This window comes from Cygnus olor, chromosome 1, assembly GCF_009769625.2.
Source record: "Cygnus olor isolate bCygOlo1 chromosome 1, bCygOlo1.pri.v2, whole genome shotgun sequence".
NCBI lineage: Eukaryota > Metazoa > Chordata > Aves > Anseriformes > Anatidae > Cygnus > Cygnus olor.
In genome coordinates, this window is record NC_049169.1 from 76679239 (window position 1) to 76743467 (window position 64229).

The 64229-nt window shown below is 39.9% G+C and overlaps 1 protein-coding gene across 1 annotated transcript; it reads right to left on the minus strand.

Moving 5' to 3' along the window:
* Positions 1-670: 670 nt before the first annotated feature.
* Positions 671-41719, minus strand: GYS2 (glycogen synthase 2). The gene is made up of 16 exons (XM_040561725.1): positions 41659-41719; positions 40949-41130; positions 39005-39196; positions 38029-38214; positions 27456-27600; positions 21434-21551; positions 20850-20970; positions 18299-18405; positions 15228-15287; positions 14457-14535; positions 13701-13814; positions 11443-11569; positions 9538-9633; positions 4078-4241; positions 2637-2717; positions 671-1583 (listed from the first exon to the last, which is right to left on the minus strand). The coding sequence occupies exons 1-16, from the start codon at positions 41717-41719 to the stop codon at positions 1362-1364; spliced, it is 2055 nt and encodes a 684-aa protein (XP_040417659.1). The 3' UTR covers positions 671-1361.
* Positions 41720-64229: the final 22510 nt, after the last annotated feature.

Sequence of the window (64229 nt, forward strand, 5' to 3'; positions counted from 1 at the left end):
AAAGCTGGCCATGTAAGCTCTCCCCAGAAAAGACAGTGAAGGTAAATACCTCCAGAGGTCAGATCATCCTACCTGCTGAGGAACAGCCTGAATCAATTCCTGGAAATGTCTTTTCTTAAACAGCTTGAGAAATTCTTGATTTTCAAACTTCTAAATAAAAGATGGACCTCCTTCCTAGTGTTTTCATGTTAAGATCTACTTCTGAAGATCTTTTTTCAGGCACTCTCTGCTTCTCTGAAAATTAAAATACCTTTGAAAACCATAACACAAATTAGATGTCTGGTTTTCATTGTAAAGTTCATTTATTCCCCAAACACTTTGAAAAGAAGTTTCATGTGCTTTTTACAAATTATGTCTGTGGGGAAGATATGTTTTTGGAATTAGTTTAGAATTATTTTTTAAGATTAGGTTTCTTCCACAGAAGTGAAATAGAGCATGAACTAATGGGGCAATTGGAAGAATTGAAATGCACAACTTCGAATGTTTTCACATTGCTCTGTGGCATGTAGGTTTGCCTGCATGAGAAGGTGTTAATTAAGCAATTTTTTTGTCATTTTCTTTAACCAAATAACATTAATTTCTTCCCTGAACTAGTTGGTTAACAAACTTAATGTAAGACATGATGAAAACAATTAAAGAAATATACCAGAAAAATGAGAAAATAAACAGTCTGCTGTTTATTGTGGGTCTAAATGACTTCAGGAAGATGATTTTCATTTATCTCTAAAATTCAAATGCCCACTGCATAAGACTTTATATGGTTCCACAGTATATTTTACCACTGAATCAAGACACTTCCATGTGCTGTAAAAAAATATTTTAAATGATGTAAGCTTACAATAAGATAAACAGCATAAGGAAAAATAAAGACCATTTTGTTTTCAGTAAATCTTTTTTAACCCTGATAAGGTTTCCTCAGTGTAACACTTTTTTTTTCTCTACATTTTCTGAGCTCTGGTTTAAAGATCATTTCAGTTTGGGAGGGGAAAATGGGGGACATATATGAAGCAAGAGTTCATTTGGAACAACCATAATAGAACTATCAGCATAGGCCATGATTAATATAGACGATTATGCAGACAAAGGTATGATCTACAGTTTGTATAAGCTCCTGAGGGGACTATCACATTCTCTAGGTTTACTAAGCTTGAAAAATTTCTTCTACCTTCACTGGGCACAGAAGAATTGTCATTTAAACTACTTTCAAGGTGAACTAATATTAGGCTTCCCAACAGTGTAACTCAAGTAACATTTAAGATTCTCCTAATCACAACACACTGTCCTTAACACAAAGCTTGCCAAGCCTACGGGAGAAACTCTTGAATGGATGAAGAGACCCTGATACAGTGAGAGCAACACATTCAGTTCCTGTACTCTCCATGCTGCTTCGTCTTTCCTTGAGGTAATACTCCAAGGGAAAAGGGAGATTTGATGTTTTGCCTATCCCTTTCAGCCTCTTCATCCTCATCATATCTTTCATCCTCATCTTCATCTTCGCCTTCACTGTGGTGAGGGCTGGAATGCTGAGAGACAGAAGGTGATGGTGGCACTGATGAAGGTCTAGGGTACCTGAAACCTTCCGTCTGGCAGAGAGAGAAGCAAGTTGTACATGTTATCACAGTGTTCCTCAGTTGGTTGTGTACAGCAATTAAAGGCAGTCAGCACTTCAAGGCAAACCATTGGTGATGGCATGTAACCTAGACCACTCCAAAATTAAACTCCCTTAAATACAGGTCCTCTCAGTCCTTCTCTGATAGGAAGTATTTGCCTGTGGCAGTGATCTTTAGCTTGTATCATAAACAATGCGCTTCCTTTCCAGCATTGTTTCTTTGACTTATTGAGCATTAAAACCCTCAAGGCTACATGAAATCCTCCTAAACTCTCTAGTCAGAATGTTCTGACTGAAATTCAGAATTAGTCTGAAGTTTTGAACAATTTTCTAGTTATATGTCAATTTCTGCAAAACCAGAGCCAAAGAAGGAGTCTTGGCCTGAGCCTTCCAACCTAGGTGATTCTGTGATTCCTTTCTACTTATTATTTGAAAACTTGAGTTGCTCTGGGGGTGTTTGGACTGAATTTGAGCAGCATCCCTTCTAAAATTGGTGCTAACATGCACTACACAAGAACTGATTGAAAGCATGCCTTTAAATTGGACCCCTTGCAGTTCCAGCCACAGCCTCCTCCTCACATACCCTGTTTAGATGAATGCAGTGTTTTGCCTCGTTTTCCCTTGGTATCTTTTCCCAGCTTCCCTTTTATTATTGGATTTGTGCAGAACATCTCCATGGAGTTTACCAGGAGCAAAATTAGAAGCTGACGCTTTTCTAAGGAATTCCAAGGAGCAGTTCTTCAGCTGGTCTAAAGTGGCATAGTCCCATCCAGATCACTCTAAGTCACTGGAAGAACTGTCCCTGTATTGCACATGGTATCCTTACTGTTTGCATTTGATATCATTACAACTTGTGATTGGAGCTTGGGTCTACATCTTAAGATTTTAACTGTGAGCTAATTTATCTGCAGGTAGAACAAAACTTGCTGACTGACTCTCTCTCTCTCAAACACGCACACATTCTCTTTCTTTCTCCCTGTAAAGCAGCCAAAATGCAGATGAACTCATCTCCAAAAGCAGACTCTACCTTTGGTGGAGCACTTGGTTCCATCTCAAATTTATCAGGGAATGTTCTGCTGAGGGCCAAGTGTCTGGCATGCATGTAATACTGCAACATAAAAGAGAAACCTTTACAAGTCAAGGAGGACGGTGGATTTACACAGAAAAAAAGGAATGTAACATGAATATCTTCTCAAAGGTGATGCTTAACAAAGCCTGAACCTGTGTTTAGCTAAAGAGAATCCAAATGGCTTTGCTACCTGTAACAAACACATCACTGTGAAGTAATGAGCTCCAAAGTAGAGCTGAAGCTGGAACAGAAGCTGAATAAGGTTCTTTTAAGTCTAAGGTGTACCAAGTTGGAAAACAGCACTCATCTCAGTTGGTGTAGTTTGGTGTAGAGTGACAGGCATTCTTTATCCCTCAAGACAGAACTGCGTCTTTTTAAAACCAGGAAATTTTACATCTCTAAATATGTATGTGTATATACTTAAGCTTTGGGCTCATTCTTGCATACAGAGCACGTGTAACAGTTACAAAGAAGAAACATTTATGAATTTCTGAGGCTTGGCATATAAGAATTTGGTAAAAACATTTGATGGATCCATTATATTCACCAGTCTCCATCACCTGTATTAAAAAAATAGCTTGTGTCAGTCTTATATTGTGTCAGGAGTAATATAAACAGAAAGGATCTCACACAGATACCAAAGCAGAGCAAGGTCCAAAATCGTTACAAAACTGATATATATGGATCCTTCCACTCCTTTGCTCCTGTGGACTTAATATTGCTTTACTATTTCTTAGTAGGTGGTACTGTGGTGTTTTCTATGTCAAATCAAAAACACTGTTTTGCCTTTAAGGTACAGATTTAGTTTAGGAGTTCTGACGATCCACAAGGCCCAGCAGCCTTTCAGGAAGAATGGATAGAATCAGAGGACCATTAAGGTTGGAAAAGACCTCCTAGATCACCTGGTCCAATCATCACCCTACCACCAATGTCACCCACTAAACCATGTCCCTAAGCACCAGGTCCAACTTTTCCTTGAACATCCCCAGGGATGGTGATGCCACCACTTCTCTGGGCAACCCGTTCCAATGCCTGACTACTCTTTCTGTGAAGAAATAGGATCCTTGAAAAGAGTCCAGATGACTTTGGAGCACAAATCTTACTCAGTTAGTGTAGGGTGCTGTTTTTCTCAGAGGCACAAGCTTTTTGCATTGACTAGCATGAGGGGTACAAAAAACTCAGTGAGATTGGCTTCTGCTCTAACCTATTCAGTTAAGTCAAGTCCCTCCATACCACTGGACAATGGAAGCATTACAATGAAAGGTAAAGACGGGCTTTGTCTTTAGCACCTTTGATGGGTGCCTTTCGGAACAGGGGTGCCTCCTTGCAGAGTAGCATGATGCTGAAGACAGACACTGTGTCTGGAGTTTTTAATACCTCTATTAATAGTTTTACACACCCTGCCTAGGTATCTCCAGTCCAACAGATCTGAAAGCCTCTCAGTTCGGTTTCTTTGGATGATCCTCTGGCGACGGGACTGCTGACAAAATCCATACAGGAACTGAGTCAGCTGGTTGCATGATTCATCAGGTGAGCGGAACCTCCTGTCAACTATGTAGATCCCTAAAAAACACATAAAAGGAGATGAGTTGAATTGAAACTGACCTCTTACATTTCCATTCTACCTTCTGTCACATAGACTTAAAAACATTACGTGTTAGATGTCCTTTTTAATGTTGGGAGGCAGTTGGTTATAACTGGAACATTTGCTACTATTTTGATGGCATTCAAAGATGTAGAGAAATATGTATTTTTTTACTTCAATTTTCTTTACCTTTCAAGTTGAAATACAGCAGATTACTCAAAACTTAGGGGCTTTCTTGTTGTTGTTTTTCTTGTGTAAATATATCCAAAAGGATTCAAGATTTTCTCGAAAAAGACATACCACTTCTATCTCCCATCATTTTTAAAATACTGGCTGCTTAAAAAATATCTAATGCTTTCCAAGTTTGCACTAGAATTTATAAATGTGGATGGTCAGAATCAGTCTGTAGGACATGGGCTGTGTTTTCAGTACAAATACAGGTGTCTTGAACAGAGACAAGCTAACTCACACACATTAATCAATGTACAACTCTGGCTGAGAGAGGGCAGAGGTAAACTTTGCCTCTGTGTAGTTTGCCAAGATCAATACATTATTCTTGTCCCCAGGGTGTTGAAAAGAAAAGAAGGACAGACTTCAGTTATCTCAATAGATAAGACAGACACACAACTACCTTAACTGAACTGCTTGGTGTTCCCTAGGAATGTATAAGTTACACCAATGCCCACACCCATGTTTTTGCAGAGAAGAGCAAGTGATCCATGCTCTCTGTATATATATATAAAATATATAATATTATATTAATATAATTAATATAATATTATGTTATATATATATAATAATGTCCTGCTGGAGCTCCTGCCTGGCCCTGCCCTGTCCAGTCTATGGGAGCAGCCTTGGGCTCTGTGTGGCTCATGGTGACCTAAGCCCCATGTCTGGCCAGTCTCTGTGTGGGATTGCACACTTGACGAAACAGTGCTGGGAATGGGGGAGACCACAGGCCACAGACAGAAGACACATGGGGAGTGAGGAGCAGGACAACACACCCCTTCCCTGGGGACGTGCCACCCTCGATAGGCAAAGTCAAAGGCCAGCACCCATCCAGGTAGAGCAAAGGTAAGAAATACAAGTGCAAATAGCAATGGCCCATCTGGTCAACCACATTCCCCAGATTTGCCACAGCTCACGTGCCATGGTTGGGCATAACAACGTGAGAAAAAGGCAATAGTAAATCTATCCAGGGAAATATAAAATATTACAAACGTTATGATGGATGGCATGAAAGCTCTACAGAGGGCTTGAGGCCACATGGCAAATGGCAATACAACACCAGCTGGCATTACACTACATATCTGTGCCAAAGGAGGTGTTAGTAATCTCATGAATGCCAGTGGTTGTCTTTACGTAGACTGAGGGAAAAGCAAAGAAACAGATGTAATGAAAACCAAAAGGCACGCTCATGCTTTTCATAAACTGGAAACACATTCTACAGGTGGGGTGTGATATAAACAACATGTCCATGGAGATCCACCAGCTGTAGCTGGGATCTGCATGTGCATGCATGTGATCTGACACAGCCTGGCCAGCAGCAGAGACCCTGCAGGTGGCTACTAGGGCATGGGGGGTGGGGGGGTGGGGGTGGGGAGGAAGGCAATGGGAAGCCTTGATGGGAAGATGGGAACCCAGTCTGGTTGGTCCCAATAACTTAAGAGAGCATGTGGGAACATAGGAATTGCTGCAGGGCTGTTGGACCGAGGGCTTCAAGGCTGGGAGACAGCGCTGGCTGTCCACACCACTAATTGTGGGACAGGTTCTGCTGCTGTTTGAGGGGTCCGGGCAAGAAGTGGGAGGGCAGAGGGTCCGAGCCGCTCCTTGAGAGATCCTGGCGGGGGTGCTGGGTGGAGAGAGGGTCCAAGCTGCTTATTAAAGGATCCTAGCAGGGTGCTGGGGTGCTGGGTGGCCGGGAGGGGGAGGTTCCGTGCTGCTACCTGAGGGATCTGGGCAGAGAGGGTTTGAGCCACTTCTAGAGGGATCTGGGCAGGGGCGGTGGGAGGACAGAGGAGCCAGGCCGCTACTTGACAGATCCAGCAAGGGTGCTGGGTGAGCAGAGGGGCAGGAAGAGTGGCTGTGCTGCTACCTGAGGGGTCTGGGTAGGGCTGCTGCGTGGAGAGAGGGTCTGTGACGCTAATTAAGGGACCCCAGCAGGGGTACTAGGTGGAAAGAGGGGTCTACAGCTAATTAAGGGATCCCAGCTGGGGTGCTGGGCAGAAAGAAGGCCTGTACCACCACTTGACAGACCTGGACTGGGGAGGTGGGAGGGCGGAGGGTCTGTGCCGTTATTTAAGGAGTCACAGCAGGAGTGCTGGTTGGAAAGAGGGGCTCTGTGCCTCTTACAGGATCTGGGCAGGGGTGGTGGGAGGGAAGAGGGGCTCTGCAGCTACTTGAGGCATCAGGGCAGGGGAGGTGGAAGGACAGAGGGTCTGAGCTGCTACTTGGCAGATCCCAGCAGGGTACTGGTTGGGCAGAGGAGTGGAAATGGTGACTGTGCTGCTACCTGAGGGGTCTGGGTGGAGAGAAGGCCTCGACCACTAAGTAAGATACCACGGCAAGGGTACTGGGTAGAGAGGGAGGCTCTGTCTCTACTTGTGGGATCCAGGCAGGGGTGGTGGAAGGACAGGTGGCCTCTGCCACTACGTGTGGGATCTGGGAGATTGGTGGACAGAGGGCTCAAGCCACTTATTAAGGGATCCCAGCAGGGTACTGGGTGGAAGGGGGCTGTGCGCTGGGTGGGTAGAGGATCCAAGCCACAGCTTGAGGGATCCAGGAAGGGTGCTGGGTGGAAAGAGGGTCCGTGCCGCCGCCTGAAGGATCTGGGGAGGGGTGGTAGGTGGACAGGGCTTGAGCTACTTCCAGAAGGGTCTGGAATTAAAGGATCGTGGTGGGGTGGTGGGCGCAAAGAGGTGCTCTGTCACTTGCTACCTGTGGGATTGGGAGAGGGGAGGTGGGAGGACAGAGGGTCCGAGCTGCTACTTGAGGGATCTGGGCAGGGGTGCTGGGTGGACAGAGGGGCTCTGCCGCTAACTAAAGGCTGCTGGCAGGGGTGGTGGGTGGAAAGAGGGTCCAAGCCCCTACTTGTGGGATCTCAGAAGGGGAGGCAGGAGGACAGAGGGTCTGTGCTGCTAATGAAGGAATTATAGCAGGGGTGCTGGGCAGAAAGAGGGACTCAGCCACTACTCAGGTGATCAGGACAGTGGAGACGGGAGGACAGAGGGACCAAGCCACTACTTAAGCAATGCTGGTAGTGGTGTGGATGGAGAGAAGGGCTGTTCTGCTACCTGAGGGATCTGGGCTGGGGTGGTAGGGGACCCACGGACTCTCACTAGCTGAGGGACCCTGGCTGGGGTGATGGGTACACATAGGGTCTACACTATAGACCCTCTCTGGGTGGGGAGAGGAGCTCTGTCACTGCTTGAGGGATCTGGGCAGGGGAGATGGGAGGGCAGAGTCCGTGCTGCTAATTAAGGGATCCCAGCAGGGTGAGGTTCTGACACTACTTGAAGGATCCCAGCAACAATGGTGGGTGGCGATGGGCTCAGGGCAGCTACTTGAGGGAGGCGGTCGGGGTGCTGGGAGGAAGGGGAGCGGGTGTGTGTCTGTCTCTCTGTGGCTGGGGTGCTTGGTGGAGACAGGGGCTCTACTGCTAATTAAAGGATCTGATAAGGGGGTGGTGGGAAGACAGAGGGGCTCTACTGCTACTGGAAGGATCACGGCATAGCTGCTGGGTGGACTGAGAGTCTGTGCTGCTTATTAAGGGATCCCAGAACGGGTACTGGGTGGAAAGAGGGGCTCTGTGGGATTTTAGCAGGGGTGGTGTGTGGAGAGAGGGTCCAAGCCACTACTTGACGCACTAATTAGAAGATCCCAGCAGCAATGCTGGGCAGATAGAGGCCCCTGTGCACCCCTGTGCTCTTGCCAGTGGCAGGCAAGGCAGCGTGTGTTGCAGGGTATTTGCCCCCAGACTCTGCTGGCAGGCCTGGCAGGGGGGACCAGAGAGAAACCCCCTGGCCCTGGCCCAGGGCAGCATATTGGGTTTACGTGGCAAGGTTTTGGTAGTGGGGGGCTGCAGGGGTGGCCTCTGTGAAAAGAGTCCAGCAGCTGCCCCATGTTAGATAAGGGCCAGTTTCAGCTGGCTCCAAAGGGACTTGCTGCTGGCCAGAGCCGAGCCAATAAGTGGTGTTATTTGTGCCTCTGTGAGAGCAGATTTAAGAAACAGGTGGGGTTGTGCCAAAAACTGCAGTGCAACAGCAGCTGGGAGAGAGAGGAGTGAGAAGCAGCCCTGCATCCCCCAAGGTCAGTGCAGATGGAAGGCAGGAGGTGCTCCAGGCACGGAGCAGAAGTTCCCTGCGGCCTGTGGAGAGGCCCCTGGTGGAGCAGGCTGTCCCCCTGCAGCCCATGGGTCCCACATGGAGCAGATCTCCACACTGCAGCCCATGGAGGAGCCCCTGGTGGAGCAGGTGGATGTGGCCTGGAGGAGGCTGCGGCCTATGGAGAGCCCCCGCAGGAGCAGGCCCCAGGCCGGAGCTGCAGCCTGTGGAGAGGAGCCCATGCAGGAGCAGGGGGTCTTGGGGGAGCTGCCGCCTGTTGGGGATCTGTGCTGGAGCAGTTTGCTCCTGATGGATGACCCCGTGGTACAGACCGATGTTGGAGCAGTTCTTGAAGAACTGCTTGCGTGGGAAGCCCACACAGGATCAGTTTGGGAAGGACTGTATCCAACAGAGTGACCGTGAAGGAGCGGCAGAGATGAAGCATCAGGGACTGACCGCAGCCCCCAAGTCCCCTGCGCCACTTTGGGGGGAGGAGGTGGAAGAGAGTGGATGGGGGGAAGGTGTTTGTAGCTTGTTTTCTAAAAAACAGCATTACCTCAAGAATTTCCAATTATGGAAAGTGTGCTTCAAGGGTCAAATAAGACTATATTAATGCTTAATTCAAGACCTGGTTAGATGAGGCCTTGAGCAACCTCATCTAGTGGGTGGCATCCCTGCCTATGGCAGGGGGGGTTGGAACTAGCTGATCTTTGATGTCCCTTCCAACTCAAGCCATTCTGTGATTCTATGAAGTGCTAGGAGACTCTATGCTTCTATGATTCTAACTGATTTTTGGTGCTCTGAATGTATTCCCCCAGTGAACTGCATTGCAATAGTGAAAGCATGAAAATGAGAAGCTGAAGCACTGTTGCTGTACTTTTTGATTTCCTAATGCAGATTTTTGATTTCCTAATACTATTTTGATATGGTGTTAAAAAAAAAATAAAATTACCATAAGCAGCTGGGTCAGCAACATGTTCCTGCATAAAACAGCCGAATCCAGAAAGGTTTGTGGTCACACTGGGAATGCCCATCACAGTACATTCAGCTGCCAAAAGAAACAGACAAAAAGTGTTTCAGGGCAGTATGTTTTGAATGATTTTACCCTGAGAGAAAAAAAAGAAAAAGAAACAGGCTGGCAGAGGTCCCATAAAACTAGAGCTGCTCTGAAAATGACAAGGGAAAACTATTATGCTTTGTTGTGGATTTAGAGGAAAAGAAAAAAAGAAGAAAAAAAAATGGAATTTTAAAGAGAAAATTTTGCACTGTGAAATTAGCCTCATGTTTCCCAGCAGCTAAATTGAAAACTTTCTGGGAGTCCATGTTGAAACAGAGAATCCCAACATATGGTCTAGACTGTTTGTTTGGAGTTAAAATTGAAGCCTGTTATACACAAATATTCATTAGGTGTTCATGACTATTTGGAAAATTGAATCACTTAGTTGCATGAGCAGGTTAAACTTTGTATTTTGATATTCATTGTTTGTAAACTGGTCCCTATAGCAACAACAAAGAAAGCATCATTAATTTAGGATTGCTTTCAAAGTAGATGTGGAACCAGTATCATAATATTATAAAATGTACACATCTTTTGTAGTTATTTCTGTCATTGCTGTGAGCAAGAATAACTGTTTACTCAGGTTTAAAGAGTTTTTTGCTGATGAAATTAAGCCTATCCTATGGTAGCAGGCAGATAAAATAAAATACTCTAGTCTTTGAAATGCTGAAAGCCATCTACACACCATTCATTCATATGACAACAAAGCTGGTGTCTATAAAACAGAGCTACAAATCCACCTAAAAACCACCACTTTTTGTTTCTCGGAGAATTAAGTGGGTGTATCAACAAAGAGAATAATTTTTGCAATAAAAGAAATAGAAGCTATTCTTTTAACTAGCATAAATCACAGCTTTCCTCAAAACTGTTAACAGACTAACTTTTCTGGCTGGGTTACTTCAAAGTTACCTGGTTGTCACATTTTCTTTATACTTTAGCTGAGACTTGAACAGGAAGAGAAACTGCCGGAATGCAAGACCATTGTCTTAGCTGGAATTAGGTAGGTCTCTTACTTGGAGAGAAATAGCTCTGGAGAATGATCAACTTTGCAAAAATTTTTATTCTGATTCATTGGCTTGCAGCAAATGCACTTCAGAGAAGCATCTAAACTTTTAGATGTGTATCGAGATTACAGAAGATATTTTGGAGGACATAAAAGACACCTAGTATCTGATCTTCAAAAGTATTCAAGTTTACAGTTTGCACTGATTTCATTAGATGTTAAGTGCCTTTTGTAAATTTTGGATTTTTAACTTTCTTTTTTTTTAATGTCAGAAACTACAAGCTTTCTGTATCTTTAGAAACTTCCCTTTAAATCTGTGATATTCACCATCACTTTATGTGTTTGTGGTAAATATCTTAGATATGGTGTTACATATGTCCATCAGACTTAATTGCTATCTTGAATTAAATCCACTGAAGTATGTCTGCTGGTAGCAACGGAGTTGTTGCTTTAAGTTTTTCAATATGCATATTCCTCTAAATCTTCTTTTAAAATACCTGAATCAAGTTAAAAATTAAGTTTAATTTTTTTTCTAAAGCCACAGAAAATCAAAAGATTACATGTTAGTATGGGAAAGGGTCCAGCGCAGGGACAAATTTGAGTAGTTGTCAGTCAGTAGATGCCATTTTATACCACCTGGCCCCCAAATTTTGCCAGCAGTAAGACCTTTGCACTGCAGAGGAAACAGAGTCAAAAGAGTTTTTTCAGCACTCCAGAAGAAACTGGCTGTAAAGCTACTCTGCATCAACAGAATGTGTATTCATCTTTGATACTAGTTAAATGTACAGATTGCCTACCTGGAGTGTAACCCCAGGGTTCATAGTATGATGGAAACACACCCAGGTGACAGCCTCTAACAAACTCCTCATAGTCCAAGGGCAGCAATGGGCTGGTTGAAGAAAGAAACTCTGGATGTAGGATCACCTGGATATTCAAAACTTACATTAGAGGTGAAAGGAAACTACCAATACATTTTAATTATCAATATACTTAAGCAGTTTCTTCACTCTGGTCTTTTGCTAAATACTTGGACAACACCTCCTTTGCCCATCCTGTTACCTAATTCAATTCCCACTCTAAAATACATTATCTCGTAATGAACCCACATGCGTGGCTCTTGTCCTGGAAATAATACTGATAATGAACGGTATTTTCTGGACAAGTCTTTGGCTTTATCCTTCCTGATCAAAAAAGACCATGCACATGGTGAATTATGGCTAAGGCTGTGACGTTTAGCAATTCTAAATTGGTTCTCTTGGTTGGCTGTTCCAAGATACAGACAGAGTACAGGGATGTCTTGTTCTAGAGGAGGCCTCATGAGGACACAGCACTCCTGAGCTTCCAACTGAAATATAGGAATGGTCATGGTATTCAGAGGGTCTTTTAAGAACTGAAAGAATTTTGAAACCAGGCATATTATAACCCGATCATCACAATCCTGTGCCTGGGCTAACTGATCTTGCTGAAAGACAAAGCTTATTAGTTTAGGTTAACGTCCCTCTAACAGGACCCAAGCTAATTTATTTGCATGACTCTGTTCAGCTTGGTGTTACTGCCCCATATTCCACTGACAGGTAAAGAACCTTGTGTAGGCTGTCCAGTCAGCTCTGGTACAAAGAAGTATGAAGGAAGGGTTTAACCTCTGGGCCTTTATTCCCCAAATTAGCATACTTCAACCATTATTCCACGTCAGGGATATGCCTTTATCTATTCTTAATAACATAGTCATGCTACTCACTTGCATAAATCAACACGAGTGTATTCAACCTGTAAATGGCCTGTAAACTTCTCATATGCAAGCTTATTTGATCCCACTGATTCAAGTAAGATTTTCCATTGGCATCACTGTTTTTTTCACATGACAATTGTGCGGACATGTCATACATGTCTCAAGATGACTTTCTCTTTCAAGTTTAGAGAACTTTTATCGATACATTCAGCTCATTTAGTATACATTCTGTTCAAGTAGTAGGTAATTTTGCAGTGGTAATGCCAGTTTTGTACAACCTTTCCAGTCAAGTTTGCTGAGAAGCAGGAGGAGGTATCTGCAGTGTTATACATAATCTGCTTTCTAATGACTCCAAGCTGTTAGTTCTGAGTAATTTTTTAATACATTTATACACAGTGCCTCCTTCTACCCTACATTTGTTACATCTTGTATATTACTATCATATTACATTCTCAGAGCTCATTGGAGACACGTGCTTAGTAGATATAAAGTTAAGCTATGAAGAAGCATACTAGGAAGTTGAGGAAAATGGTTATGCAGTTATCCTCATGAGTTTAACAGCCAGCATACTGGGAACAAGAGATATATCATTGTCAGAGATAAAATGCACCTGACTACCAAAAGAATGTTTGGAAGAGGAAAAAATTGCAAGAAGAGATAGCCATAGTTAACGGAGAAAATGCCACAGACTGCCAGACCAAAAAAACTTTGACAGACCTGTGGAAGTTGGAGCTGATCATTTCCGTGGTCTGGCAAAACATATGTGGAAGTATAGGAAAGAATTTATTTACATAAGTTTAGCTTCAGCAATTGAATTAAACATGAGCACAGCATGAATAGGAAATATTTCTGGTCAGGATCAGAATCCTGGTTAGCTTTTACAGCAAATGCTGAATGTCAGGGCGCTGTTCTTAATACAAGAACCAATACTCAGAAATGGCTGTGCTGAAACTCTAGACCTCCAGTTTTGAGCAAATTAATCTGTTACAGAGTTTAACATCCAGGTGCAAATAACCTATGGTACTTTCTGGATGTCAGGGGTAGATTCAGTAGTTCCTTGTTCAGCACAGGATGCAGCAGTGAAAACAGTCAAATCCCTAGCATTAGATTTCTGATTTGAAATTAACTTAATTAAACAGCAACTGAGGATATCTGTAAAGTAACTAGTTATTCCTGGAAAGGGAGGAAGAGGGAGAAGTACTCTAGTAGTATATCATTGCCCCTCTATCAAGAATTTGACTGTGCTTCCCATGCTAATGATCCAGACTGACTGTTTAAAAAAAAAACAAACAATTTTGTATCTAAAATGGAAATGACAGAACGTACCTTTACTCTGTCTGTCCGGTTATTGAAAAGGCCAATGCGTCGAATGGTATTGAGGATTGGATCATTGCCATCATCAATCATGTTGTGGGTGGTCACTGGAGGCAGACAATGTCGCTAAAAAGAGAAAAGGCAATATATGAGGGGCAAAACTGCCAGCAACGCATCCTGCTATCATTATCTAAGGTTAGTGGAAGACACTGGGAGATTTTACCATTGATGTGGATAGGTTTTTACCCTTTCATTTTAAGATAAGAAAGTTGCAATCATATAATGTACTCTCCTGTATAAACCAGGCTACAAACGAGACCATAAAAGCTGTCAGAGCTTCACTTACCTCAAAATTAATGTATTTGTACTGACTTTCAGAAAGGCCTACCATTTAGTTTTAATTGGTTTTAGTGGTAGACGGTTGACTTTACTCATCTCTGCTTAAGAGATTGATTTTACATATTTTATAAAATTGGAAGAATCCATGCTTCAGGAACAATGCAAAGACTTTGCACTTTATACAGAACAGAAGGATTAGGAAACTTGCATGTGACTGGGGGAAGATATATGGATTTACCAAAATAATTATTTTGGGTTGTACTGTCATTAAAAACAATCACAGAAGACCTTTAAATGTTACCAGTGGGAAGAATATTTGCTGAATACTTCTTCAAAGTATGCATATGACTATGTGTCACATACAATCCTTGTACGTAGTCATGCTTACCATCCACAACAGATGTTTGTGTAAACAGTATGTTTTCTGACCTGAGTTGAAAAGATGGCTCTTTTCATAATGGTTATATCATCCCGGTCAAGAATCTTGTTCAAGTCTGGAATTTCTCCTCTGCAGAGGCAACACAGAGCCTACTTTACCAAATGACTTACTATCAGTCTTTCTGACAACTAGAATTATGAGCTTACATTAAAGTTGCATTAAAAAAATGAAGAAACAGCAAATGAGGTCTGTTCTGAAGTTTGCTGATGTCAACATGAATCTTTCCTTAGTTTTCATGGCCCTGCTATATTTCCTACATTTTATTCTATCATACACTTGCTGTCCTTCCAATTAGCTTCCCAAAAAGCTAGAATTATTATTATTTTTTCTGTTTTTCAGTCACACCTTATTTTTGCTGAAGCTCCAGTCCTCCCAGCTGTGCTGTGGGTCATTCACTTCCAGCTCACCTAATCTGTCTTTTGAAAGGGTATGAACAATCCACTAATCCATACTTGTCTCTGGTGATTTTTTAAGCCGAGGTAGATTGTTTCTGTCAGTGAGTAAGCCTCAGTGCTACTTAAACATCCCCATGTCTCTTAAGACTCCACAGTAGGATGCTAGTATGTTTATTTTTTTTCTCTGTAATTTGCCTGTCATACAAGTATCCTGTTTACAGCATAGAACATCCCATATCCTTCACCTGTGTACTTTCTGCGGACCCCAAAATTTCTTACACAAAGAGTAGAAGCACAAGTACATCACAGGTAAACCAGCTGAATATGTGGGTTTGCAAGGCAGAGCAAAATAACCTACACACTCACTTTAGCAAGGCATTGTAGAGTTTCTTTCCAAACTTTTCTTTCACAGATTGTGCAGTGTCCCTAGGAAAATAAATACATTTATGTATAAACACGAGATCCAGGACAAAGAAAAAAAGAGATTCCTGCTGCTGGAAATTAAATTGTGCTTTTGTGTATACTGATGGAACCAAGAATGCAGAAACAGACAGAAGTCTCATTCTCAAAGGTCTTTTACCTGACCGACAGCCATACTGACAGATTTCAGTGCAACTGAGGATATGATCTGCCTCCAATGATGGACAAACTGCTAAAGCCTGAAGCAGAACTCAACAGTGATTACTTCCAACACTTTGATCAGTAGACCACACTTTATCTCAGCTATGAAAAAGAGAGCATTTACATGACTCTTAAGTAAAGAAACATAATAATTGACATCGGACACTAATCAAGACTCAGAGGTTCCCAACTTAACATGACTTTATGAAAGATGTAAGATATAAGAGGTAAATAAATAAGGATTTTAAAGCAAGCTTTTTCCTTCCCTTTCAGACCTGTTTCTTAACTTAAAGACTTTTCAAAATAAGAGTTCGACTAACAAGTAGTTTGACAAAAAATAGTTTGCAAACAAACACACAAAAAACTTCCTGAAAAGCTCGGGCTATGTTTTAAGCCAATAATAATACCCAGACGTGTTATATTTTAGTTGAGAAAGAACACCAGCAAACAGCTATTCTAAATATAAAGAGCCATTTATATTATCCTATCCCTAGATGAAATAACTTGAAAGTACAGATGAAAGTGCTGTTTAAAATATAGCGCACATGCTCCATTTGACTAAAATGCTCTCTTTCATGGGACTTTTCCTTCTTTCCTACTTTCTAAGAATTAGATTTTGGGCTAAGTCAAAACTTGTGAAGTGAAATCCTAAACTTCACCAAGCTGAAAGTTGACATACTAATTTTTAGTTGCTCTCTCCCAGCTCACAAAGATGCAGTAGTGGATGAGTTAATTGTGGATGAGTCATAAAGCAGCTAAATGTCAAAACAAATTGATCCAAATCTCAGTAAGCTAGTCCCCTCATAACCGTGTTTTCTTTGACTCATGCCATGAGCAATCTCCAAAACTTAACTCAGATAGGATATGCTGCTGTTTCATAAAGAGAGGAAAAAAGGGATTTATATATTCCAGATCAGCCATCAACTATTCCTCAATAACTGCCAATGTCTTCTAGTATTTAAGTTCTGTGACAACCTTAAAATTAACAAAAATTATTATTAACACTGATATCAGGTGGTTTTATCCACCAACTCCAGATGCTGACCATGACAATTCTTCATGTGAGGACACAAAGACTCTTTTGCTTTTCACAGAGCACAGTGGGAAAAATAGCTGGAAACAGCATTTTTTTGCATGATTTCACATCTTTAAAGTTACCTTTAGTGTTACCATTGTACCTGCATTACTGAGTACCAGAGAAACAACCATGTAGTAGAGATACAACAGGGAAAAACTTTTTCATATTTTATTTAAATAAACTTTACTAATATATCATATATTATTTATTTAATATATACCTGTTGCATTGTATTCAAACATTACATACTTTATATCAGAAACACAGTAGAAGCAAAAATGGCTTGTTGCAAGCATGGCTGTTTCTCATTGTGCTTACATTATTTTCCTGCAGTTGACTCAGAGCCAGATCCTGGCCCTATGACAGCAGTGACTTCACTTGAATTCACTTCAGGATTCAACAGTATTTCCATCTGAATAGCCAGTTCCTGCATATAGAGGTCTCATTAAAAACTCTGGCTGTGTTACCTCACTTCAGCCATCTACAGTTAAAACCAGTTGTGTAGATCCTCCACATATCAATCAATGGTGACAATCAATTTCAAAGGATGATTCCCTTCATTCATCTTAGACTCTTCCTGAGGTGGTATAGGATGAATCATGATCTGGAGAGAACCACCACTCTCTACTAGCAGTGAAGGCAGCTCAGATGTATTGCTTTTAGGAAGCCACATCTACAAATCTCCATGTCGTTTAGATTTCTATAACTTTATAGAACTGGCATCAGAAAGAGGCGTCTCATCACAGTGAGACGCAGGCATAAAACCAGAAGCTAGGTCTTGTGGGGTTTAGTTCCATACCTTAAGGATCAGCTTCCTTAATTCTGCAGTAGTTTAACTGCTCTAGCCACCTGATAAGGTGCCCATGTTCACTTGCCTGCTTAGATCTGTAAATACGCAGAGTGAAATGACATTTTTCACTTTTTTGTTTAATTTTTGTTTGTTTTAATTTTTTCAAAATGCATGAAGGATAATATAAATATAATATTTAATATAATTCTTTATAAATTTGACCCTGAAAGTTTCAGTCTGAAAGTACCTCACAACGTGTCCCCTCCTGTGCAGAATCACATAGCCACTAAAGGGAGGTGAGTTTAGAGCTGCATGTTGAGTTCTGCCCCTGAGTTGCTTTTTTGTTTGAAGTTGTAAAATGAAAAACTGTTAAACTGAGGACTGTGACAGTTTTTGCTTTGTAATTGCAAGTTTCACCACTTGGGTCTAGCCATCACTTACTGTAAGCTACATAGAAAATTACACACAATTGATATCAACTGTTATTTTTCTGCTGGATTAGACAGAACACTTTCCATATTTCTTAATAAGAGAGCAGATGTAATTAGGTAGGGTTTTTTCACCACTTATGGCAGAGAAGCTCACTCCAGTAAATTAGCAAGCAGTCCTTACTTTGTGGCAGCTCAATGGCAAGTCCAAAGGAAGAAACAGAACAAATCCAGAAGACTAGGTTTTCTAGAGCATTTGACTTTGTCACTACAAACCAGGTACTGGTTGCTACCTTGTTAAAAAGCATGACGAGAAAACTTCACTAAAAATAACCTAGAACAAAAAATATGTAATTTACCCTTATTTATCATTCCCATCTCTTTCATCCCCACAAATACATTCTAGTTACTCACAATCCTCAATTTTAGCAGAGCAAAAAGAAAGCATTATTCTTCATCAGAAACATTTGCATATCTCCTTAATTAACCACATAAGACCTTCAGTGACAATGGTAATTACCAGAGCTGCTTCCGGACTGCTTGTCCTTTCAGGGTTTCCACATTGAAATTGTTTGTCTTTGCTGGCATAATGAAGAACACAACAACCGTAACATCACTCTTGTGTACCTGCATGGACATGAGACAGAGAGAAAAAGAGAATCTCACCACAGGGTATCATTGCCCACTTTAACACTAAGGATTAGTCACAGCAAAACTAAACACACTTTGATTAGGAAGGATTGATCAGGAAGGCTCTGATCTTATTACTCTCCCTTCAGCTGTGAAGTTTTTGTCCAGTCACAGGTATAGCTGAAAACAGATACAGGTAAACAGATGTCAATTGCCAAGTTCCAATTTGGGCAATATGGATCTCCCTGACTTCTTATGGCTTAGGGACCACGGCTTAGGATGTGAAAATAAACAGCAAAAGTTAAAAATTCTACACAGATTTTCTCATGTGACATAAATTTGGTTGGCTCAAAGGGGTGAGAAATTAGTTTACTAGCTGGGGTATGGCCAGCCACAGGGCAAGGGATTCCCTACAGACAGCAGAACTATCTTCCATAGTAATACTGCCTCAGATGAGTGTTCTGAAAGAGATGTTATCAGCAACCACTGTGTACCTGAACTCCTAGCACAAAATCTGCTAGATGCACAAAGAACTGCTAGTAACTTCTTGATCATCTCTCACATCCACCTCACTCAAAAGGCAAAAACTACATGACAAAAAAAACTGACACTTTGGTTATAGGGAAACTCCTCACAGGGAGCAGAATGAGGTTTACTCATGTCAGCAACTCTTTAAAGAAAGCTAAGAGTAAACTGTTCAGAGCTGTAAAAACTAAATTATTTTTAATTGCCCCCCCCTAAACTTTAGACACACAAACATGCTCTTAGCACACCTTCTCTCAGACTGAAGTATGGGAAAATGTGCAGTACAAAATAATAAGATTAATCTATCATTTTAAGATTCCTCCCTTCCCTTTCTTCAGGGCAGGTCCAAAATCCATTATGCTATTATCTCAGTGTATATTAACAATCTGCCATAACATACATACTTTATCTTTGACATAACAGTCAAGTATTTTAGTAGTAAAGGAAAATGACTTTATACTGTAAAATAATTCCATCCAATGCTATGTATTTTTGAGGTTCATGCACACTGCTGGAGACTTGTTCAAGAAGCACTATAATTCTCAGACTCACAAGTAGTACAGGTTATTCTGCTGTTCCCAGCCAAATCACCTCTCCTGAATTAATGACAGAGCAAGTGTTCTTTGGAACAGTAACACAATAAAGCCATGTTCAGCTAATGGGAGAAGCAAGCCCCGGTACACTTCTAGAGTACTCTGGAAAACTAACCTCAGTTTCTGTTGATTTTCCATCAACCTAGCTGCTTGTTATTTGTTTCGCATCAGTCATCAGATAAAATAATAGAATGCTGCAATAATTGCTTAAGCAATTCTTTCCTTCTTACCATGCAAGACCTTCTATGTTATCAGCATTTATAGTTCATAGCTGTGTAAATGCCATTAAAAAGTAGCTATTTTTGCACAGCATTGCCAAACAACAAAACACAGGTATTTGGCAAAGTTGTGGAAGAAATCCTGAAGTTATATGAGGTAATCTGTTGTGTGAGTGAGTGGATTTCCAGGAAGCCCACAGACTCTAATGACATTCTAATAGAAGGCGGCAGTAGAACAAGTGTACTTAGGGCCTTGAACACCAGTATTTTGTCAGCCCTGCTGACAATACTGTACCAAGGTTTTTATTCAGATTTTCCACATCATTTAAGTGATAAAGCACAAAAGAGAGACTGGGACAACAGACAACTGAACCTATTCTTGTGAGATGACTGAAAACTGATCAGCCTTTTTTTTTTTATTTTTTATTTATTTATTTATTTATTTTTAATATAGTCCTTGTGACACATCTGGAGATGTTTTCAGTGACCTCAGTTGCAGAAGGTACATACTCTGCTCTTTGATCATGACAAGGTCTAGGTCTCTTCTCCATTAAAGTACTCCATAAAGAAATTAAGAAACATTGCATTCATTTTTATCTGAGAAAACAGAAGCATTGAGCAGTGACTGGCCTCCCCATGCTCACTCATCAGGACACTGTTGTACTTGGAATTTTAATGCAAGATTCCCATCCAATATGATAATAATAGTCAAAAAAAAATCACGGTCAGGTTCTAATCAATTATGTGATTGCAATAAAAAAATATTTTTAAGTTGCATCATTACAGAATGATTTTGTATTTGCCTTCTCATAAGTACACCTTCAGAGCAAATTCTTTAAGCATATTTTTAGTATTTTTCTTTAATAAACAAGGGTCGTAACCACAAATTAACTTCTTGAACTATGTAATTAATTATTTTTAAGCAACCTGAGAGTGTTGTATGTTCTGATGATTCAGGGAGAAAGCTTTATGAAAACTTTGAATATCCCGTAATTATTTTCCTGTAAACCAGAGCATTTCATGGAAATTCTTGCATGTCACTTCCATAGTAAGGTAAGGTTGAGTGTAAGATCTACTTTTTCTACATTTCCAGAAGCTTTCTTACCCTCAGCAAAAAGTTTAATCTTGATAAGGCTTCTAGAAACATATCAGCTCCTTTGTTGGAAAATTCATATCTCCCAGCAATGAAGAAAAATAATGTCTTTTCAAGACTGAAGTCAAGGTGGCTGAAACCAAGCAAACAAACAGACAAGCACAAAGTGTTTTTCAAGATGTAATCATACAAGACACACAACAGCTTTCTATTCTGGAGGAATTTATTATCTCAAGAAAATAATGACAAAGAGGCTTTTCTTTAAATTACGGTGACTATCTTAATCTGATAAACTCTATCTTGGGTAAATAATTGAAAAAACAAACAAACAAAAAAGACCTTCTGCCTGATTCCATAAGATGTTAAACAGGGCTAAAGCTGGTGTCTGAAATTTCTTCAGCTTCTGATTGAGAAATCCCAGACAGATATTTGACTAAGTTGGTCAAAACCAACCTCCATTATGTAGTATTTTTATTCTACCTGTTTTTTATTTGTTTGTTTGTTTTTTTATATTGGTGGTGGGTTTTTTGTTGTTGTTGTTTTGTTTTAAATAGTGTTGGACAATCATTGCTAAATTTTGAAAAGTAAAAGCTTACCCATAGAAATGACCTCGAATGAACTCTTGGATCCTAGCCTTGTACATGGAATGCAAATTCTGAAACTCATGCATTGCTGAAAATTTCTTAATGTTCAAGCCATTTGGGGTGACAACATCTGGAAAAGCAGAGAAAAGGCAGAGGTAGACATCTTCAGAGTCAGAGAAATCTTTAAGGAAAGAACCAGCATGTCTTTCAGTGTCAGCATGTGAACAGTTAACAGTCTTATTACTCATAGCTAGAGAACAGCACTGCCTAACACAATGCTTTCCACCAGTTTTCTCCTCAGAGCTATTGCATGTGGTATTCCACTGTCTACAGCATTGAAATGGCTTTGTATCATTTTGACCTGTACTCAACATTAGCATAGACCCTGCTGGATAGAAAGGTCCCTTTTGCCCTATGAGGACTGAAATTATGCCTCCATTTGGTCATTTTTTGTTCAATACATCCTTTACCTCTTTAATCTTGACATCACTGTTGCCTGCTTTATTACTATACATTGAAAGCTCTTGAAAGCAGAAATTGTGCCATACTATGCACTTGTTCACTGCATGGCAAAACAGTCTGTTCTATCCAGACTTCTGAGGATTTACCAGAAAAGAGAGTATCAGAAACCTTTCTGAAGGGACCACCTTTCAATAAGTTGTTGGATTTCTCCTTCAAATAGCCACAGAATATTATGTTTTACACTTTTATGGCGGCTCTTCTCAAAGATACCAAAGCATCTTGCAGTTAAAATTTGCTTATTTACAGTACCTTCTAAGTTAGAGTTATGGATAGGTGCAGCTTATTCCAGCCAACACTGAAATTCAGTCACCCTTCACCTTTCTGGCACAGCACACCAGCTATTTAAAGGCTTGCCCTAAATCTAGTTAAAGTAAATGGAAAGAATGTCATTTTCTTGCCTTTGAGTTCATTTATTAAAACTGTGTATGGAAAAGAAAGTGGGGCCAGTACCTTCACAGTAACACAGCTGACTTCAGTAGACTGACACTAGATTATACCAGAGATTCTTCAAATTCAAAGAATCTTCAAAGAAGGAAGAAACTAATTATTAGACAATGCACCAGTGTTGATTTCATACTTGTTCTTCTGGCAAATGTCATCAGGTGTCTAGTAACCACAATCATCAGCTGTAGTCATTGTCAAAGCTTTATGTATCATCCAAATGACCTTCAGTAAAATACTATTCCCAACCACTTCTTCATGCAAAAAAAAAAAACAGCATCTCCTTTGATCTCAGTGCATATAGTTAACTGTCCCCATTCACATCAAGGTTACTGTTAGGAGCACTGTCTCTTGCTTGCCACTTAATACAGGGCTTAAAGTTATTGCCATTGTGGTCTTTCAGTCAATGATGTCTGACATTCATTTTTTTTCTGTTCCTTCCCCTCAAAAGCAGAGGTTTGCATGCCTATAGCATTAGGCATCTGACCTAATACAAACTGTCTTTTATTTCTGGGGACACTCAAGATGACATCTTTAAAACATCCAAGGCTCCTTTGGCTGAATACATAGAATCACAAAATCATTTAGGTTGGAAAATACCTCTAAGATCATCTAGTCCAACCTTTAACCTAGTACTGACAAGTCCACCACTAAACCATGTTACTAAGTTCTACATCTACACATTTCTTGAAGACCTCCAGGAATGGGGACTCAACCACTTCCCTGGGCAGTCTATTACAATGCAGCACAACCCTTTTGGTAAAGAAATTTCTCTTAATATCCAACTTAATACTTCCCTGGCGCAACTTGAAGCCATTCCCTCTAGTCCTATCACTGGCTATATGTGAGAAGAGGCTGACCCCCAGCTCCCCACACCTTCCTTCCAGGTAGTTGTAGAGAGCAATAAGGTCTCCCCTGAGCCTCCTCTTCCCCAGACTAAACAACCCCAGTTCCCTCAGCCACTCCTCACAGGACTTGTGCTCCAGGCCCTTCGTCAGCTTTGTAGCCCTTCTCTGGACACGTTCCAGGGCCTTGATGTCTTTTTTGTACTGAGGGGCCCAACACTGAACACAGTACTCAAGGTACAGCCTCACCAGAGCATAGCACAGGGGGACGATCGCCTCCCTGGTCCTGCTGGCTACGCTATTCCTGATACAAGCCAGGATGCCATTGGCCTTCTTTGCCAGCTGGGCACACTGCTGGCTCATGTTCAACTGGCTATCAAACAATAACCCCAGGTCCCTTTTCTTATCAAGATCATTTAAAATAAGTTCAATCAGTTCTCCATATGCTGTCCAGTATACTTGCCTGACCTTTTTCAGGCAAATGTCATGGCCATTTTTAAAGACTTCCTTGAAATTTACTGTCTACTTTAGCAGTATTTGTATTTCCCTTCCAAGTAAATGATCTCTGATAACTCTTTACCTTATGAAGTGTTTTGGGACTCTTTATGTTAAATGGCAGTAGATAAAAATACAACCTTTATTAGTAACCATGAAACACCAAAAATTTTGATGGATTTCTCTTGAAATAGCACATTTCAAACTGAAGACCAGCATTTACCAGAAATTTTTGCTTGTTAAACTCAGGAGATTGATTCTCAGTGACAAGAAAGGAGAGTTTTGGTGACACTAACAAGAAATCTTGAGTCCTTCTTGCTTTCTGCTGCCCATAACCAGAGAACTACAGTGGATCTACTCTGACCAAAGCCCTGTGTGGCCTGATATGAGCATTTCATCAAAAGAGCTGAAACACCCTCCATCTCTCCTTGTGTTTACCAAGTGTATCTTCTCCTTCCTCTGAACTACTTCTTATTCAGCATGGGAGAACTGGCTCATGCAGGACTTAGCTTTGATACTCTAACTACTTTCAAGCTCTTCCCAATAAAATAAGAATCCTTGATGGGGGTATTTCTGGCCAGTTTCCAACCACTGTCTGGTATTTATTAATCAGTGAGTTTTGGACATTCTCACCCAACAGCAGCAGCCTGTATATCACCCACTCCAATGTTCTTTGATTCAAATGCAGCTCCATTTACCCTTTCATCAGGAATGGGGCTTGATCTGTCTCTTAAGCCTTTGCGGTACAAAATAAGCATGGTTTCTCAAAGCATTAATTTCACTATTTCTGCTCAACATACAATAATATTTTGAATATGTGTGAAGAAATGTACCCTTGCCCTAGTGAAAAAGTGATGAAAGAGGGTTTTGTTCCTGTTTTAAGTGTGGGGTTCTTTTGTTTTCTTTATTATATTAAAGATATTTTTGTTTTAAAATCATCCCAAGTAGGTGAAATCAGAATGATTTGACTTCTGTATTCACAGGAAAGAAACTGGCATTGATTTAAGTAATAACAGTACAGTATGATGTTTTCTTTTGATAAATTGCAGAGTTTCAGGGTTGACTCACTTTTTCAGAATTTGCTCCTGCGGCTTTGATCAAATATATGCAGCTTCAAAGTCTAGATCTAGATCTTAATTAATACCTAAATATCTTGGAATTTTGATTCAAAGTCTTCTCTACTGGTAACAAAAAATATGTTTCATAACTGAACGTAAATATTAGAAATCCCACAATATCAGTTTTCAAATCATGGCAATATAACTTACGATCACGGACAGAATCTTGCATGATCAAAGAAAATAGGTTTAACATCAGACACTCAAGCTTTTGACAAACAATTTGATAAATTACTGATCAAATTTAGTACTCCTAAAACTGAAGCACTATGGCAGCATGTGAAATCAGTCTGATGTAAGCAGTCATTCTGCCAGGTTTAGACTACACACTTTATCTTATTATGCACACTTTATACACATGGCAAACTGCCCTTTGTCCTGATGCAAAAGCCTTCTATACAGTTTTAAAGGGGCTTTTCTATGTGATGACATTTGTAATGTAAATTACAATCCAATTTTAATATGAATGAGAAATATCAGACTGCTGTACTTATCACATTTCCTCAATTGTCTTTAGTTAACAACTTTGTTGTGAAGCTTACCTCTCAATAAATTCAAGTGCAAACAAAAGTTAACAATTTTGTGCCAATTCCGCACTCTCCTTTTAAAAGCTTGTTTTCTAAAGCAATCACGAAGTTGATTTTAAAAATTCTTTCACTATTCACGTTTCTTTGCAGAACTCAAGCTTAATGATCTACTGAGAGTTTGCTGACCTTTCTGAACAGCCAGCATCTATGTTGATTTCACAACTTCAGAAAGAATAAATAGTGTGAGAATAGACCCCTACACAGTTTATTTGTGGTCTAAGATTTTAAAGTAACTATGAAGTAATTATTCCCATCAGAACATATTTGCCACTTACAGTTGTCCCCTAGGATTTGTCGTACCAATTCCTACGGAATTTCTTAGTAGCTCTGTCAACATGAAGTATGATATTTGTCAACATTTTTTAACCGAAGCATTAAATATATTTACTTGTTTTCTTCAAAGTTTCAAAAATACACAAAAAAGCTCAGGCCTGTAAATCTCTGGGCATGGAATTCCCTTCAGCTTCACCTGAAGTTCTATCTGCAATGTGCAGATTTCCTCTCCCAAATTAAACTGAATTCAGGCTGATTTCAATCTCCTAAAATCCCTAAACATAAATGGTGATTTTTAACTAAAGCTATTGTCTGGAGAAGCCTCATGTCAATATAAAACAGCTTCAAAAGTCTGATTTTCAGAGGTCGAGTTCTCTGCACTTGAAAAGAAACAAGGCCTTTCAGAAAGATCCCAGGTTAGGTGACCAGACACAAATTACTTTTATGATGTGGCTGTCATGCTTAAAAAGGAAAATTCTTCTAATTTCATCATGCTATTGTCAGTTGGTCAGCAATGAGACAGAGGATCCAATGGATAACTTCACCTTTTATCCTAATGCATAAACTGTGGTGTGGCTTGAAGCATTGAAGTTAATAGAGATAGCAGTCTCAGACCTATAATTAGCACTGCAATTCACCTAAAATAAATCTATAAAGAGTAAGCAAACCAATCTTAAACCAAAACAAAAGTTCTTTGAGCATTGCTATACTTAAAATAATCAACTAAGATGTAAGCACACCTGCTAAATAGTCTCAAAACTGTTTTGCAGTTTTTCCCCTATGATGCATTCTTGTGGATGGAGTAATATGGCTTATCCTTCTAGAGCACTGTGCTGTTTTAAACGGTATTTCAATGACACACCAAGCTCGGATTATTACCTTCCTCAAACTCCATGCATGGAATACGGTAAGGTTTGAAGATAAATTCTGTATTTTATAAGACAAGTGCAAAGGGGAAAATTGGACAAAGTTTTGGGCATGCATTATCAACTATTTTTTTAAACTGTACTGATTGGTCTAATGGAAAATCACGGTTCGTGATTTGTCCAAAATCATTGGCCATGATTATCATGGTTAGGTTCTAAAATCATGATGGTTATAACCACACTGCTGTTTCTAGCTGTGAGAAATACAGGCAAATGAACTGCATTAATTTGTGATTTTTTTTTTTTGGCCTTCTCATCATTTGCAATATTAACTAGAGAAAAACAGTGTTAACACTGGAAAGTACAACACATCTAACACTGTTTCACACATGAAACCTTTTGCTATAGTTTTAAAAGAGCATATTGCTTTGTACTAGCAAAGCAACCAATCTCACACTCTGTAAAAGCTGGTGAAATGTATTACAAATATTCCACCTTCTGCTTTCATCAGTTAACCTCTGGTCAGCTGGAAGATAATGATAATATATGTCTACCTCAGTAGACAAAACTCCTGAATCTTAGCTATCCCTGCAAAGAAAACATATTATCCACAGAAGTAAACTAATGCTCCCCTGAAACAGTACAGAATGTAATTATTGAATGGTGCTGAACTCAATTTCTTCTACATTACATATGCTACTAGAATGTGTTTCAAGTGATATCATCTGCACATTTCTTTTGAAAACTGGTTATTCTCTGTAGTGTAGCCACACGTATGGACGTGTGTCTTGCACTTCATGTTTGTATGGCTGTCTATTATTTTCATTCAGTCTGAGAAAATGTAGATACTGAGAGGAAATAGAAGAAGAAAACAATTCAGGTCTTACCAGGATTTCTTTTAAGCATGTGTTCTGCTTCTATAGCCGTTATCTGTGAGACTGTGGTGAACACATGGGCGCAATGTACAGATGCCCGTTCCATACAATACCGATGGTAAATCTGTCTCTCTCCTGCTTCTTTGTCAATGTCAAACTGTTAAATAACAAAATAAACAAAAAAGACACTTAAGTGATATGCCCATCAGACTTACCACCATAAAGAAAGTCTCTCGAGTTAAGCTTGATTTCCCCAGGGAATTACTTGTGAATGTGGTCTCTCTGCCTCTTTTTTGAACCATTTAATCAACTTCAAAGAGACTGATGGCAAAAGACAAGTTCCAGTTCCTGCATGTTTTTGAAAAAAATGGCAGCTGAGCAGCGGAAGGAGACACAGATTAATGATCCAATGATACATAAGGATCTGTGCTGTCTGGCCTGCTGACTGGCCACGTCATGTTGTCGCTTGCCTGGACTTCTTGGAAAACTTGGGAGAGCAGGGAAGTTGCTGGTAACTGAAGGTATAGGGGGGAGAGAAGAGAAATGGAATGGGGACAAGAAGAGATCTGGGGGCTGGGTAGTCTGCTGGGAATCATGGGTAGGCAAGAGAGAAATGGAGTTATTATAGTTATGGAGAGGTGGGATATAATGACTCAGCCACAAATCCCGAGGGAACAAAGAAAATAGAAAATGAGATATTTTCTGATACTCAGAGCTGTTCTTCCTCTAAGTCCACCACTACTATTTGCTGCTCTTTTTAGTTCAGTTTTAACTCAATTAATTTCTAGAGGCAGATGTAAGTTAAACCCCTAGATAAACCACCCCAAATTATTTCTGTCACTTCTAAATTTTGCAGCTGTCTTTTTATTGAGCTAAATGAAAACTAAACAAGACAAAGAAAGCTCAGGTCTGGATCACTAAGTCTTAACTGCAAAGGCAGGTGCAAAGGATTCACCTTCTCTCAATATCTATTAACTAATGCTCCACACTGAAATTCTCCACTATGGCTGCATTTACCAAGAAGATTCCTTATCATATGTCCCTATTACTGTCACAATGTTCCGGTGCATTGACAAGTATCTGATGTTGTTCTAGCTAGAGGTGACTACATTTTACTGATGGATGCTGAGATCTTTGTGAATAACTGCATATTAGATTTTTACATTCACAAAAGTATTCCAGGAATAGGAGTAAGGACTAATGTCCTTACTTAAGCAGGCTTTCCTGTCCCTCTGATATAGAGTTTCTGGCTCACAAAGAAGTTAGTGAAACAGAAACTGGCAAGAGCTATGCAGTGGAAGCCTTATCACAATGGGAAGAAAATCCACAATACCCATTTAACCCATGCTTAAAAGTTCAAATGTTCATCACTGGTGTCCACTGCAAAGTCACTACAATGTAGTCTAAAAAAGAATAATGCTAATGAGGTGTCAATGATTACAATTAAATGGCAATCCGCTTAGTCTTACATGATATTTCACTCCTGGGAGCATCAAGGTTATGCTCGCCAAGGTCAACAGCATGGGCACCATGTAGACTGCGTGAGCTACACAGAGCGTGACTGACTCTCAGTGAGCTCTGTCATTTCACTGCTAATGCTAGATGCACAGTCTGATTCTGACTGCATTTGACTCTGTAACTTCACGGACTGTAATAGATTTAACCATTATTATAAGCTGAGCAGAAAATACTATCTATAGTTATGACTTTCTGACCTTTGTTAGTTGCTTTCCATACTTCAGAACTTGGCCAGAAGTAAAGCTATTTAGACTGTGACTTTCCCTACTGAGTACGTGCTTAAGAACTTATCTTAAGGGTGGAGAAAAGGAGAAGAAAATAAAGCTGAATTAAACTACTGAGAGTGACACAGAGCTCCAGTATGATGCTTGGCTTATTCTAACACAAATCTTTCACATTCAGCCCCTAACTGTGTTCTTCCTTTTCCTGAGAGACTACCTTGATATTTTTGAGTCTGATCTGCTGAAATGCTGAGCATTTACATCTGCATTGGAATTCCATGGGACCTTGTGCTCTGAGGTTAATAAAAGCTTTTTTAAAAAAATTAAAAAACTTTCCTAAAAGAACATCATTAATGTAACTACCCCCCTTAATATGTGTGTGGTAAACAAATTAATTAATGTTTCTGGAACATTCAGATACCACTGATGACTGCTGCAAAACAGCTCTTAAGAGTACTGCAGATTTGCCCTCTTCAGAGAAGAAATCTTAATTACATGTAGTAAAAAAGCAGACTGTACAAAAAAAAATATTCTGATTGTTCAACTATTGTGTACAAAAGATGCAAAATGGGGCAATTCTTTAGCATGCTGGGCAAACACACAAAGGGGATGAAATACCACTGCACAGTCAAAACTATGCAAAACTTTTTTCAAGTATGCTTGACTTCATGTTAAAAATATTTTTAAACTGCTAACAAAACAAACAAACAAACAAAAACAACCAACCAACGAACCAACCAACCAACCAAACAAAACTGGCTAAACTTTAAAAGTTTTTTGTTCTCTTCTGCTTCCTCACCAAGAATGGATTCTTTACAAAATGTAATTCAAAACTACATTTGGGACATGTTCACTAACTGTAAATATATACTCCCTGCAACTCTATTGGGAGAAAGGTTCTTAAAGGGATTTTTACAAACACTATGGCTTATTTCATGCTAGCTTTTGTTTCTTTTGTTGCATGGAAACACTTAACACATTTAACACATAAACACACTGACATCTCTCCACATGAAAAAATATTCATTTTTTCATCTTCTGAAAATGGGAAAGATTTTATTTTGCACATTCTTACATGACTTTTGTCGTGCTTTTTCAAAGATGTGCAATTCCATTAGCAAGAATTTGCTCTTTGTTAGCAAGTATAAACTGAGGTCGCAGAGTCCTCACATTTCATCTGTTCTTATTTTCCAGAAGTTTCCTCCACTGAACAATATTGCCAGATCCTCACCTTTAACCTAGTTTGTAGTGTGGAATAAGAAATCTCATTGTGTACTTCTGAGCAGGCTAGACTAGTGAGTTCAGAAAATAGGTGTTAAACAAGTTGAAGGACAGGTTAAATGGAACTTAGCTGATGGGACAGTGCAGGAGACAAATTTAGTCCAAACAGTGGAGTACTGTGCAAAGACAGCTCGAGAACTAGAGGTAACATGAGGCATAGCTCTGTATTGAGCTAGTGTGCCAAAATGAAGCAGAACACCAGCACAGCAAGACTGATTTTCAGCTCCAGGCCAGCGTTTCTGCTCAGCAACCTCTCAGCAGTCTGGATGCACTGCTTGTCAGACCCAGCTCAGGCATCTGTGAACTATGTTCCATAATGTTCACTTTCAGCGAGGCCAAAGCAAAATATCTGTGAAGTGCGTCATGCTTACTTATGTTTGTTTGCTGTTATCAGCAAATTGGAACACTAGCAAAGCCACAGATGAAAGCTACATCCAGAGAAAAACAGATCTAAGCCAGCTTCACTGTTTTTTTCCCTCAGTGGCTTTTAAGGACTAACATCTTTACTGTAAATACTCCATTGCCCTCAGTGAGGATATCCTCCTACTATGACTGTTGAAAACCAAGCAAATTATTAGAATTCACATGATAGCAAGGATTAGAGGAGAAAATGCTTCCCTTATAAGGCCACTTTAACTCCAAAGCAAAACAGGAAGATGTTCCACAGGCATAATGTTTTTGACTGAAACTTGCATTTGTTGAAATGCAGTTCTGAGGAGTAATTCCAACTCATTTTTATCCTTTCTAGAATCCATGTGATGAGCATAACATTCATTCACGTCTTAAAATTTAGCATGTTAGGGAGCATAGTGGGTAATTACTGATCCTGCCAGCATGACATTCCATTTCAGAGAGCTCAGACAATCTTTGAATGTAAAAAGAAGAGAATATCAAGTGGTTATGGGACACTGGTATTATGTTTCTCTTGGAAACAAAGAGCAGTTACGGAAGTAATAAATTCAAATTAGACATTCATTGAATTGAAAACGACAATTTGCAAAAGATTTAGAAATGCACAAGAAGAATGATTTGAGAGTGGAAAAGAAGGAAAAACTATACTAGCTATATTAATGGTTTTTTAATAGTCTGTATACCTTCTCTAGATTCTCAAACTAGACTATTCCTCTGTATGGTCAAAAAAAAAAAAAAAAAGTATGATGAAAGACAACAGATGCTAAACCAAGAATAAAATCAATCTGGAAGTAAAATACATAATTTGGATAACGAATAGCTTGTAGCAACTTTGCATAAATAATGTGGATTCCCCTCATCACTTCAGCCTTACCTCAGGAGTGGATAACATTTTTGTATGCAGTTTGTATCTCAAATGAAAACTATAGGTTTGATATACGAATTGGTAGCTGAGGATTTTTTAGGCAGAGAATAAAATTATTTTTTCTGGTTTCTAAAGTTGGTGGCATACTCAAGTTCACAAGGTGATTCTGCAGTGCAATCAGGAACTGTCAGAGAGATCGGTCTGGAGTTCAAATTCCTTATTTAAGGACAGATGGAATGGAAAGATCTTCAATTCTAACATAATCACATCGGCTGCCATTGTCCAAAGTATGTAAGAATTACTTTTTTTAAAAAATCCAGCTTATGTCAGATTTAACTCCCATTGATTGTTATCTTGTGCAAATAGAACTTTCATTCTGGTATAGCTCAGCCACGCCAAATAAGACTGAAACTTACACTTCCTGGCTTAAGTCAGATTTCCATTAGCTGCTCTACTACCAAAGTGGATCAGCTTTGCTTAACAGTGAGCTCAGTGACAGCTATGACAGTTCTGTACTAAGAGGAACAAGAGCTTGTGCTCTTATGTTGTCAGCATAAAAGCTCTCCAATGTTCATTTCCATTGGGATTTTTAGTACTGTTCCTTTTAGACCTCTTGGGACAGAATTCTCCACTACTTTGCAAACTAGATTCAATCACATTGCTAGGTCTGAATAGAAGTGTTACATATTGGCAGGGCACTGTTATATAAGGAAAAAAGCTATAAGGAATGAAACTAATCTTTTTTTTTTTTTTTTTTTTTTTTTTTTTTTTTCCTTAGAGCACTTTTTCCATTAGAACTCAGGGTGATTTTTTTTGTAAGAAGCAGCAGAGGGTGAAGTCCACAAACCTCTCAGCTATGCCAGGCCAGTGGTTCACAAAGCCATTTTAGTTGCCTCTCAGATGGAACTCCAGGTTAGATCATTTGCCCAAAAGATTGTTCCTAATTCACCTAGGAACTAGCCTGGACCATCATTGTCTCTCAGTCAACTTATAAAAGGTGTTGGTCCATTTAAAGAGGAGAGGAGAAAGGAGAGAGAAGAGAGGAGAAAGGAGAGAGGGGAGAGGGGAGAAGAGATCCCTTAGTGTGGAAAGCAATAAAAGATTGACATTCTTGATCTTCAGCTGAGAAGTCAGTTGCTCCTGAAGAGGAAAAAGGCTTTATAGGCTCAGAAGTTTTTCACAGAACTTTTATCCTAGCAACAAACAAATCCTTACTTTCACTAGTGTAAAAGCTACACTTGACATGGGACAAAGGGAAAAAATTCCATGCGTTCCTGGTTGGACTATTTAGATCTGCAAAACTTTTTAAGCTAGCTAAATCTATGATACTATCTCATTCGGAATGAGGCTCATAATATGCTCTGTTGTTGAAATTAGGAGGTGTTGACTTTGGAAGAGTTCAAGCCAGTAACCTGTAGATGGGGTTAGCAGTCCCTGACCCATCTGTTTATCCAGGGTTCTTCAGATGCTTAAAGGTAAATAGAAATATCACACACTACCAGTTACCATGCAAGTCAGCTTCTGTTTTGTTCTTTCTGCTTTCCCTCCCTCCCTTCCTTCAGAATCACAGTGACTTAAATGTGAATCAAGGAACTAAAACATACACTGATTATCTGATATAGGTAGGGTTAATGCCTCAGGGGTCCCTAGCTCAGACAAACTGTTGCTTGTTAAATGCTGCTGAAGACACAACAGTGTTCCTTCTAGTATGCACTATGTGCACACAGTTAAGGGTTTAACACCCAGTTTTCCACTGGAGCAGGATCAGCTGAATTTCTCCCAGTCTAGATGAACTAAGTCTGTAAGAATATAAGAACTGTACACTCTCATACAGTGATGCTGTATGAGAACCAGGATCCTGTCTCTGACTGAGGTAAATAACAGATGGCTCAGGAAGAGGTCAGAAGTCAGACATTATGGTCTTACTTCTATAGTGCACTCTCCTAGCTTCCAGCAACCTGCAGTTCTAATTTACTAGGTTGAATAGTTTTTCGGCTCCCTGTTTGTTCCAGCCATTTTGGGGTACACTTCTGAGATACGTGATAGCCATGAGGCTGAACAGCCTTCTCTCTCCTTAGACCCAGTCAGGTCCAGTTGCTATCCCTAACATCAATTCATAACATCAGTGCAAACAGTATTTGAACCGATTGATGAACTCACTCAAGTTCCCAAAACCTGAAAATGGCTTATTACAGCTCAGACTGACACCACAATCATTTAACCACACAGTTTTGGTGACCCTATGCCACCTAAGGCCCCTGTGTGATTTCAGGAGTCTCTAAAGAATCACGCTTCACAGCATGGCAACCCTTCACTAATTGATGCTTAATTTTTCACCAAAAGACTAGTAAGAATGAAGGCCAAGGTTTCATGGATCCAGTGTTTGTAAGGGCATTCTGAAGATCACATGGAGCCTTCCCTTCCACTTTTGCCATCTGGCAGGGGCTGGTGATTTGAATTATTTGTTCGTAGGAATGCTAGAGAAAATGTCAGCCAACCCGCACTGTACAGCCCTTTGAATGATCGTTGATACCGATGTTTACTCCAAACAGGCTGAGTCTTGGGCCAAAGTATTCTCTGATCTAAAGCTACTGACCTTGCTGGCTTACTTCAGAGAATACAATTGTGCCTTCTATACTTGTGCTAATTGGCACATATTGAGCTTAGAAAGGTGAATCAAAGAGGTATTTTTTCACTGTAGAATCTGGAGAAGGACAAAAAGTCTCAGTAATCCTTCACATTTTTGAAAGAGATCTTTCAACTCAACTTGTATCTTCTGGTAGTGCCTATTTACAGGGGTGTAATATCCTGGGGAGTAATGAAGTGAAAGAGTGCTGAATGCATACGTGTGCACACGTGTTTGCATGCATGTGCACAAAGACAGCAGGGCTGGTGGACAGTGGAGGACAGGCAGGGAGTGCATTAGTTTCAGGGCTGGCAGGAGATATTATAGTGAGGAAGAACACACTGGTCACACGCATCCAGGGCACTGTAAAAGGGGCAATGGAGGGAGAGGGAGAGTGAAGACTTTGAAGTTGCTTTACTTGTGCATCTAACCACCATGGTATCATGAAAAATCTCCACTGTTAAATTCTTGAACGTTACAGCAGAGCAGCCTCACCGACCAAAGTACAGCTCTCTCTAGCATGCATTCAAACCCAGCTTTTCTGTTGAGGACTAGAAAAGGGAGCATGAGGTTTCTTCTTTTCTTTGCAGGAGCTGTTTATGCTCAATTGTCTTCAAGCACAGCTAGGCCATACCTTTTCCTTCGGTGCTGCAATGACTTCTCTGTGATATGTGGCACAGCACATACCACAGTTGTTTCTTTCCCACCTCTCTCAGCTGCTGTGCTTAAAGCTGGTGGAATATATATTCTAAACATGAAAAGCTGAACAAAAGTGAGAACTTAAAGTTTATTATTATGCCTTAAAGAAAATTATGCAATGGCACCAAAACAGAAAAAAAAAAAAGCTATTATAATTCTGGGGTAAGTTCCCATGAGCCAGAAGTATATTGTCTCATCCAAAGGTTAAACATTAGGAAGCCCTGGAGAATCTTCATCACTGGACAAATCGCTTGTTTTACCTTAATAGTTCACTACTAGAAGACAGCAGTAAGAACAGCCTCTGAAGACTTGCCTATCTGCACCATTTAATTGCTGCACTCTAGATCAACCTCTAATGTTTCTCAACCAGCTTTTGGGCCAGGTTGACCTTTTTACAGACAAAGGAACCCTCATTATGATTTCTGATCTCTTACTAAATGTTAACTTTGTCAGGAAGAGCTTTAGCACCTTATAAGTGTGTGAAACAGTAGCATAACAGCTTGGCATCATTTCTTGTGTTAATAATATATTTAAACATCAATCTCTACACAAGAGAGCATAACATTATCACATAGCTGATAGTTACCAGTGGGATTTGTGAAGATTTGCAGCAGGATGCACAGTAACTTATCACATAAAGTCAATCATGTCATGTGTGAACAGTAAAAAATTATGCTAATAGTGGGACTAGTATATAAATATACTAAAATCTGTACATCTGCTCAGATGCAAGTTCATGACTTTCTTTCAAGTACACAGACAAGGGTGAGGCCCCCAAAGTCATCATGAAGAAAAAAAAAGTTGCTTTTTTGAAAAGCAGACTATTTTGTGAGGCTTCTTGTAGATCACCAAATTGAACAGAATACAAAACAAAACATATACTTTTTTAGAACTTCCTTTACAAAAGGTAGAGAATTTTTTGACACAGTATATTTAGCTTCAGTTTGTTAAACTATTAGCATTCTTTTTTTTTTTTAAACTCTAATTTCTCATTTTAAATACCTTTTTATTTTTTTAAACTGTGACTTCCTCACTAACAAATTACATCTGAGAATACAAGGGTGAATTAATAACATTTCTGCTGAAAAGTTCCCACTTTCTCAAGTGTTAAACCTGAAACTACATGATCTTAGTTATTTCAATCTTGCTGTCCAGAGAAAAATAATGTAATGAGACTGAAAGCTAGATTTTGCATATATACATACAGGGGGAATACAAGAGAGTAGGAACGTCTAGACTCCTGAAAGCTGCATATGACAGCATGACTGGGTTATTCATGCTGCCTCATTAACGCACCTAGCAATAATATCTCATTTATGGGACTAGTTTTCTTAGGTGATAGAAGGAGACAGATGGTAATATGAAGATATTTGCCTTGCACTGACTGGGCAGAGAGAATTCCCCCCAACATACTACCATGCTGCATCCCTGCATGCATATCTGTAAATGAGTAGAGACAGTTTCACTCCTAGTGTGATTTAGTAGTTGCCTTTAGGAGGGTGGGAAGAGGAGTAAGGTGAGTGACTGCTTCCTTGTAGTACAAGGGAACGGCAGTGTACTCTGCACTTCTGAATAAGGACAGTAGCACACTACCGCTTGGTCTTTGGCTTTGGGAGACACTGAAGCTTGACACACTGTGGAACAAACATTAAATACATTACCAATAAATTCATAAATTCATTTTCTTCACTGATTCTAGCCAAAGAAATGCATTGACAGTAAATAAGGCAGTTGTTTTAGCCTTTTAACTACTGCTGCCCCCAATACATGGTAGAATGAAAAAAATCTCTTGTACTCAATTTGTCTGTAACCACATCAAAAATCTCAGATCATGTAATGTAACTCTTCTGAAGGCAGTACTAAAGACATCTGGGTCCTTGAAGTGTTTGTTTATGTTATGCTTTTAGTGGAAAGAGAACAGCAAAAACCAAAACCACTAGACAGTTTGCAAGAATTCCCAGAAGCAGATGTGGGTCTTTTGAACTCAGAAAATGCTTCCTACATTTCTCAGTTACAAACAAAGCCTAACATGGAAAGTTTGAAAGTAGAAGGACTTCTAATGACTTGGGAGAATTAAGAAGTAGGCTAGGGAAAGGAAACAAACAAACAAAAACATTTAATGGTATTCCAGAGTAATTTCAGCAAGAGGAGAGGTACTCACTATTTTCATTAAAGAAAGAGTGCTGTTAGGCTGCACCTGAGTACAGCTGATTGGGTTTTACATTTACTGGTTACTCACTGTGCTAACTAACTCACAAAAGGTAGCATACATTACTTGAGTTGATTGCCTTTCCTGAACATGAAGGGGAAGATTCTCAACGGCACTTGACTTGCGGTGATATCTGGCCCTATAACTCTTCCCTGGCTTTTGAAAATGCCTCAAATCATTGAAAAGAAGGTTAGGAATCTCTGCTGGCAAACCCATACTCTTGCAATATTACTTCATATATTAGCAGAACAGACCAAGCCACTGACTTGTCTGAAGGCTGAGTGAGTTTCAGTACTCTGCAGTGTAAGTCTGGTAACCCAAAGTTAACTAAAGGGAGCACAAGTATTCTAGGCACCACTGATCTTTAGGACCTGACAGATGGCACAGAGACAAAGGTACTTGGACCTAGACACCACAGGGTCTTACCATTTCATAGATTCATGGAATCATAGAGTGTCTTGGGTTGGAAGGGCAGGGACAACTCCCACCAGACCAGGTTGCCCAAAGCCCCATCCAACCTGGCCTTGAACACCTGCAGGGATAGGGCATCCACAAGTTCTCTGGGCAGCCTGTACATTTCTTTTGCCCTGGAACTGATGATCTATTTCTCACTCTGCTGTGCAATCCTAAGCTTGTTCAATCATAAGTGATCACGCAAGACAAAAAAGTACAATACATAGTGTAACGCAGGAAACAGAAAAGGAATCAGGAACTCATTAGCTGAAAAAAGAAGGAATGAGTAAAATATCTCTTACCTGGTCAAGGTTGTTGTAAAAATCTATACTGGCTGCACACAGGTATCTCCCAAGAAGAGTGGCATGGGTAGTAAAAATTGTGGCAACAGGAAGTTTCTGAGATCGAGACAGTATTAAACCCACTCCTGCCTGCCATTCATGGAAGTGAGCAATTATGTTGGGCTTGTCATCAAACTGAGAGGAAAGCTGAAAACAATTAGAAGGAACACACATTAAACACACATTATCCTGCTCATCATCACAACCTCAGAAATGTTCTTTCATGCCTTCTTCTGTGTGCTTCCTTTCTTTCATATGACAAAATAGTACAGTATTTTAAATGGTCATGTGTCTTGATTCCTATCAGCCCTAATCCTTAGACCACAAAGCACATGTGCCTCAGAACAGTATCCTTCCTTGAGTGTTGGGCAGCTCTCAGGCAAGGACAGTCACTCTTTATTCTTTTGACTTACTTTTCTGCTGTTTAATCTCTCATTTGGATAAAGAAATCATGAGCACCTGTGACAGAGATGATTCTGCAGACTGACAAAGTTTCCTGTCTTCGGGTGGGCTGTGGCAGAGTAACGTGAAGTCACAGTGCTGTCATTCTGTCTGTATCACTTCTGCAAGGTAGAATCTAGCAGCTGAGAGATACATTGCTTACTAGCTTCAAGGACAGTTTGTGAATGTGACAACTTGACTATGGTAGGAGAGGAAAAGAGAGTTTGAGGTCTTACCTGTAAGAGCATCCAGTGACAAAGGAGTTGAGAAGAAACAGAGGGAGAAGTGACAGTAAAGACACAGCACATTTCACATTGGGCTCCCCATGGAAAAATAAAGTGTTAAGTTATAAATCCAAATTTTATCTAGATCATGCATTGACTTTTTAAAAATGATAATTTTCAAACTGGAGGGAGAATAGAAATTACATCCCAAAGATCTTCTGCCTTGCTGACAAAACCAAAGGATTTAAAAACTCTAGATTTTAAAACTGTACCTCTTTTAAAAACCAGGCTGTTAATGATCCAAAAATCACAGCATCATTGGCTTCTCGGTCATGAAAAGGGATCCCAATGTTACTAACATCCCAAAATTCGCCTTTCCATCTATCCAAATTCCAGGCTGCTGATCCTATATCAAACAACAAGACATATGGACTGCCTTCTATCAGCCATCTTCCAAAAAAGACCTACAGGAAAGAGGCAAGGATATAATAATTCAATGTTAAAGTGAATGTAAAGAACAATTTCCGTAAGTATTTTCATCCATCAAATCTTAAATATTTTACATAAGGAATATAATCATAGTCCTACATACCCAGGATTTGTGGTTTTCTTTGCAAAATACATGGTACCAAAGGCAGGGGTAAAAGGAAACTACATGACATTTCCACATTCTGCCCACATGGTGCAGTTGGTGCCCTTTGGCAGAGTGGAAGGAACAATCAGAAAGTGTCAGAATACCTAAATACATGTCAGCCCCCCAAAGTACAGCTTTCCTGCACTATCTGCATCAGTACAGTTAAATATCTCTAACAGAATTTTAACTCCAGTGATATAACCTACCTGCCAACAGGGAGAATAGACTGAACTGTCACAAGGCCACAACACACAGATGGATACATGCTACAGTCTGCACAGTCAAATTATTTTAACTTAGTTCTTCTGAACCAAAATGGCTACAGCAGCAGAGGCATATTATCTGCAGGTAGGCTGCAGGTATCTATAGGTAGGCTAGTGTAGTTTATACTCTGTACCCCACACAGAGGACTCTTTTATGCTGCTGTTCAATCTCTTTTCGTTCACCAACCTCTGGGAGCTCCAGGGAACCCAACCCTGATGCAGAACAGGCTGGATAAAGGTCGGGTCTTAAAAACAATGAGATGAAAATTCTTAGCTCCATTTGCACAAAAAATACAAGCTGTAACAAAGACAAGTGTGTAAAGGACGCTCAGCTCCCTGTGTACTTATTACAGGCTATTCAGGTTCTTACTCAGGAAAATGAGGTTAAGGAGTAGGGAGTCTTTGTGAACCCTGACTTTATCTAAATATGAAGTCAAGTTGCAGCAAGGAACACACCTGACCAGAAAAGTTTGGAAGCATTCCTAGGTCCCCTAGTTTAAAGGGATCCGTTGCGATACATAAGCAAAATCCAGTCACAAATGTTAATAGGATAAGTGCAGCTCCTGGAAACTAAGGCGTCATTATTAGAGATCAAAGCTATACTTGACGTACCTGGGACAGATCTGCTGCTATATATGAATACTCCAGTAGCACAATACACATGTTAGACTGGCAGAGTTGGCTGATTAAACTGAATGTATGCCAGAGCAGCATGAAGCATATATATAACATTGCAATTAATCTGTCCCACAAGCCTTTTGCTATTTTCCAGACAAAGGAGGACTATTACACAGCTTGCAGAGTCATCCCTTTATAAGTAACAGAGGCAACATGCAATAGATCTAACCCCAATATTATCAGTTGGGTGTTTTCTCAAGTCTGCCTGTGTTTTGTCCACTTCTCTCTTTCAACTCAGAATAGTGCTAGTAAGAAAAATTGTGAGGTGATGAAATGATTTTCTCTAAGTTTCTGCAACAGCACAAGAATGCCAAAGGTAATATAAGGGTTCAAAGTAAGGTTGTGTTATATCTAGTAAAATCTCACTGCATTTAGAGACTGGAGAAGTAAGTCATTAATCCAGTTAAGTAGTCTTGCAGATAAATGACTGTTAAAACCTGTAATTGGATAAACCAGTTCCTCCTCAAAAATAACCTTTAATGAATTGACTTTGCTGTTCTAACAGTAGAATCTGAGCCTTTCCCATTGTGACATTGACCAGGACTGCTGTGTCAAGTGGAATAACGAGAGCATTAACCAAAACTGTAATCTCTTCAGAGTCAGCTTAGTTGCCCTGGGAAGCAGTAGCACATCTGATTTACCTGACACCCTTGGCTTTTCATGGTGTCCATTGCCTTCTTAACTGCCGAGTTTGGAGGCTCACATGCTTCCACCTGAGTCTTCACATTGTGCTCAAAATAGGGACCAATCAGAAAATAGTTTTCACCCCATTCATCTGCTGTAATTTTGGCCTTTGTCTGGATCACAGTGTAAATGCCTCCCACTGCAAAAGAAGATGACAAAGAACAAAAAATAGAAATGGGCACGGGCCACAAAGCTCTGGAATAAGCACCAACCAACCTGAGGGTCAGATACTCCACTAGTTAAGCCAGTTCACACATTCAGAGTTTAAGTGAAACCCAGACTCAAATAAATAGGAATTCAGTCTGTTGGGACCAGAGCTTCACCACTCAGTTTAGGAGTATGCACTGATAGCAGACCACAAGTAATCCTTAACTGGCAATCTAACACTTTGCTTAATTCTGGGTGATGGCATATGGGTTCCCTCAAATCCTCCTCTAATCACAAACGGATGCTTTCTAGTTTTACCTACTACTTTTATCTAAGTCTATGATTTTTTTATTTTTAAATTTCTTTCATGTGTTAATAATCACACCACAAATATTCATCCAATATGTTCTTTTATGTTGGCCCCCTCCCCCCCTTCAGGTCTTGAAGTCTTTACATTCAGACTATGGAATTCAAATCCTGAGGTTCATGCTTCCACTTTCACATGCCAAATCGTAATTACCTGCATACCAAGTGCAGCCTGCTGCTTCTTCTATTGCAGAAGTTATCCTTTTCAACCACATTCTTTGCGATGTGGAAGTACATGTGGTAACAACTGAGCTGGCACTACACACAAATCACTGAGAAAAGTAGAGGGAGTGATGAATTTCATTGACTACTGGCCATGAAAATAGATTTAACCCCAAATCCTCAAAGCAAGAGGTTTCATGTTCTATCACTAATCTAAAATTGTTAAAATTGGAACAAGCGTAGCCTACATTGCCAATATAAATGTGTGCAGCACCTTCCACCAAAGTATTGTCTATTTAAAAAATAAGTGCTGTATTAAATATGTAAGAGGATGGGACTGCAACATCCCCTGATGAGTAAATACAGATCTATCTAGTCTTGAACACGGTATGCAAGAGTCAACTAGCTGCTCTTCCCTCCCTGTTTTCCACCTCTGTCCCTGTAAGCCATGCAGTGACAGGGCAGCCTTGCAACCCACCTTTGTCACAGGACCTGTGGTGGCAGGCATTGGCCATTTCCTCCACCACAAATACAGAACAACAGTGACTGCTTAGATCCTTCAAGGAGACAGCAGGAGAAGAGAAGAGGCTAGGCAGCTACTATAGATCAGAAATGTTTGGCATAGCTCTGATGATTTTCAAACAGGGTAAGGCAAATGAAACACAACAAGTATATGAAACCAAACAAAGTTTGCAGACCCAGAAACAACAGGAAAAGAATTAGGGTTCCTACTTCAAAACGTCATCCTCCACTGAATCTAGAAATGCGTAGTAATACTGCAGGCATAAAGAATGCGTTATGCTTTTCAGCAGTCATCAAAATACATAAGGAGTCAGCACTGCAAGTTGCCAGTGACTGACAGCAGGCACTCCAAAATTACTTTTAAAAGGTACTTGAGTATTCAGAGGTGCAGATGCACCACATCCAACTGCACATGGCAAAAAAATCTTCACAGGTTACCTGAGTCTCCTTAAAAATCTGACCCATATAACCACCATTTACGGCAGAGCAGATGAAGTTGCTCAGCACTTTGGGAGATTAGTTCCTAAACTAATTACACTGTATCACCTGAGAACTGCAGAAAACCTGTCAAGCCTGGTATCTTTTAGCCCTGAGAAACTCAGCAACCAGAGATACGGTGTTTTTTTTGTTTGTTTGTTTTTTGTTTGTTTGTTTTTTAATTTTGCTCTTATAAAATAAATTTTGTATTTACAATCTTTTTCTTTACAAGTATTCCATTTGTTCTGAATGCTTGAAATGCTTGAAGTGTCCCTAGTCTTACTTTTTTTTTTTTTTTATGTCAAGGTGTTGCAGAGTTCTAGCTACTTTACAAATGAAAACAAATACAGTCCCAATCTACCAGCTTGCTAAGTACTAAGCAGAACTATAAAGAACTATAAATTATTACCCTACATAGTAACTCAAGATCTAAGAAGATATGACTGTTATAGGTATATGTTCTTAAATCTATCCCATAGCTGAGGAGTTTCACATGATAGAGATGTGGAACTTCAGAAGGAAATCTATGCATCAGATCATTCTTCTAGACTTCATTAGGACCAGAAATCTAAGAAACTAACTCATAATCATCACGCTTTACCATGACTGCTCTGGACAGGGATTTAGAGAGATTTTAGGAAAGTGATACCATATATTCCCTCCAAATTCCTCTGCTCACAGTCTGAGAGAGACTACTTGAATACCTTATATTCATGTAAACACACTTTTAATGATATGAGACAAATCATAAGTTTCAACTCATGATGTGATGCAGTTACAATGACACAAATGCTGTCCTTACGGGATGGTAAATGCATTATATGAACACAGGACGCTTTAATGCAGATAAATAATGGTGTTGGTAGAAATCTCAGTCATGAAACTAGTTGGTTTTAACTGGCAGAAATACTGGGCTTATAATAAGGGAAGATTTTTGTGCCCGGTGAACCCAGGGAAAAGAGGATATATCTATTTGCACAAAGAAAGATCCTAGATAACATGATAAAGCCATGTATGACAACAGTGGTGCAGGGCTCTTTCCCCACCAGCACAGGAGTGAAGAGCAGCCTCTTTCACACTGCAAGGCATTCAACACTGCAATCGGCAAGGCAGCTGAGTTTCCACAGATACTGCTTTTGAAAGAGTAATGATAAAGTTATGGTTCAGGAGCTGAACAGAGTTTGGGACTTCATTAGGTAAAGCCAACAGCCAAGTGTTCCTTTTCACAAGGTTTTGCTTAGCATCACTCTCTGTCCTAAAGCACATCCTGCCAAAGATGTATGGAAGGCCTATCGTGAGCAAAAAAGTGGAGAGTATGCTGTGGTCTAACACTGTAATTTATCGCACAACACTGTAAAAAACATTTCAGGGCACTGTTTTGCCTGAAATGCAACAAAAAGTACTTAGGATAAACCAAAAGAATACATTTTATAAACTGTGAAAACTCTTCAGAAGATAGCTGCAATAGAATTTCTGGTTTACCTGGTCCCCAAACGTGCTTTTGTCTTCTCTGTTACTGTAGCAATATGACTCACAAGGGACATCTTTGTGTAAGCTTTAATTCACAGGGAGAAATGGGCAAGTAAAACTGTATATATGTTGAAAGGGTTAGGCAGAACTTAAAAAAGACACCTTGAGAAGAAAAGAACAATGTCTAGAATAACATATTGACTTTAGAAATTACTCTGTCCCAAAACAAATTCAAGGAATATATTATATATCGTGAAGAGATGGCTTACATCTGCAAGGTTATTTAGAATTCACTGGAAATACCCATGTTAGGAAGCCACGTATTACACATTCTACCAAGTAAGAGTTAGGCTGAAAGTAAACATGCAAACCCTAACAGAATTCTCAAATTATTTCCAACAATTTGGTAAACCTCCTGATTCTTACTCAATCAGATGTTTTAAGGTCATATTGTAGATAGAAAACCTTTCCAAACAACAAGAATATATGAAAATCTCATAACATTTTAAGTTTCTGTATTCAGCCTCTGAAGTTTTATTATCTGAAACGGGTTTTAAAACAAACAACGAAAGACAAAATAAAAAATAGATGCAGTATCAGGAGACATCAGATCCACAGAACTGGTTCAGATCATAAATAAACATTGTAAACATGGAGCATTACCAGTAAAATGTGGATAAAGGGCTAACTTAGTGTTTTGATCTCCACCAAAATGTTTTATTCAATATTTTAAGTTCTTATAGTTTTAAAATGTCCTTGATTGAATGTCCATATTTCTATTATTTCTTTTTAAAATTTGTTTTTAACTTTTCTGCCAGAAAAAGGGAATCAAGTTAAAAAAGAAATTAACAACAAATCTTTCTCCCCATTTATTTCCATTCACCCTCTTCCTTTTTTTTCCAGGGAAAAATAAACTGGCATGGACAGGAGAACTAAAATGTTCGGGAAAGAAGGATTTTGTCTATTTAAGAAAGTCTGACTTTTTTTTTTAGTGACCTCTCTAGAAAGTAGATGAACATAAAATATCTGATCAGAAAATATTTCATAGTATTATTTTTTAAAGTTTGAATATTTTCATATACTTTACCATTACTATAAATTTATCTGAAAATTTATCTACATAACACTAGCCATTTACTTTCAGTCCTGGTGCATTACTTCCGCTGCATATTTAAAATCTAAGCAGTAATTAGAGCCCTCAAAGACAGACATCAGATCTATCTAAATAAATAAAAGGCCTGTGAGTCAAGAACAGTCTCCCCATACTGTATCACTACTGAGGACAGCATTAGGCAGAAGTGGAAACCTCACTGTGCAACTGGAGATCTTTGTGCAAGATCTAACCCTGCAGAAGACATGCTCTTTCTGTCGCAAGCTATTATATGCAAAGACTCATTGCAAATGCTTTGTGTCACCTGATGAGATGTGGCCACAACTTGCAGGAATACACAGGAGCTGCATTACTAAAAAATGGCTTCTGGAGGTAGGACCCTTTGAGCATGAATTGCCAAAACTTCTTAAAGCTGCCAGAAATACCCACCATTCATTTTACTTGCTCTCACACCCACCCCACATTATGGAGGGAGAGAGGCAAGCAGCCACGGAAACCGAAAAGGAAGTAGAGAGGCAGAAAGAGAAGCTATGCAACTGAGACGGAGATAAGTGGCGACCTCCAGGACCACCTCCAGGACCACCTCCAGGACCGTGCAGGAGCTCTTCCCTACACACCTTTGCTACAGAGGCAGAGGATCAGGCTGTTCCCAGGGCACTTCAGCTGCTTTGCCACAGCCTCACCGGGCCACTCTGAATATACTTTCCTGGGAGCCATGCTTGCGTGCAACTCAAGAGGGAAGTGGGATCCCAGGCTCAGGATTCAAACTGACTTTACTGCTGCAATTACTAGTTATATCAGCTATTCTTTCCCCCCCTTCCCATCCTAATGTATCTCTGATCTACAGACATGATAAAATTAGGCATGAACTCATTTCTTCTACTGTTTGGATGGAGTTTTATTTATTTATTTATTGTGTATCTGGGCACTATTTTTAGAGTAAAATATGTCAAGTGAAAAATACACTGCCTCTTCAGATAGCAGATGCTTTTCATGTATTTTTGGCTACTTTTTTGTGGCCAGGACTCATCAGAAGATAAAAGTTCTCCATATTCTTTGAAATTCTGGCACTCCAAATGTATTTTGTAATAATGCCAAAACACTGAAATTTATGACAGATGGCCACAATACAGAAGCTATTCCTATGTGCATCACCCTGAATAAAAAGGACTGCATTTGAGATTGCTTTGATGTTGGCATGCCACCAGACTGTAAAAATGCAAAGGGCTTTGATGCGGTGCTTATGTTAAGTTTCCTATGAGAATATGTTTTTTCTTTCATATATATATATATTTATCCATTCATATATAGACACCAATCTATCTATACAGATGATAGATACATAGATATAACAAGTATATCTTATATAATTATATAAGAGAGATGGTAATATATTCTCAATCCCCAAAGTGTGCTAGCTCTTGTGTGTCACAGACTCCAGCATTCACCTTCTCCCAAGCAACTTTCATCATGGAAAGATATTTAACACAGAGGGGCTGAAGTTCTGGTCTTACTGACTTCAGAGAATACAGGATTTAATTTCTAAGGGCCAGATTTTCACCAGAGAAACTATATACAGAACTCTGCTCCATGGGGACCTGAACCAAGGTTTGTTTTTAGTAGAGTCTTCATTCCAGTAGGGATGGAAAAAAATATTTAATTCATCTACCAGTGATTCTTGAGCTAATCTGTCCACAGCTGAATGATGATACAAACTGGCCACCTGCCCAGCATTTTTAAGCACTGTTCTACTTTCTATCTAAAAGCTGTTAAGAAGTACAGCAGAAGGAGATACAGATCTGAGTATCCATGGAGTCACTTTAAAGGCATCTTTATAGAGCACAGACCAGATTTTGAATATTTGCAGCCCCTTCTCATTAATGTATCAGAAAACCCACTACCCTACAACTAACTGTTATGACAATTTACAGATTAGACTTCTCCTCTACCCAGACTAAATACTTCAATTATCATTGGGGAAAACATTTAAGAGGTTGAAGAGGAGGGAGCAAGGACAAAAAATCACTGTGGAAAATTTCCAGGACTGCTGCAGCAGTCTCCATACTCTTGTAATGGCCTCTGGCTCCCTGCTGACTATTTCCATCTCTGGAACTTTGGACACAAGATCTACAGAGCTTGTAGCCACTTGGTCTGTGCTCCTGTCTTTACAGTTTTATCGGTCTTCGTGTTACGGAGGAAAGAAAACCAGTCCTCCATTGCAACATGCACAGAGATATGACCACACCTGGCTTTACTGAAGCATGCTGTCCAGGAGAAAAGGGAAAGGAAAGGTGAAAGAAGCAGAGCTTCCCCATGATTACCACCAGACCATGTGGCATGGCAGTGCACTGGGGCTCATCTGCCTGCTTTTTTTCCCCTTCTGCCACAGAAACACAGTCCACTTCACAATGTGGGACTTGCCCATCAGTAGAAAGTCAAATAAAGTGAGAAAATCTTGCATCACAAACTGCACTTTTGTCACATCTCTGGCAGTGGACTTTAAATGCAAGATGATTTCAACATTGTGCTCATGTTTTAAGTGGCAAATTCCTTTTCACATGACTTGGGGGAAGGTGGAGGGAGAGTCACACTTGCAAATTAGTTTTTTAATTTATTTTTCATTCTCTTCTTCAGCTACCTTGTCTTTGCTTGCACCAGACAGAGGACGTAAGCAAAGAAGAAAGAAGAGTAACCAAAATGCCTGTGCTTTCCAACACATATGTCAGATGTCACTTAGTGTAGGCAGCACCAGAACACCATATAAAAAGGAAGCATGACGAAGAAGAAAACTTTGCCTAGATAGAGCATGTGTTAAATGAACTAGACTTAAAAAACAGAGACACTTTCACTGTGCCAGCTGCTGAGAAAGAAGTTATGAGACTCTGGAAATAATGGATACTTGTAGATCTAAGAGTATTTAATCCATACAACTGACTCATCCCTCCCTACAGCTGCATCAAGTGCCACAGCATCAACCAGCATCATCTCCTGCTCAAGGAAATCCCAGTAAACCCTCTCTCCCCATCAGCAGCCTGGCACATGAAGACCTTCCCACACTACACAATCAGATATACTTCAATCTGCAGGACCCTTCATCATCCTCAAACTCTGAAGTTGAATATATTTGGGAGGTTGAAAAAACAGCTGAGTAGAGCTACCTGTAAAGGGTACTGCTTATAAGAGTGTGAACAGATACCCATCTGTAAGCTCTGGTAGCATGTTCCTCCCTGAGGAGGAACAGGGAAGAAGATATTCAGTCTAACTGTCACTGCCACAGAGAAATGGAGGAACTAATAAGAAGCAGTCAAGGAGGAAATGAACCCATAGCCAAAGTTGATAAAAACACAAAGTTGATAAAAAGCCTTGAACTCCCTCCTGTAGGCAGCAGCAATGTTACACCACTTTAGCAGTGTGAAGAAACTTCACGCTGAACTACCCTGATACAGCTTCACATTGCCAGAAAAGAAGTAATAAACTGTCATGTTAAATGATCAAAATTGTCAGACAATAAACCCAGCTAATGCTTTTATTTCCCTCAATATTAGCAACATTAAAACTAAAACACTAAAACATGTAGCAGTATTAAATCTATGTGGGGCAGGCTATTTAGACAAATGAACAGTTATTCTTTATGCCAAAGGAGACAGGAAAAATACAGTGTAAGCTAATATTTTCTAAGCCTGTATATCTTCTGTGATGACTCTCCCTGCATTTTGTTGGCTACACTCTCTCCTACGAAGCACAGTGCCCTAGCATTTTCCAAGAACTGTTTATAAAACTTAGGTCACCAGGGAACAGTATCTCACCATGTGACTTTGACATTCAAGTGCATGGAACATATAGAGAAATAACCTTCAGTATCAAGAATTTAACAGAAAAATAAGCTGAAATGGGCTTATTAAAGAATTTTTGCACAAATATTTCCAGTCAGGGTCAGCTAATGGAATACTTGAACAGAGATCCAGTTCTAATGAAGATATTGTTTGCTATGATTAGCTGAGTCAGCTCCATTTGAATGCAAGGGTTTGACAAGTGGTATAATGAACAGCACCTTATTTTTAAACTAATTGGAAAAAATGTTTATCCACTTGTAAATATTATCTCATAATATATTAGAATAATAAATGCATCAAATGACACAGCTACTAATGAGGTCAGTATGAGCTATATGGATGATTAAATGATTCTCAGCATTTTGCATATACACAGAAAGGCAGATAAATCTAATTATGTTTTACTTTTTCTTAAACATATTGTATGATCTCTATAACCAGTGGGTCCAGATGACTCAGAAAATATATATACCATGGAGTTCAGAAATGTGAGCAAGAACACCTGAATTTGCCAGATTTATGCTGCCATCTGGTTGTCAGTGGCTTACTTATCATGCATAATGCAAAAGTAAACTCTGCATGGCCCAAGTTCTGTCAGTAGAAGATTAACTCAAAAAGAGTGGCTAAAACTAATGAAAAATAAGCCCACAGGGATTTGAAGTGCATAAATTCGGGACTACCTCTGTGTACTGACACTCCTCACTAGACTAATAAGAGCAAAGTAAAATTGCACTGCAGTGCAGATTAAATACCGGAAGCTATCACAGAACAGTAATTTCAATTTCACCACAGCGATAAACCCTAGAAATGTCTATTCCTCTCACACACAGTTGCCCTTTAGGGTTAAAATCTTAACAGATTACAGATCCCCTCTTCTGACTAATCTCTTTATTTATCTGTCAGGACAGTAAGACACACAGGTCAATCATTTACTCATACTAACTCACTTTTGTGACAAAGCTGAAGCATGTTCCTGCTTGGTAAACTACACCTAGCTGAAAGGGGGATGATTTGATGAGGGAATAAGAAATGGAGGCAGAAAGATCTTTGCATAACAAGTACTGTGGACTTTGTTTGCAAAACTGCATGCAGTGCGCGGATTTTGAATCTGTACACATGCACAAAACATGAAGCCCATATCTGGCACTACCCATGTTTGCAAAGACCAGTCCAAAAAGGTTTCAGTTGGCATAAAGACTGCTGGTCATTGACATCTGTTTTTTGTTCAGTGGCTTCAATGCAGCTATGTTTATTTATGCTTCTTTCAAATTTTTCCTCTTCCCTCTCCTCCACGCTGCTGCAGAAGGTTGAGAGAGACTCCTAAACTTCTCTGAATTTGGTGTCTGTTTAACAGCTTCTTTTCATACATTACATTCCCAAGTGAATTTGCATGGAAGGTAAAAGATAAATATTTACAAACCAATGTCTATATATCCATACACATGCACACCCAGGCATAACACTTGGATGTTTGTTTAAACTACGTAGCCCTGGTGGTGAATCATGTGCACACACAAACACAGAGAAATCCTGACTCTACCACGCTCATTCCATACAGCTACACGCAGATGCAGCCCACAGACAGCAAGCATAGTCACATATGGATGCCACATTTGTTCCTTCCAATACAACCATGCAGCCAACTCTTCCCCAGTCTCCCCGTAATGCCCAAATCCCTCATGCCTCCCCCAACTTCCACGAAAAGAACCATTCTGACTCCTCAGAGTGTTGTACAAACCTTTGTTGGTAACTTCCCAAGAAACTTCAAAGAGCAACAAATCCTCCACTGGTAGGTCTTCATCCTCCCACTGAGGAAGCCCATTAAGAGAGGTCATGGACAGTGATCTAGCCAGTGGCATTTTCTTCAGCCCTTAAATGCTCACCACACAGGCCACAAGAGTTATTATCAAATGTTCAGTTAATGTGGCAATTCTCTGCAGTTTTGGTTGGAGTAGTCTTCTGGTGCACTGGGCTGGGAGGAGAAAATTTACTCAGATAGCTGGCAGCTAATGGGTTTAAACTGTCTGACCACCAGCATTAAATTGGCTCAGCAAAATCCTCAGGGCTTGAGAAGCAGCTGCGGGCAGAGGTAAGAATTTAAGACTGACCTGAGAAAGGTCTTGACTGTTTTGGGCCCAGGCCTCTTTCTTCTTTCCTTAGAGGGACATAAAAATTAGTTTTGAGCTTCCCAGCCACAGCATTCACTATCTACCACCTCAGGAACAACTGAAACTCGACAGCTGTAAATTCAGCACTGCCCTGAGCAAACTCCAGTAGGGAGGACACTTTGAGTTCACCACCTGATTTGAGTCCAGCCCCCGAGTCCTCCACTCGACATACACCCTGCCTGTTAGCACTCATGGACCTTCTCTATCCGCTGGCCACTCACTAGCTGGGTAAGTAGACTTTTTCTACGTGATATCTCTTAGATGACTTGCCAGGTAAGGCACTGTTCCCTAATTCTTGTTCAGTTCATCAGTCCCAAAGCACTATTTTACCTCACACCCTTTTTCCACAGTTAATTCCAGCTGTGTCCCTAGCGCTCTGTGCAAGCTGTTGATTTCATTCTGCTCTAGAGCAAACCCGCAGTCTCGAGAGCTTTTACAGAACCACAAATGCTCTGTCCCTACTTTGGCACACATTTTCGCTGGCCCTCTCTGCAGGTCTGGTCCCCTGTTTTCCAGCTGGTTTCTCTTTCTCTATGCCACAGCTCTTCTCTGGCCTCTGGGCCCAGGTTCTCTGCCCAGGAAAGAGTACAGCCCTGTCTTGCTCCAGCACAGAGCTGGAATACTGCAAGCAGTGTACACACACCTGCAGAGCTGTAGCTCCAACTCGCAACCTAAGACCCTCAAAGCCCCACAGAGCAGCTGCCTGCTGGGAAGATACTTAAGTGCTTATGCTGAGAGCCCAGTGTTTCTGGGACAGCTGTGCAGATTGAATCCGATTCTGAGCTTAGACCACAACCTGACCAAAATCCGGAATTCAGCATGGATCAAATCTCCAGGTGAGATCCAGGGCATCACTAGCATTGTGGAGAATAATGTTGCACTGGTAAATGTGGACTTTATAGTAGCACAGATAGACAAAACAATTCCAAAGTGATTGGTTTAGAAGACAGGTGGCTCACCTGTGTAAGAAAAGTATGACTTCCTACTCTTTACAATATAAGAACCAGTAATAAATACTGCAATACCCATAATTGCATATAGAGGTCAGCTTCCTGTGAAATAAGGACAGAAATTTAAGGAACACTGTAAACAAACAGTTCTGTGAACTGTGGGTGAATTTATGGCTTAGACCAATGTTTCTCTGTCACAGCATAACCATTTACTTTTCCCTTTATATTCTCACTGTGCTGCCAGACTGCAAGAATAGTGGCTTACATAATAGTGAATCAGTAGTCGCAGTACTTGAGAGAAGCTGACATAACCAGCAGCAAAAGGTGCTGGAAAACAACCCAGGCGTGATTCCCAGGCAGCAAATTTCAGCCCAGATTGAGCAGAGGGGACTGCATGCATGTCTGTTGGAAGACAATCACTCAATATAATTAATATAATATAATATAATGCAATGCAATACAATACAAATATAATATAATGTAATACAATAACACAGCTGAGCCAATCTTAACAGCTAATTATCACCAAAAGACTTACTCTTCCACTGACGCTGCTCATGCTGTCTCTGCACTTACGGAATTCACAGCAGCTATCAAAACTAACCTAAGACCACAGAAAACCCTTCTAACAAGTTAGGAAATAGAGCTGGCTCAGCAAAGAGCCTGGCAAGTGTTCAAAGGGACAGAGCAGCACTGCTGGTGAATAAGGAGAGATAGGAAGGTGAAAACAAATCCTGCCTTGCCTTTCCAGCCAGAGGAGCTGCCAGAAGGGCTCAGCTGTGCTGTGCCACTTCACCCACAGGCCCAGCTGGACTTTGGGAGAAAAAAAGGTTTTCTTTCTAGGCTAACTGGAAGACATTACTGCCAGCCCAGGGCACGATTCAGGGTTTTATTGGCTGGGTGTCTTTTTGTCTCAGTGGTTGGAGTTGTGCTATTTATCACTTTATGAGAAAAAGCCCAGCTGAGAATCATTACTTTTGGAGCAGCTGTGGTTTTTACTATGTGGAATAGGTAGGAAATCAGATCATCCTATAGCTTAAAACTCATGTTACTTAGAAGAAAAAGATGTTATATTTTAAGGGTCCCCTCATTTCTGAACCATCAACTTTGCTGAGTCACGCTTTTATCTGGAAACCCTGAGGACAAGGCTGCCAGCCTCACAAATGCCATCCTAGCCGAGAGGGCAAGAACAAACTATCACACAAGCCCATCCTAATCCCATAGGGTTTCATGAGCCCAATGTCAACGGACACACTGCAAAATTGGGCATCTTAAAGGGTTAGCCCACAGCCTGACTCCAAGTCAGGGTCACTGGCCCACCAGGCCCCGTTGCTGCTGTCCAGCCCGTGGGCCACCCAGCAGCCGAGGCAGTCATGTTAGGCCACACCGCCAGCTGGTGAAGGGATGCCAGGCAGAGCCATCCACCAGCGACACCGTCAGTGGCTCTGTTTATGGTGCTAGGTGGCACAAACATACTTCTATAGAGCAAAAATGAGATCCATGCCCAAGGAACTCGTGCCTGCTGGCTCTCATTATGAATAACTACCACAAGCTCCAGCTTTCCAGAGGAAAAACGGTTGTGTTTCCAGGTGCGTGAGCCCCATTATCACTGCTGGCAGAGTCCTGCTGTCCTTCGCAGTCCTTAGAGCCACACTTAGGATGTTGAAGTTATCCTGCCCACATCAGTTACCTCTCCACAGATGGCAAGCAAACCTTTAGCAGTGATGACAGTTGAACAGTGACACTGGCTCACTGACATACCATTGTCCCCAGGCATTCAAAAGCTGTGATGAGCCTAAAAAACATGTGAATAATTTTAGAACAGTGAACTGAAGTCGTAGTAATAAATTTTTTAAGCTCTTTATGTAGTCTGTGATTTTCAGGTTCCTAGGCATCATGCCTTTCTAGCTTTTGTTTCTAGGTGGGGGATACTTTTACTTTTTGGAGTTGGCAAAACATGACGTAACTCCTTAAGCCTTGGAAAATGGGTTTGCAATCATCAGACATCATGAGAAAATTTCACAACCACTGGCAACACTGTCATTGTGTGAGCCTGGGCAACTCATGAAACTCTTCTGAACTTTGTTTTTACCTTTCTGGAGTTGGAGAGGATACTCAAGTTTCTAAGTGTTTCAGCTCTTCTGACCAAAAGTGCTCAATAGCACTGTGAACATTAGTTTTCCTTCAAATTCTGAGTACATCTGATCTGTTTGTCTTAATGAAGCTTTTTTCATACAGTGCCATCCCAGATACCTGCTTTTTATTATTAGTGAGGGAAAAGCAAATGAAGTGCATAGGAAAAGTTAGATCAACAGCCCATTCAAAAACTTTCATCCTTGCAAATGGTCTTAATTGCTAGAGGGCAAAGGGCCCTGTTCATTACATTTATGGCCTGCTAGGATTAAGTTTGGGGTCTCTATGATGCATCTGGAGTTGTTTACATTTACTGTCCTAAATGAGGTAATGCCTGTGCCTGTGATCCTACAGCAAAGTGAGATCTCCAGGAGAAAAGCTATATTCTGGCAATAAGAATGGGCAAACTTTTAGCATGTTCAGTGGAGGCACAGTCACCAAGAGCAGAAAGGAACAGGATAGTCACCTTCCATGCCAAGTGCATTGAGGTACAATTGGTAAAAAGGGGACACAGTTAACAATAAAGCAATGTGACATTTTTTGTCATAGAAACAGGGTATGACTACACTTTTTTTTTTTTCCTTTTAAACATAACAGAAAGGACAACTGCTGAAAGATGGAAACATACCCAGAATAGTACTTTATAAAATATAACTTTTTTGAAAATATTTCCAGAAATCTGCAAAACAGTGAAACTGGTTTTGAGTCCAGTCTTTCAGTTCCCTTATTACTCTTACCACAAAAGTACACAAAGGCTCTCTGGTAATGCAAGGTGACTCAGTTCAGATAGGCATCATTTGTTATCTCACCAAATTCTTTTTCAACCCACAGAAGTGAACTATTATTGCTTGCAAGGATCCTGGACAACGAGAAGGCTATGTAAAGGTCTTTGAAGAGAAATTGTACAATATGTGTATTGTTGTTGTTTTTTAAGTCTTCTACGGTTTTGTGGATATAGACAGGGACAGTGACATGCACTCTGCCCTATATAAAGCTCTTTTTGAAACTGTTACCTCCCACGTTGTTGTCATCTCCACTCGCATTGATCCTACTCCTTCTATTTGGGTAGATTAAAATTTTCTGCAAAAGCTAACTCAGCACATCACCCGAGCAAGTGAGTTACGGATGTTGGCTTCAGACCAAAGACCCCTCAGTCCCTCGTGAAGAACCACTTCGGACATTCTTTTTTGTTGGAAAATCAACTTCAACCCCCCTGACTGCAAGTGAGAAAGTGCACTCTGGGGAAGAAACACTCTCAATGTGTGGGAGTTTGTAAAGAGAACTGTGGTCAAATGTAGGAAAAAATCAGACATAGATTTAAAAAGTATTCATAAACATCTAGTTAAGTTTTAGAAGAGAAAGTTATGATGGTTTGTAGCAATTACTTATGTACACACACTGTACTTTAGAAATAGAGCAGTATGTGGCACTGATGGTATTAACATGATTATCCAACATCTGTGCTGTGTTGTTTTGTTTGGTTTGGTTTTGTCCAAAAGGCTGTTTAGTGCTTCCTACTAAATCCTGTTTCATGATAAACCTTAGTTTTATGAAGACCATGGAAACAGAATCAAAAGACAATCAGCAAAATGGGGGATTTTTGTCAGGAAGAAAAGCCCCTGCTTCAGGCTGAGATACACAGGAAAGAGAGGAAATAAAGAGCAATGACAGGATATTTAATAAAGTGAGCTCTTAGAGCTGACTAGCGTGGGCTGCCAAGGCTAGACAAACCCTTATAAAGAAACTTAAGGAAATGAGAAAGAGAGGGGCTGAGTTTTGTTTTATGCCTCTACAAATAAGATCCACTCTTTAAAAGTGATATGCTACCAACATTTGTTTGCTGAGGCTGTTGTTGGCTTAAGAAAAGCAGTATGATAATAATATAGTATTTCTTTTTCTTTTCCTTTCAGCTTTTTGTTCCCTTCTTTCTTTTATTGGGTTTGAATTTCATTGTTTTATTTTGTCTATTCAGTTACCTTTTAAAGGTGTTCCTTTGATCTCCATGCAATGTAGGTGTCATTTTGACCCCACTGTGAAAATCAGAATAATAAAGCAAGCATGACTAAGTAACGTGTTTGAATTGTTCACCACCATCCTCCTAATCTATCGATTAGTTGATTTTTTCAGGTATGTTTTCATGGATCATAAGTGATCTCCCTTTCCTAATGCTGTTGCTAGAAAATCATGTATTATTAAGCAGTCTCAGTTTGGTGGAAGACTTGAGCCTCAACCTCAGCTCTGCCATGGTGACTTATGTGGCCTGCATTCAGGGATAAATGGTTGTTGAAAAATTCCTGGCTGAGGATACTCTCAAATTGTACGCAATCCTGAATCCCAAAAATATTAATGATAATTGTATATTTATGGTTATAAGCCCCTTAAAGCCACAGACTGATAGATACTAGTTTATATCAGCACTACAAAACGTTTTCTATGTATCTGTTAAAATACTCAACAAAAATATTCAGGTCTTCATGACATTTAGGTTGCTATGAAAGGAATAATTTAGTTTTAGAGAAAAATCGTAATTACTGATGAGAGGATAGTAACAGTTATGTGGCATAACAAAGAGCTAAACAATTTTATTTTCCTACCACAGCAGAATACCTATTAAAGTAAAAGGAACTTGTTCTTCAGAACAGCATAGGAATGCTTCTCAGTGTTGCAACTGCTTTTCTTGCAATGGCTGCCATTTTAGATCAGATCATCAGGGCCTTAACTGTTGAGGAATTGGAACCCTTCAGCTGGACTGTTCCTTTATGCTACCATTTACCTGTACTACATGAGCTCTCCTGAGCTCTGCAAATATCATGAGAAGTGAGGCTCACTAAGCCCTCAGCTGAGTGTTCCCTGACTTTGTTAGCAGAAGAGAGATGTTGGGGGACAAAGCTGTTTGCAGAGAGATTAGCGCATTTTCTAGCAGATTGGTCATTTAGGGTCGTTATAGAGTTTAGGAAAGATCAGGGAGTAGTTCAGAAATGCACTAAGGACAGCCCTAATTGCCTACCTGAACTCAGCATCTCCAGCTGTAAGGGAACAACATTCGCCACTGCTTCATGCAAGTCCAAGAAATGTTCCCCACCTCACACATCTCATGTTCCACATCTCATGAGTGGGGAATTTTCCCCTCCTGTTGGAAGGTGGCTGACCCGTGGAGTGCAGCAACCCTGTGAAATGGCCAGCAGGGAGACGAGGTGGTGAAGCACCTTAAGTTATAGCAAGTCATATGACACGTTGGAATTTTCTCAGTAAACTCTGGTATAGTTTTGTCCCAAATAGTGAAGTAGTGCATGGACTCCATGACACCCCAAAAAAGAGTTCATACTGAGTGATCTGCGAGGCTGACATTCACAGCTCTGCAGAGCATTGTAGCCTCTGCTGCTTCATCCAGGAGAGAGAATGAGAGTCATCCTGCAGACATCAGTTCACCACAGGCAATTTTAATTTTAATCCTTTTGGACTTGGCTTTGGAAAAAGATGCCAGGGTAGCTTGGCCAGTAAGTAAGCTGGATCCTGCAACTTGGATAAACAAATCAAAATGTTGCCATCCCATTTAAAGTTTGAAATAAATGCAGCAGTGACCAAGGACTGTTAAATGCATAAAAGCTGTGCTATGAATTGCATATGTCATTTTCCCATGTGAGTAGAGATTTGGGATTGTTTCCCTTTTTAGGTCACCTCAGGTATCTGAAGTGATCTTTTCACGAAGGACTGACATTCAGCCCACATTCTGCGAGAGGGAGTCTCCAGACTGGTGCTGGGTATTAGAGACTGAAAAAAATCACCAAGTCCTTTTGGGAGATAAACGTGTAAGAGCACACAGGCACAGGTAAACACAATTTCTGAGAAACACCAACATTTTCCATGTGATATATGATGTGTCTCTAACTTAGCACTAAAATGCAAGACTAACACTGTTTTGCCTGTCCCCTCTACTGTACAGGGTGCCGTCCTCCCCTCTAGAACACAGACCCATGGACAAAGACAAACACTTTCACAGATGTACACACACGTGCATAGCTTTCATACTTGTTTTCTGTGGTCAGCACAGATTGTGTCATATTTGTCTAGCTTTGGGATTTGTTAGTGTGTTGGTGTAACTTGCGGTGTTTTTTTCTTCATTGTAAGTGCTAATCACACTTCAGTCTGAAGCCTCACTTGCCTAACATACTGGGAGTTTGCTTTTTACTCATGATACCTCTTCTCATAATCATGGTTCTTTCTTTTTGTAAAACAGGAACAAAAAAAACCCAAAGGACATTCTTTTAGTGAGTGAGTGAGTGAGTGTTTTTGGTAGAAATGTTAAAAAGCTCAGGCTAGTTGTGAGTTCTTAGTACATCTCTTTTATCTTGTGTGACCTTGGAGTGCTGGCAGCTCATTTTCACAGAGCTTATCTTCATCTCCCCAAGCAGGCAGGACTGCATCATTTTACTTCTCTGGCTGCAAAGGCTTTCCCAGGTTTCTGTGCTTTGAAAGACTGTTCAGCAAACTCCTAAGTGTAGTGCTGAAAGAGGCATTTCCATTCATTTTGTTATAGTATAGTAAGAGCTTAATCAGAAATAAAAATATATCTATCCGTGATCATGATCAGCATTAAGATACATGCTGAAATGTAACCCCATTCAACAATCCACATGAACATAAATCCTACTCAGTGGAATATAAGGACTTCCTGTAAGGTGGGTATGGTCTTAACATCTTTTCTGTCTCTCTAATTTAAACCTCTCTATTGCTTTTGTATGTCCTTTATGCGTGTCCAAAGACATGTTTCAGTTTATTTGTCTTCTTTTATCTTTTCAAAAAATACTAGAGCATTCAGAATGAGCCCAGTAATTAAAAAATAAAAATAAAAAAAATTCCTTCTACTGCATGACAGTTTACCGTGAAAAAAACAAACTCAGTAAAATGAACAGAATGTCAACAAATACTATTCTAGACTGATCTTCATGCTGAGAGTATCAGGGACTACTCAACTGTTATATGGGGGTAGGAAAATGAGTTTGATGTGATTCTAACAGGTGCTGCTCATGCCTACTCATTCCCAGTGATAGCACTGGAGATGGCTGAATGAACAGAAACTTTGGAAATGATAGCATTTCTATCTCATTGTCAGAAATAAAGATTTGATAGCACAGAGAGAAAACGTATCACAGAAAGGTCTTTTTTCTTCCCTCTGCATTTTCATTTAGCACATCCTACAGAGCAAGAATTACGAATATTACCTTCCAGAATTTTCTGCTGATTGGAATCCACCTTCATTCTGTTTTGACGAATTTCTTGATTTTTTTAGCTCAGATGTTGAATGTGTAAACACAACTAAATAGGATTTGAAGAGCTCTGAAAGAGGAGAGTATAAGAGAGAAAATATTTACTTAGAAACCTTAGTTTGTACCTCCATTGATGTGCCAGATTGTGAGTTGTTGCTTATGTTTGCAGGTAAATTACTCATTTCAGACACTGAGCAAATCCAGGCCTCATAAGTCAGACCTCTCCAATAGACCATCTAAGTTAATTATTTGCATGACTCCTTTGCTTGCACAGCGTAATGACTCACAAAGCAATGGCATCTCAGGAAATGGTTTATACAAATGTAGTACACCACAGTGATTGGTGTGGATTTTAGGAAGTCCCTGTCTACTGTAATCTCTGAAAAGCTTTGAAAGTTTTGACTTATAAAAGGTTGGATTCAGAGACATGAATGAAGGGAGAACTGCTCATGGAAGAAAGAAATACCAAAAATTAAATACTGCCCTGAGAGGCCTAGTTATGCTATTGTATTGTGTCCTTGACCACAGTATAAGGATCTGACTTAAATGTTTTGGGGCTCCTGATCACACTGACATTAGTTGAGAGTTCAGCATCTACAGACCACTGTGAATGTGCAGCTTAATTGTCTGATTTATATTTGTAAATTGAGGAAAACAACATTTATTTGTAGCACAATGCCAGTGTGAAGTGTGTAAACACAGCAACAGCAATTCTATGATCAGCTTAGTTCACAAGTCACCTACTTATCACAAAACACAGTTCTAAGTTAGCTGCTACAAAAGTCCTATAAGCACTACCAGTCTAGCAAAATGCTTATGTAAAACATTTCCATCACTCTGCACCTGTATGTTCTGTTTAACACTATTTCACTATTTAATCCTGCCTCCAACTCCCTGACCCATTTTTGTCCTCTGACTACTAAAGGAGGAGCTGGTACAACACTACAGGTGAGCTCAGAACAAACCCACCTCTTGCTTGGGTGAAGTCTGATTACCACAAAGAGCACTGATGTTTTACTAAGCTTACAGACAGTTTCTTGTTATGCAGACTGGTAATAAAACGAAGGATGCAAAGGATATCCAAGTAACTGAAGGTGATAGATTTCTGTTTAAACATACATGGGAGAGCTATTCCACAGCCATGCAACCACAATGAAGTTAAGGTACAAGATTACAGGATAGGACTCATAAGAAAAAATATTTAGGTATAATTGATATGCTTACATACTCGTCTCAAAGTGTGGACGGTGGAAAACTCGAGCTGTCTCCTTAACGTTTGTTTTCTTTGTAAAGCCATGATACAAATACAGTGGTAATAGCATACATTCAAGGCTAAGTGTAACACAGAAGGACTACATTCTGGTCCTCTGGTACAACCCTGATGGTAACATCCCTCCTCTTTCTATTGTCCATCAGTATTTGCTTGTCTCTTGCCTGGCACTTGCAGAGTAGTCAGACTGCCTTTCTATTCTGTACTCTGTATCTATATACCTGCAAATTCAAGGGATCTAGGTCCTTACAGCAATCAAAATAAAATTACCAGTCTTAGATCATAAGAGTCAAGCAAGTTGTCCTCAGTGCTTTCTGAAGTGTTCTGCTGTGTTCCTGCATACTGCGTCTCCTGCTTACTTTGTCATACAGTCCAACAGCACTACAATATTTTCTCTCAGACCAAGGTACCGCTTGACACATAGGAATGTGGTTAAAAATGTGCATTGCCCTTCACAGGATAAAACAAGAACAAAGTTCACGTATCAACAGGCTATCCTATCAGCAAAACAGACAGGATAATTATTATGTTCAAAACCCACAAGTATCTGTTAGATGAAAAGTACTACGGCAATATAGTCATTAAGGAATGTACATGTTTGATATAAATTTATATTACAGATGAAATCCAAGTAACAGAAGATGATTAGGTTGCTGTTGTTTAAACATACGTGGGGAAGCTATTCGACAGCCATGCAACTGCAATGAAGATGCAAGATTATATGATAAGACTATGATAAGACCCCTAACGACAAATAATTACAGTATAATTAATGCAGATGGCTTAAAAAAAATCAGTGAATGCCAAAAATAATCTGAAGAGTTTATTAATAAAATTTCAAAATCACCTTCTTGGAGATGCTTGTTGATACTTAAGTTTTGAACCAATCCCTCCCGGAACACACACAAGGCCACTCTATTGTTGCTTAAATTTCTCAGAGTATTTCCTTCATGACATCATCTCCCTAGAAGCAGAAATTGGTACAGTTAGGCTGCTGATCTACTAAGAAAACTGCTCGTCATGCAGACCAATGTGATTTCCTCATTCTTTCAATTACCTGTTTCATCTGTATACTCTGGTATTTTTTTCGTCACATGCTGTGCTTTCTTGTCATAGGAACAGTTGTTCGCTCTTCGCCTGCTTAATGTCAAGGCACAAAAGATCTTGCAATACTGTTGATTTTATGATCACTAGCAAACAAACCTCTGTGGACTCTGAGGGGTTGAAGGAGCAGTTGACAGACACTGGGTGACAATTAGCATCCCAGCTCAAGCAGTGATTCCCATGTTAATTTCAAGATGTCACAATCTACTTTGGGTCTCAGCTTGCTGATCACAGAACAAGGAAGGTATGACACTACTCTTTAATGGGTAAGGAATGCATGCTGATATAATCAGAGTCATAAGACAGTTTATTGCAGGTGAGTGAACTTTAAAAAAAATTTCTTGTTGGAAAGGAAAAGGGCCCACTCCTCGTTCTCTAAGAGAGCTGATGCCTCTTCACACACACCAGTCTCAAGAATCCTATAAAAGTAACATGCCACAACACAGTTTTGAATTACTGCATTAACTGAGTACAGCACAAGTAAGAACAAAGCAGGAAAGGAACTACAGAGGTAACCAGCTAAACGTGGTCAGGTGAAAATTGCCAGTGGATATATCATGCAGACAGTAATTGCTTACACCACACCAACTGATCACGAACATTTTTTTTTTTTTAGCAGGAACTTGAGCTAGTCAATCTATCCAGGTGTGGGAAGACTTCCAGTGAGATCTTCACACTGGGTTATGACAGCAGAGACTGATTCCGACCATCCTATCAATAGTCTGGCATTTAGCTTGTGATTGAGAACAGAATCTCTCCTGAGGTCTTCTTGTGATACTCTTTGTAAATAAAGCTGTCACCAGCATCCCGATACATGGTATCTCACTGGCTATGTAATACTTCATAAATCACAGGATATCAGTTATCTCACACTACAGAAAGGCTTGCTGGGTGTTCTATTCAAAAAGGAGCTACAAAAGCTACCTACATGGTTCTGAAAGTGCTTCCATCCACTACTCAGTGTTATGATAGAGCTAGAAAAGGCTCTGACATATGCCAGTGTCCACACCAACAAGATTGTCTTTCACAGTAATTTGGAAGAGAAAGGGAAAAGAAAGATTCAACTAAAGTATTTGATACCTGACATTAAATGCTTAAGTGATCTGATAATACAGCCTTATGGTACATGTTTACCTGGTTTTGATAGTATTGTCTCATACTAGAAGGCATTCACTATTTTTTATATAGGAAAGATTTTTTGTTTAAGTATTAAAGGATCACTAAGCAAACAAAAATGTCGTTTTGACTTTTGCTTAAAAAATTAGGTAGCAAAAGACCTTCCTGCTGATAAATGTACAAAATCCATAATTTCCAGAGGGCAGAGGCCAAAAAAAAATCACATAACGAACATGAGCACTGAACACTCATAACTGCCCAAACCTCAGACAACTGGCTTAGCAGTGAGAATAAATTTCATCTTTTATCTGAGCAAAGTTGCCCTGGCAGCTGAAATGGCCAACCAGACTCTGTAGTACAAGCTTGGTTTGCAGAAGACTGATAAGCAGCCTCATTGTGGTCTAGAGCTTTGTCAGAAGTGGGAGGCACTTGTCTCTTCTCTCCACTTCTCTCTAGTGACCAGCAGTAGGACCCAAGGGAACAGCATAAAGCTGCATGATAGTGTCCTCCACTGACACCATTCATTATTCCAAGTCTCTGCTTTTTTTCCCTAGATCTTTCTGTATTGGGATATTTCATGAATGTTGTTCAAAGCAAGTGTCACAAATAAAGGAGTATAATTCTCAGCAACTTGCTTTTATCACCCTTTTATCTTAGCCTTTTATTTATTTTATGATTAGTATCAATTCTGTAAGTGCACAGAAAAAATTAGAAAACAAAACTTAAGGATATTTCAGGAATCTGTTCTCTTCTGTAAGTATATCAACACTTGTATAGCTTCCAAAATTGGACACAGCAGTTTAAGGCCCAAATCTATGACCATAAGACTCCAGCCCAACTAAACACTGGGACTTCGGTAATCAAGAGAAGCTTACTGATACAAGACATCACTGAAAACTAGACATCAGTAACTAGTAACAGGCAAATAAGTGAATCTACATAAGAGAAGTGTAAACAACATAAGTTTTTCCCATAGCAGATTTCTAGATCTATAGGACCCTTTCTCTAGGTTTCTGTAGGGTAATGGTAAACAAAACCTTAATGTTGGCATATTTTTGATGGGTGGCCCACAGGGAAACCCCCTATTCAATTTCTACCCACCAGTAAAGATATCAGAAAAGAATCTGGGCATAAACTACACT

Bases quoted from the DNA above. Each gene is read 5' to 3' on its own strand.
- GYS2 (XM_040561725.1), bottom strand. From the start codon at position 41,719: ATGTGGTTGAAAAGGATAACTTCTGCAATAGAAGAAGCAGCAGGCTGC. The intron at 21,552-27,455 runs GTAAGACCTGAA...CTGCTTTTCCAG, and splicing joins CATGCTTAAAAGAAATCCTG to ATGTTGTCACCCCAAATGGC. The intron at 13,815-14,456 runs GTCAGAAAACAT...TTCTCTTTTTAG, and splicing joins GAGCCATCTTTTCAACTCAG to CGACATTGTCTGCCTCCAGT.